General features: G+C 46.5%; 1 protein-coding gene across 6 annotated transcripts; it reads left to right on the forward strand.

The window, feature by feature from the left end:
• The first annotated feature begins 5,227 nt into the window (after positions 1-5,227).
• Positions 5,228-54,349, forward strand: LOC126544610 (uncharacterized). Of its 6 annotated transcripts, none has more exons than XM_072287219.1 (10): positions 5,228-5,434; positions 13,163-13,614; positions 14,285-14,497; positions 17,183-17,590; positions 19,882-20,060; positions 21,051-21,165; positions 22,041-22,283; positions 44,099-44,277; positions 46,801-46,915; positions 53,851-54,349. In XM_072287219.1, the coding sequence occupies exons 2-10, from the start codon at positions 13,183-13,185 to the stop codon at positions 53,980-53,982; spliced, it is 2,016 nt and encodes a 671-aa protein (XP_072143320.1). In that variant the 5' UTR covers positions 5,228-5,434; positions 13,163-13,182; the 3' UTR covers positions 53,983-54,349. The 6 variants fall into 6 exon arrangements, with proteins under 6 accessions (XP_072143320.1, XP_072143318.1, XP_072143319.1 ...); XM_072287217.1 differs by having other exon boundaries at positions 5,229-5,434; positions 13,122-13,614; XM_072287218.1 differs by lacking the exon at positions 5,228-5,434 and adding an exon at positions 5,633-5,657 and having other exon boundaries at positions 13,122-13,614.
• Positions 54,350-67,469: the final 13,120 nt, after the last annotated feature.

Raw genomic sequence — 67,469 nt, forward strand, 5'->3', positions numbered from 1 at the left:
GTGTATCTGCATATTCGTTTAAAGGGGTGGAGACATGAAAATTTTCGTTCATGCGTTCTTCAATTCAAGCGTTGCGTACTGCTTCAGGAAGCACGATACGCACCGCGGGAGTCATATATACCCGATAAATAATTTAATAATAGCATTATTATCTATAGAGCGATATCGGTTTCTGGACTCCGGGTGATGCTATGGCGTCGTAGGAGAGGAAACGCAACACGGCTTGGTCACGTGGGTCACAGAAATAGTGACCTAAAACTATGCTGTGCCGTCTGCTCACGCATACGCGTGCTCTGCCAGCAGAGGTAAACAACTGGCGATTCAAAGTGCATGTCGCGATTATTATAAATATTGCGAAGAGCCACAACAACGGTAAGAAAATATTGCGGCTTGTAAGAGTCGGTGATTCATTCCGAAGCACCGTATGCTTTAGCTTTGAAGTGAACCGGAAAATGCCTAGCGACGATATCGGCGGCGCCGAACGATCAGCGGCGGTGAGGCTGCCGTCGGTTGCCAGAGTGACCACTCCTCGGTCGCTGATTGGCCGCTTCGCCGCACGGCTGCCGCACAAATGGGTCCCAGGCCCGTCCTCTCTACGGCAAGGAAATCTCGCCGTTCGCGAGAAAAACCGCCGTCGCACGGGGGCCCGCGAAAGGCAAACGGCGTGCGGCGAGTTTCCGTGCCGGTAACGTGGACGGGCCCTTACACATTGAGAAACGCCAAGCGAACGAGAGACCGCTCCGAGCTGCCGAACGATGCGACTCTCAGATACTACGTCAACTGCTCTCCGCTGCAGCGCTGTGCATGTCTCGGTTAGCCACGGGCCAGGGCTATTGGTTGCTGTGTTCTAGAAGCCTGCAGCATAGAGAAAGGATTTTTAGAACGACAGGAAGCTGAGCTAGCTGGTTAGGATTCATAAAGCAAAGAAAAGGAAATTGCGTTCAGACACGGACACAAGAGAAGCGGACAACACGAACGCCGCATATCCTGGTCCCTTTCGGAGTCGGCCGGCTAGTGTTACACTCAACGTGTAAAGGCCCGTCCAGATTAACGGCACGGCAACTCGCCGCACGCAATCTGCCGTTCGCGGGCCGCCATGCGGCGTTCGTGTTGCCCACTTCTCTCCTCCTGTGTCCGTGTCTTCACGTCTTACCCCTTCTTTGCATTAAGAAAGGATTTCTATATGCCTGTAGCTCGGTTATAGTGGAGGCTATGCTCGGTCGCTCGGCTCAGCAGGCTCCGTAATCGGCATTTCATCGCTACTCATCATACGTCACGCTTTTGTGCTAGTGTACTATGACGTCAATATTTTCGTTCCTCCGCTGTGACGTCATAACTGCCGCGCTAGCGATGGGTCTCGACCACGAGAAAAAGCTTTTAATGACTTTTTGGAGCTGAATTAAAATTATTTTGAAATGTTTGCAGCGTTCAATACCTCGTTGTGGGTGTCCTCGCATACAGAAGCAGCCTACAACATACTTTTTATAGCCTCAAAATTTGGTGTCCCAACACCTTTAAGGTTCGCTCGCCGCTCTGGCTCTCGTGGCCATGCGTTTCCTCTTCCTCGCGTCACGGTTACACAAACCACATAATCACACATAATATGGGCTACATAAGTTTAACTTCCGGGGGGGGGGGGGGGGGGGCAATAGTAATAATGGTTTAGATTTACTGAAGAAAGATACGGCGCAACAAAATGCGTTAATTTTAGGGTTGCAGGCCTTCGAATTTTGCAAAACCTGCGAGTCATTACAACTCTCTTTCCCACCTTTAGTGAAATACGAAGTCTTTTCACGAAATCCGTGCTAAGTATCGCCAAACAAAGGTTGATTCCTTTCTAGATAGACATCTCCCATAAAAATTTCGCTGAAATCTAACATAGGTGGCACCCCCGCCTAGTCTGTCCTCATCTGAACGCACCCGGCTTTCTATTTCTACTTTCTCTATGTGCTTGAAGCTCCGCGCTAAGTTCTGCTGTTGGAATCTTGTTTGTCGTCTACTTGTCAGGGCTCTGTAAAAGACATAGTGAAGCGCAACGACGCAACGACAGTGAAAGGAACTTATACAGACGCTCGTCACGGGCGCTGTGAACACAATGTAGATGTGTGACGGGCTCTACGTGTCTGTCATTGTAGCTGTGTCATTGTCCTTAACATTAACAAGCCCAATAAGTCCTTGTCAAGACACCTGAGGTCCAGAAAAACCCTGTTGCTTCATCAACGCAGTTAAATGCTAAACTATGACATCAGCTATTTCTCGTCGTGGACAGTGCGCTTTCGCGCGCAGCATGTACACACACGTGAAAGCGGATGTACGCAGCCCCTTCGTTTAGAGTGTGCAGTGATCTTTGAGCAAGTATCACAGGGCTTTGTTCCCAGCGCGGATTTCGTGATAAACTTGCGATTCTATAAAGGCCTTCATCGTGAAGACCCGGATATGGGATTGCGCTCAGAAAACAAAAGGCTGACTATTTCTTTCTCTTCTCCTTATCAACATGGCTTTGAAGAGCGTTTCCCCGTTTACGAGGTACCATGCGATGTCTGCGACTTGTATTTTCTTTCTTCCTTGATTCACTTATTCAAGGCAGATTTATAAGAAGTGCGCCGCAGGGGACTCGACTGCAGGCTGCAATTGCCTGACTGAGCCCATCCACCTTTACAGCTGCTGTGGTATTATGGAACAGGGGGAAAAAAGAAGAAAAAAAGACGTCTAAATACCAGATACATACATGTAAACAAGAAAAAAAGAACAAAGCATGTTTTTTTTTTTACATTGCATGGCAATAATTCACACCAAAGAAGGGTTTACCTCATGAAGCAACAATTTAAAAGGCATTTATTTTTCTACATGTAGTAGTTGTTTCGCACTCTTTTTTAAATTCTGGTTCGCGTGCGCTGAATTAACAGTTTTAAGAGAAGGGATAATGATCTAAGATGTTCGGTATTTAAAAAAAAAACTACCTGTTATTCTCTGTGACTTGTAATGCAACGTGGTTTTTGATCAAAGTTCTTCTGATATCGCTCCCGGTTTCCTAATACGAATAAAATAATTATTTGGTGCTACATGCGTTAAAGAATGATCAGTCTGATATTGCCGTAAATCCTGTAACATGTACTTGTGTTTGTGAAATTTTGTTATTCCGATTATTCGGTAATTGTTCTAATGTGCTGTAATGTGCTCACAACATCCCAGGTATGCTATTGCAAGTATTGTTTGGTTATGAAGTATGCAGATAGAAAACGGCGTTTGTGTTTGTTGTCGACCACAGCAAGGAATAATACGCGAATCGGGAGGGCATTAGCCTGGAGTAAATGTCACGTTTCAAGTTCTACGGAAGAAGATAGCGCAAACTTTTTACAAACACGTATAGGGCGAGAATTGTTTTACCTTCACTACGTCTGTGTGCGGTGACGAGGACTGATACTCATCAAATAAATTCCCAGGAATCTTACCTATCAGCTCCTCCGTTAGGGTCCACTCAAACAAGGCAAAAAAAAGTAAAAGAAAAAAGAAGTAGAAAAAAAGAACTGCATTTGGTAGATGGTTCAGTTCAATTCCTTTTGTTGACCCTGCAACCAAGTGCCTACGAAAGACATATACATGGAATGCATAGAAATTTCCACGCCATGAAAACCACATCCAACGGAATAGCGCGACAATGCAAATTTGTGTAAGCGGCCTGCGTAATCAAACAATTGTAGAACAGCGAGTGGATTACGGCACTTAGCTTCATGCGTCGAAATTTTTCATTTCTGTGCTGAGGGGTTCAAACAGACTCTTGTTTTCTCAGTCCGCCTTACACTTTCCTACACTGCCCGCTGTGTTCGGATAGGTTGTTAGAAAATACCTTGGCCAAACCAATTCTTTCTTTTCAGCGGGAAAAGCGATGTATTTCAATCAATATACGTAAATAAACTTTATTTATAGTTGGGATATTTCTTAGTTAGAATAAATAACTTCACTGAACTTTGAAGTGCTAACGTATGGTTTTATTTGGTTGCTTAAGGCATTTAACCAAAGAAAAACCACAAAAAATTGTAGGCGACCCTAATATCATTGACTTAGGTGTCTCTTAGTGGCACTCTAACCTCGGTGTTGGTGTCCTTTAGGTTAACTGTAGGAGAACGCAACGCACGAACCGAACTCGGAGGAAACTGTTTTCCATTAATTAGCCGTTTAAGTACCATGCCACCTTCTTCCGTGTGACGTCATTAGTGACGTCAATACTTGCGCTTTCTACTTCCGGGTTTCCAGGAATTTCGCCAAAGTCGTGCTCACGTGGCGGGCCCCTAAAATCTACGACTCAGGGACTTGGTGTGCGATAATCAGTAATTTCTATTGAATTCAAGTTATTGCAGAAACTTCAGTAACTCGCAACTAAACTTATGCTCTGATATCATATCTATAATGAAACCCGTTAATTTTGTACTGTTTTTTCTGATTTATGTTGAATTAAGTTCACGGTTGTCTCAGCGATTTCTAATTACTTCTGATTATTACATACACTTCAATAACTTAACGTGCAACTAAAGTTATGCTCTGATATCATACATATAATGAAACTCATGAAATTTGTACTGCACTAAATTTAAAAATATTTTTTTCTAGTTTATTGTGATTTTTGTCCCCGGTCGTCTCAGGGATTTCTAGTTAATCATGGTTATTCCAGACACTTAAGTAACTCAACTTGTAACTAAACTCATGCTCTGATATCATATCTATAATGAAACCCATGAAGTTTGTACTGTACTATATCTTTCCTTTCTTTTTCTGATTTATTGCGAATTTCTTCCCCGGTTGTCTCAAGAGGCGAACCGGAAGTGCTGCGCTAGAAACAAGCGTGTCACTCGATGCTTATGCCGCTAAAACGAAATAGCTAACCCCAATCGGAACTCCCAACGAATAACTAGAATGGTTACCAAGACCTGATCAACACCCGGCGTTCCAAGTGCATCGAAATGTACCCCTCAACAGCAAAAGCTCCCGGAACACGGAATACGTAAAAAAAAAGTAAAAAAGAAAGGAAAAAAAAAAAGAACAGAAAGCGCCAGTTCGTTTTATGGCGAGCCACATTTCGAAGCTCGCGTGGGAACTGTAGCGAGCGAGCGACGACAGCGCCGATGCCGCTGACAGGGCTGACATTCTTATCGGATTCCGTTTGGAGCCGCCTATTTTCTTTTGTTTCTTTGTTTCCACGCGCTCCGCTTATCAACGAGGCAGGACTCGGCGCGCGCGAGACACCAACAACGCCGCCCGCCCCTCGCGACGCATATCTGAAACGGGAGGCGAACGTGTTGTTTCGCCGCGTCTAAGGTCGACGTAGTGTTCGCATGGGTGTGCTGGTGCTCGGAGTCGCTGGACAAAGACGCCCTTACGTAGCTCAAGCAGTGCTCGCTTTCAGGATACAATACTTCGGCCACTGGATGCGTTGAAGGTGAGCGCGAGATTTCGCTCGTTCTTTTCGATTCCGACACCACGGTATTCGCCTGGAGTGCACATATGCTCGCGGAGTCAGCTAGGAACGAAGTCCCTCGTCGGAAGCTGCAAGGTGTTGCGCATTAAGGCCTTATCTGCGTGTGCCTCTTGCCGCTGTTCGTAGGCATCGGCGGACGCCATGGTTGCTATGCGCCTGCGATCTGCGAGCTTTGGAAATGAAGGTATACGTGTGTCAAAGACGGGCTTCGGCTTCGATGTGAAAGTCAAGGTTGGCCTTATATGCTGTCCGAAACGTGAACAAGATGGGCTAGTGGTTAAAGGCTGGCGTTTTTTTTTTTTTTTACCGTCTGCAGGATAGCAAAAAACTGAAACAGTGCGAGGTTCACTTCGAAATCGCTACTTTGAATTGGCTGATGCGGGAGGGCTACTTTGTAGGCTGAGTGAAGAGTGCAAAGTGCGTTTCATATGCCATACGTAGTCTTCGTTCACGTGGTCAGTTTGATAATGCCTGCAAATTACCGTGGTATGTTCGCTCACTATATGGTAGGTCAATGCTGATAGGCACCGCTAGCAAATAGCATTCTTCATTTTTTTTTGATGGTGCGGAGAACAAACAGCTTTTTTCATTGTGAAGACATTCAATAGAGCATTATCCTTGATTCACAGGTAGGTGCGATATTGTTGATTTTTTTTTACCCGTTCGGGCCAAAGCGAAACTATAGATTCGGATAACTGCTCGAATGCTCATAATATGGCGCCGCGGTGACTCACGTATAGCTCCTTTATCTGTCGAAATCAAGTTGTTTACTCTGGGATACGGGCGGCGCTTCTCCCTCTGGATCTCTAGGATTGCTCGTAGAAATTTGGACTGCTCGACTATAATGGTTTTTCATCTTCAGTTTGCGCTCTGGCTGGATGCAGTGTGCAGCATTATGGAATGTTATGGGCGTAGCGTCGCCGATCCATCCCTTGGGGACGTATTCCGTGACGATCACTTTCGGTGGCAGTATCGTCTCCGCTATAGTATCGACGTCACGCGTGTGCTGATTGGCTGGTTGAGCAAAATTGGAAGAGCTAGTTGACTGGTTGAGCACTACGTCACGCGAAGGCGATAGTATCGCCGAAGTGATCGTCGCAGAATACGCCCTTTGTGTGTATTTTTTTTTTTTTTTGAAATGGTGACTTATTAGGAAATGCTGTTGTCGCACGAAGCTGAAAGTTGTGAAGGATTTTTCGTCCATATAGGTAGAAATTGCACGTGAGCCACTCATCGCGAGTACAAAAAAAAAAAAAAATCTGAAGATAGAAGTTTGCGGAAGTGATTTTTTTTTCAACAGCAGCAATCACCGCATGCAGCTCCAATTCAGTGCTCTGGCGGTGTGACATGGAGTATTTCATGGCCTGAGTAAAAAGAACTGATTTAAAGCAGGATACGTATACTTTAATTTGACGCCGCATTAACAGTATTGCCTGGTATGCCTGCATGTATGCGTGACTCAACTATCGTTGACGCTGAATAATACTTTTGCCTCTTGAGCAGTGGCGACACCTGTTGAGCACGGCGCGATATACAATTTAGTGGCAGCAAAGCGAAACTTCATTGCTAGATGGCTGCCGCCCGTGTCGCCACGGGAGCTTTACACCGTATGTGCACTTGACCTAGCGTCTTTTCGCTATTTTTGGAATGGAGCACACTTGTCCGCGCATGTTCGGCAACATTTATTTATTTATTTATTTATTTATTTATTTATTTATTTACTTATACTGCAATCTTTTGCAAGATGATAGCATTGTTGGCAGATAGTTTTAGAAGAGAACAAAAAATAATTGGGAGGAAAAAACTTTACATTAGTGCGAAACACAAAATGAACTCAAAACAGGTGGTTCTCAATGACAGCAATGAGAGTGTATCTGGCACTAAATCATCACTAGTAAGACTATTCTAATCAATGATAGTTCTAGGGGAAAAAATTGCACTTAGAGCTATTGATTCAGAAGATTACCTGTGTTATTGTCTTCTTTGTCGTTTCCGAGTGGCATAACCTGGAGAATAGGCACGAATGTCAGAGGTATTGCTGTGATGGGCCGTTCACCTCGCGACAACCTCCGGTCACGGAGACCGCGGTTATGGGAAACGGGTCGACGGCCTTGTGAAGATCGTTCTCAAATGGAATGTTGTATGACCACCACTGGAGTACCTCTGTCAGGAGGGGTTTGACAATCAGCAAGTATACGGTCCTTCGCCTGTCAGCCGCCCAAATTGCCACGTCCACGCCGGAGACGCGGTCAGTGCAAGGATAGGGTCTTTCACCTGTAGGCCGCCCAAATTGGCACGTCCATGTCGGAGAAAGGGTCAGTATGCTAGCCCCCGATCCCCTGTCTGTGCCACCCAGTGATGTGCATGTGTAACAGACCTCCGGATTAGTGGGACCTGAGGTCATCGGTCTCCTGACGCCTGATTGGGGGAGGCGACTGAACAATGACCACGCAAGGGATAAAAAGAACGACGGACGGCGGGAGATCGGCTGCTACAACTTCTTGTTGAACTTTTTATGTACTACTTGAGTTTCCTTCTATATATGTAATATAAGCTTGTGTGTAAAACATCCTGGATATCGGGTCCAGTCCCATGTTCCCTTACTCCTCCACGAGCAAAGCATATTCCACATCTTCGGACCCCCAGTCGCAACATGGTATCGATAATAAAGTGACCTTTTACTAGCTAAAAAGAAAAGGAAAACAAACTTTAGAGTGACAGATACGAATTTACGGCACGACAATCAGGGCCTTCACGTAGACCAAAGCCTAATCTTGATTTAGGCGCCCATCCGAAAACACACGGAATATAAGTAAAAGTTGTATGCATTGGCTTCATTACGCCTACCAGGTTCCTCTATCAGTAGCACCGCTAAACGCTGCGCGATCCACTCAGCAACTCTACCAACCCCCGTGCAGGCTATGAATATGAGAATACAAGGAGCCTATCACGTAGCCCGAGTGCTCCATACACGCCGCCATCACAGTATGGAATCTCGTAGTTGTCCAATGTTACCGTATGCTGCAAATCTCTTGCCCAAACAAGCTACGGAAATATCACCGCTAATCTTTTCAAAAGGCATGAGAGGTCATTACACACGCTGCACTTTAGATCTAAATAATGCTTTAATTTGTTGTCACCCGAGGCGCGAATACTGCAGCTAAATATCGTGCTCGAAATTACGCTTTCGTGAATGTTTCTTTGTTCATCCACGCGCAGATGTTGCTTGTAGTGAATATGGCATTCGTGCTCCTGAGCATGTTGTCGCGAGTTGGATTCCCACATAGCTCGGCGGCCATAGGAACATTAAGCTTTCTTGATAAACCCTGGTTCAGAGATAGTGGAATGGTCACTCGTAACATGCAAAAGGAACGACGGGTAGCGACGCTTCTGTGGACTTCTTGTACCTTCCTGCAATGACCTCAATGATTCCGGCAGCGTTTTCTAGGGTTCAGTCAATTGTTTATCAATAAGAGGTGTATATTGCGTTTTAAAGGAGCCTCAGACTAAAGTTAGCAAATTTAAAGAATTTCTTCTGATCGACAGATGACTAATTACGAGAGAAAGCACTTTAAATCTGTTACGTATACAGAGACATATACTGCCGTTGAGGTTACGGTTTGAAATTCGAAATTGACATTGTTCTCAATATATCGCACTAATAATTCAGAGCTCTTCCGCTCTGTCAAGAAAGATGACCAGCGATGTTGTGAATGCGGGCTGGCTAATGGCCAACTGCACCTCCGCCACCGGTTGGCCCAGTATTGCACTACTGTCGGGATTGGCCCACGTATGGGGAGTGCTTAACGCCTGCTTCACCTACGCCGCGGGTAGATCGTAGGTCGAAAAAGAGCGTCTAGGTTACACAGCACACTTTCGTCGCTTCGTACATAACTGTACATGATTACTTATAACAAACGCTGGACTAACTTTGTGACCACTAAAAAAGCATTTTAAGAATATGCTTGCCTTTTTGCTGCGGACGACTATCACGCAAGGAATAAATATATTACGCAACGAAAATGCAGCCCATCTACTCCCACCAGCGACGGATTTCCTCCTAGTTATCTCTTTAGATCAGACAAACGCATGCATAGTAAACAGTTTTCTGAACGTTATTCTTTACATAATTACAAACGGAATTCATCACTACGACCGTACGACTAAGCATTGCTACGTGAAATATTATGCAGTGCTATTCACCTCCGAGTTTTTCTTGAGCCATTGAGACTGTCTCTTGGTGTGGCTGCCGCGATGGGACGAGGCAGTTTATTTTTACACCTCATATAATATAGCCGCCCAGTTTGTTTCGAATATTGGAGAAATTGTCTCTCCTGGCGCTTGCTATCGCGAATGAGAACCGATGGTTAGCCAGCACCAATATCACAGCACTCACGGATGACCATGGCGTAGAAGTCATTCGGATGTCAATAGATAGTCATCGTATGACTCTATCTCGATCGTAATGCTTTCGCATTACTGTCGCCCCAGTGATATAGCATGACCAGCCGCTCTTTCCTTTTCTCGTTTTTGAAGTGCAGACGGCAAGTGCTTCGCCACCAACGTAAGCAATTGTCCAATGGACGCGCCTTTTTTTTTTCTGTGTGCACCATGGCTACCGAAACAACTCATTAGACAATGCTAGCTTGCATGTGCACTTATTACCGTTTCGACATGCCGGTGAGGTAGACATCAATAGCAGTGCTTATTGTGCCGTCTTGCGACGTTGAATTCAATCATAGCGCGTAAAATTATTGCGATAAGACTATGGGGAACGTAACTGCTGGAGTAAAGGTATCGTCAGATGCTCTTTTCCTTAGAAGTTAATCTACCTGGCGTGTCATCGACGATTGTATCTGATTATTAAGATAGGGGAAATACGAAATAGAACATTACTGTTTGGGGGACAAGGTATGCCATAAAGGGAGAACAAAAAGAAAATGCCAAAGTTATGTCAACGTTTAGGTTACCAATGCCAGTCGGACGGCAGAATAGTATTGAACTGAGCTAGTTGTTTCATAGTGAACTCGTCTTAGCCAATCGGCCGTTTCAAGCTAATGGCGAGATCTAACAAATCGGTTTTTAAAATCCATTGAACGCGTTGATTTAGCGCGTGTTCACAGAAGGTTGCGTATAATCTACAGCGAAACTATAGAAACTAGCATATCAGAAACGTGTGTAACTTCGCCTTAAAGTTAGCTTTGTGCTTTTCTTTTGAACTGAACTATAACTGTGTGACCTCAAGATATTCATGTTCATCATGGGCAATCCGCCGAGTTTCATGACGCATGAGATGTACATATTTGCAACGTTTTGTTTGTTTATCGACATGTTTGCACAGCGCAAAAGACGAGGACTGAAGGAAGAACACAACACAGGCGCTGACTTCAACTGATCTTTATTTGCGAAATCGCCAGAACTATATAGATGAGCAAAAGTAATAAAAAAACATCAACTTTTGCATTAAGTCACACGTGAATCCCTATTGCATCGCAGCCAGATACTCGATTTCGTTTTTTGTGAGGGCAATAGACGGCATGTTGATGCAAAGGTCGCCCAGCCGCTGTAGCTTGTATAAGCTGTTCTCGGTGTTTGGAAATTATGACGCAGTTTTCAAATTCAGGGTCACAATGGCAGTCTCTGAAGTGACTGCCAAGATGACCTTGCACGGCGGTATAAATATTGTCAAAATGCTCTTTCAATCGCTAATTTAAACATCTGCCTGTTTGGCCAACGTATTTCTTTCCGTAAGTCAAGGGAATCATGTCAACCACACCCAAGGCGGATGATCCAATCCGCTTCCTGTGGTTGGTATTGCAAATATTTCGTCGTGTGGCATGAGCATTCGCACGCCTACAGAGCACTGATAATTTTTCCGGGCAGAAAAGAACTTTAAATCCACTTTACTGCCTATTTTCTTCAAGCTGCGCGAAATCTTGTGCAAAAAAAAAAAAAGGAAGCACCGCGACTGGCTTGTCTCTGGCAGCGCTGTGAGCTGGTGCTGGTGGTGTTTACATGATTCCCTTGACTTGCGGAAAGATCTACGTTGGCAAGACAGGCAGATGTTTAAATGAGCGATTGAAAGAGTATTTTGACAATGTTTATACCGCTGTGCAAGGTCACCTTGGCATTCACTGCAGAGACTGCCATTGTAACCCTGAATTTGAATACTGTGTCATAATTTACAAACACCGAGAACAGCTTACACGCGAAATTATAGAGGCTGACAAGATACAGCGGCTGGGCGACCTTTGCATCAGCATGCCGTCTATTGCCCTCACAAAAAACGAAATCAAGTATCTGGCTGTGATGCAATAGGGGTTCACTTGTGACTTAATGCAAAAGTTTTGTTTACTACTTTTGCTCATACATATAGTTCTGACGATTTCGCAAATGAAGGTCAGTTGAAGTCAGCGCGTGTGTTGTGTACTTCCTTCAGTCCTCGCTGTGCAAACCTGCCGATGTTGAATCGCCAACTTGCCCAAGCTTCCACATTATCAAATTTTTGTTTGTTGTTTTTATATTTTTATTAGTAGTGACTTTTATTTTCGGGCAATGTTGAAAAGGTGCTGAGAAAGGGAAGGTAGGTCAGTTAACCTGGGCTGTGCCACGTTGACTACCCTACTTTTGGGTAAGGAGGAAATATAAGGCCGAAATACAAGAAAAATACTGCAGAGGCAGTCAGTGTGAACACACTGGCAAAATGTTCGCAGGCAGTCACAGGCTGTCGTATGGTCCAGTCGCCTCCAAAATGTGCATTATCGCTTTTGAGGTCTTGCGCTTAAACCGAGATCCCAGGTGTTTCGCCTCTGATGGCGTTACGTCATCCAAGTGGCTCTGCGAGCTAGTCACACTCGAAATTATGAAATATTCCCTTATTTTTGATTCTTTTATTTAGCGTGCTCTTTTAAGTCATGATTTCGGGTTAATGCGATCTTTAGTTCCCAAACTTGTCATAGTTTAGTTAATAAAGCAACAAACGCACGCGGGGAGCTTGGTGTAGCATATGTGACCCGATGCATTACGAGTTGCGCGAAGTCTTCATGAGTTATGTCTTGCCACGCCGTTGCTGTGTGTACCTATTGACGATTTAACGAGAGTACTGGAGTGCCACTTTCGCCGGCTGTTTGTGAAAGGCGGTACTTTCTAACTGTAGGAACAACTGTACCGTACTATATGGGCTATTCATATATAAGAAAACATATATATATAAACGCGCTTTCGGCGTTTCACGACCATAATAAGTGGACATCACAACTCAAAAACGTGTGAGATAGCTCGTAAAGTAATCAAAGATGGCGGCACCGATGAACAGCTACTAAAGAATGGTTGTTTCAATACACGCGTCGTAGCCGGCTAAATATAAAGTGGAGCGCCGTCATCTCAGGTCTCGTTTAAATTGTGACGAAAGCGACAGAAAAGCACAGGAAACGGTATTCACGCTTTCATGTGCAGTTAATGTAAGCTACGTTGTGTTTTTCATAGCTTCGTACGCGAAAGAGAATCAAAATAGCGAGATATGTTTCTTCTTAACATATTCTCTGGAGGCGAGGCGACGTGAAGTCGCACAGAAGTCTTCCAGATGCGTTCCATTACTTCGGCTCGAAGCATGTTGTGTGAGCTGCAAGCGTAGATTCTCTGCATGCAGCGCTAGCCGCAACTGGAACCCACCCGATATTGCGGCTGCAGCTGCAGACGGACAAGCAGCCATGGAGGCCGAGCAGACGCTTTGCGGTTGGCCCACCTGCGGGCAGCCCCTGCAGGCAACGCCCGGCGCCAGATTCGCCAAGTGCTACGCCTGCTGCCACATAAACTGCCTGAAATGCGGTGCGGCGCACGAGGGCATGAACTGCGCGGAATTCCAGGCGCGGCGTGGGCCCGCAGTTAAGAGTCCCGTTCTCTCGCCCACCTCGGCAGACGCTCGCAGCAAGAACTTCGACACCTGGTCACCCTCAGCGGATGGCCGGTGGAGTAAAGGCGACCCGGCGTCGCCGAAGAACTCGGCGCCATCAGCTGCCGCAGCCTCCGCCTCCCCCACGACACTGCAAAGGTCCCTTTGGGTTAACGCCTCTGCGAGCTCCAGCTCGACATACGGGCCCCGCTCCGCAGCCGTCACACGTCAGTCAACGTCGCCGAGAAAGGTACGTGCAATAACAGATTGCTTACTGCAGTTTCGAGTGTTACCAACCACACATGGAGTGTACCGGGATAAAAGCCACACTAGATAGATGGCTTAGAGGTGCCCATGTATGGATGGATTTGTCCCGCAGACTGTATGAGTGGTTAATTGTGGACAATAAGTACGACGAGCCACTTGGGCTATTTGCTAGCGATGAAGGCCTGTACGAATTTATTATTTACATAACTTTATCAAAAGAAAAAATAACTCATCCCGGCTTGTGTTTTTGCTTGCGCCTGGGAGAGGCCCTCAGTTCTGGTTCCCTACAGCTTTCGCTGCCTCCCAGGCCCGCGACATAAGCTGTTGCTTGTCCCTCGAGGAATGTTGGTTAGATGTGTTTGCAAAGAGAAGTATGACATATGTAAATAAATTTATTGCTTCTGTACTCCTTGGATTAAAGTGGTACACACATTCTGCATGATGACCCAATGGACACATGTCCACTGGCGTAAACCTAGTGCCCCGAGTTGTGTATTCGGCTACGTACCCAGTGGCACGCAGCCAGTGTACCAAGAAAGCTTCGGTTTAAAAAAGACAGAATAACATTTCTTGACTATGCACACTTATACACTCCCATATTTTTTTCTGCCCGCTCCGCTCCATTTTTTTTTTGCATGCTTCGCTTCGTTCAGAAGCCTGTAGAGGTTGACATGGAGACCAAGCCAGGAGACCAGGGTGCAACGCACCAGCGGCGGACGGCCATTTGTCGCACCGAGGACTGCGGTTTCGAGGATTACGTGGACGCGGGTGACACGGAGTTGTTCTGCTACAAGTGCAGGAAGACCACGTGCCTGCAATGTAATGCCGTACATGGATACCTCACCTGCAAAGAGTATAGGCAGCAGGTATGCACACGGATGTAGATTTTGCAATGTGCACCGGACAAGAAGTAATAGTGCTGGGCTAAGTAGGGCGGCTCCATACAGTACAGTAGCTCACTCTACTATAATATAGTTACCCGCCATTTAGTTCTCTTTTCCTGTATTTCTCATTCTTCCTTACCTCAGTGGGGTGTACCAAGCTAGAGACATGCGCTCCAGGCCGACCTATCCTCCTTTTCTGTAGCGTGTATTCGTGTTACTTTGAGCTACTCAATATCTCTGGTTCAAGTCCCTCTAATATTCCGTGAAAGAAGGCTCCAGCTGCTCGTAAATATGTCGATCTGAATAGGCATGTCACAATCTATGTTGAATCTTTATTATCACCTTTAACAGTACTACGAACAAGAAAAATCTTTAGACATCTTTTCAATGTCTTCGCGCAGCGCGCTTGTAACCGTCTTTCTACAGAGACACTGCGGTGTACTGACAGTGACCTTCGGGAAAGCTTGTCAGATTCAGCGCAACAGCAGCGGTGTACAAACGATGGCCATCATCAAAGCTATCTTGGGCACTGCAGGTCACTGAGTGTTACTTGATATAGCAAACTAACATGACGTCTGCTATAACTGTACAACTTGCTTTTTTGATTTGCTAGGGAAAAAACAAAGGTTACCTGTTCGGGTATATCTTCTTTTGCGTCACGTCGTGCTGTGCCTGGTCTAAAACGCGAGGGGCGGACAGGCACTCTCCGACTCATTTCCTAAGTCACAAATATATTCGCAGTGAAAGAAATGCATCCGTCTAAAGCATGTCAAGTAACGCTTTAACTTTAGATGACTCGTAAAGGCAAGTGTTGGAGTGAAGACTTCAACATTGATGTATTTGAAATAGATAATGTCGCATGGAGAGCGAATGTTTGCGCTTGGTAGAGGCTTAGGGCTCATTTTGATGCGAAAGCGTCAAACGCCCCATTGAGCGACAAAGCCGGTTTCCCGCGTCTGCACGAGAAAAAAAAATTACCGACGATTACGTTACTTCCTAATGCGAAATTTGAGCGCAGCAAATAAGCTGTTTCACCTTTTCGATAGATTGAGGCAAAGAAATCGAGCAACACATGTATGCGCTATCACAGAATTTTTTTTTTTATTTTTCACACGTATTCCTTTAACAAAGACTCCACTAACAGTTCTTGACAGTCATGAAGGAAGCTTTGTGGTCGGAGAAATAGACTGATATATGTTCGACTTGGTACACCAATGCTTGATTCTCAAAGACGAGATCTATACAAGTGCCTCGCGAGGTTGTCACAGCCGTGGGACGCGTTACGAGCGAGAGGAACGGGATGTTCTCCCGCATAAGTGTTAGGAAATTGCTGTTTGTCTTTATGTCAACATTAAAGTCCCATCGGTCGTCTCGCTCATGGCTCAGAAAGAACTGGCAGATAATTTCGCAGTGGCGAACGGCAGCGGCAATTTCGGCTCGGGCGGTGCACATATACAGATCCGCCGCCACCGATCTGGCTCTCTGATTGCCACCGCACAGGGGTTGCATTGGAGGAGGAGCGAAGAAAGGAATTAAGTTCGAGCCGGCGCTTTGACAACCGGAGACTCGCAGGAAGAGGGGGGAGGGGGGCGGCGTGTACACCCAGCGGCAAACGATGGGGGCAGAAGCGCGCGCAGCAAGCGGACAACACGATAAAGGGAGGAGGGAAGAGATAGCAGCGACTGACTGATGCCGCTGACGCCGATAGTGAGTCAACCCCAGCTGCGGAGTTGGTTTCAGGGACAACGCCGCCGATGCCGACACAAACAATAAGATACCCTCGCTTCCGCAGCGCTAAGAACCAGGTCTAGCCGTGGGAAGGTGGTCACGTATTCGTCGACGTGCCGGGGCCTACGTGAAATAACCGGCGCGTCGGCAACTGAAGAGCACCCTATCCGCCACACAAGAACAGGGGGGGGGGGACCCTTTCCTCCTCTTTCTGCATGGCGGCGACGGTGTTCTATGCAGTCACGTTATCTTGACTCTCTAGCGGCGTCAGCGGCATCCAGCGGTATCAGTCGGTCGCTGCTAGCGCTGGGGGGATGAAAGGGGGGCGGAGCTGGTTACGAGGCCGACGACAACGCCGACGACGACGCGAAACCCAGGAACGGACGCCAAAGAGCTGCGCTCTAAAACGGCGCCTAAATTGGCCGCGACGTCGCGGCACGAGAGAGCTTCAGTGGAGCAGAGCGGGCGAAAGCGCACACACGCTGCTGCAGTAGCGCGCCAGGCGTTGCGTGAGGGGAGAGGGCATCGTCGCGACGCCAAATCGCCCCCGCTCTCGGAAGCCAGTGTTAACCGCTGCGTTCCTTGTTTTGTATCAGTGAAATGCTGTGACGACTTCTGTCGAGGGGTGGCGCTACCATCCACTTTCTTGAGGCGAGGTCTCCATGAACAGTGGAGTGGAGAAGAGTTCTAGAATACAGGGGTGAGTGAGTGAGTGAGTGAATGAGTGAATGAGTGAGTGAATGAGTGAGTGAGTGAATGAGTGAGTGAATGAGTGAGTGAATGAGTGAGTGAATGAGTGAGTGAATGAGTGAGTGAGTGAGTGAATGAGTGAGTGAATGAGTGAGTGAATGAGTGAGTGAATGAGTGAGTGCGTGAGTGAGTGAGTGAATGCTATCAAGCCATCGCTCTCTAAACTTCTCGTCGTTTCTCCACCCGCAGCTCGATGACGAAGAGGACGAGATTCAAGTGCGGTGCGCCGGCACGGGTTGCGAATTTACAGCCTTCGTTGGCGTCAGCGCGCAGCAACTGAAATGTCAACTCTGCGAGAGCATCACATGCCTCAAATGCTGTGCCGTGCACGAATTCCGGACCTGCGAGGCATACGAGCGGGACCGCCGCCGGTCGCAGCGGGAAACGGCGGCCGCGACGGCTGGCGAGCCCAGCGAGACTTGTCCAGAGAAACCAAACACGCGAGCCAGTCGGGGTGACGACAGCTCGTCGCGCGACGAGCCACCGGCTTGCGTCGAGGCCGCGAAAGCAGCCGTAAACCGAGAAGCACCGATGCAGAAGGAACTCCTTGCTCAGAAGGCAGCGAACAGTATGAGCAATGGACGGACGGAGACCGAGGTAAGAGAGATTGGGATACGAGAAGTTAGGATACACGGAGGAGATACGCGGGGGGCATAACCGAGCAAGCGTCGAATTGTTTGCAACATATTGCACATTCGTATGCCTTACAACTCCCGATGAACACCAGTTCGAGCTCGATAAATCATACACCTATGATGGCCTAGTGAGCCCTCTCAAACGCGACTATTCCTGCTCGTATGGAAAAACGCACTATACCGAGCTACAGCTCTCTATACGCCACGTGGGCCAAGTTAAATTTACCTCCGAATGAGTCATGCATGTGCGACAATGGCGCCATCTGTGCACGCGACACATGAATGGTCGAGCAACGGCTTGTTTCCTCTTCGCAACGATACCAAAGTATGGTTGGAAATATATACGCCATAATCATACATGTTTTCGTTACATCGGTTTCAACAAGCGACCCTCTTCGGGCCATTTTTAAAGACATTTCCCGGCATAAATATTTGTAGAAAAGATGTTTTTGGCGACCTGCAAAACAAGACGCACGTACAATTGTCAATTCATTACATACACACCTGGAACAACCACGTATATTGCACGGAAACTGTGCAAAGGTAAAGCATATCAAGGAGATAACAAAGGTTAGGTGAAATCACCAATACCCCATAGATCTATTCTTTCTGTATTTCAGTATATATTTAAAAAAGGTGGCCGCAACAGTCAATTTCTTCCTTGAACAAATTCGGTGTTACGGCCTCCGGAACCAGAGACTGACTCTAAACTAACCCACTTACCGCAGTACCAGAGATTTTACGCGAACAGTTGTAGTGGGTATCGAATTTCTCGCGCTAGCTGCTCATAACGCCACGAGATTTGGACAGCGCTTGCTCGGGACCGAAGTTATCAATAAATAAGGGTTACGTTGTGTTCCAACGTCATACTCAATCTAAAGAGTTGTGAGGACTTCTTCTAAACAAATAAGGAGTTCCAAAGATACTTACTTCGAAATATGTGACTTCGTACTAAAGTACCGGCACTAGGGATCAGGCGCAAAATTCTAGAACCCGCCGTGGTTGCTCAGTAGCTATAGTGTTGGGCTGCTGAACACGAAATCGCGGGATCGAATCCCAGCCACGGCGGGCGCATTTCGATGGGGGCGAAATGCGAAAACACCCGTGTACATAGATTTAGGTGCACGTTAAAGAACCCCAGGTGGTCGAAATTTTCGGAGTCCTCCACTACGACGTGCCTCATAATCAAAAAGTGGTTTTGGCACGTAAAACCCCATAATTATTAAATTCGAGAAACATTTTACGGTAACATTTCGGTAACACCGTTAATTCCGTTCCATTCCATTCCATTCATTAATTACCTTCCATTCCTAGAAAAGGTAACAAGCCGCAGGGTAGAGGCAAAATAGACACGTAGTAAAGAAGACCTGCGGCAGGAAGATTAAATAGTAGAATATGATCAGAAATCGCAGCATTGCGGAAGTCAGGAAGTCCCCTGTATTTAGAATGGAGTGTATGGTGGCGGGGAATAATGACTGGAAATTCCGACACACGGGTTTCGTTCGCAGTAAACTCAAGTTATCTCGTAAATGAACAGCGCGAATTCCCGAACAAGCAAGCGGTAACCACACCTCTCTTTTGTGCTCTTCATTTTAAAGACGTTGCCGCACCGAATAGCTCGGATTCAGACCCTATAGTGCAAACTAGAGTATGCGGACGTTAATTACAAAGATGATGAACTGAGGGTGCCGTGGGCTGCTGGAAAGTCAATAAATGTGCGAGTCAGTGAATTATGCTGAACGCAGAAACGCCTAATTCTAACAGACGAGGTTATGGTTAGATACAGCGCAGTTAAGTATTGTAAATTATAAAGACCAACCTGCAGACAGGCAAGTTGTCAAAAGTGTCTACAGCTTCAAGCGCTATTAACAGTTTTATTTCTCAGCGGACCTTGAACTCAACATTTCTTTTTGTGTGCGCCGTTTGTCCCCACGTTTGGGCGTGTTGGTATACCTTACCGTCCATGTGTGCAGCGCAGAGTGAACCAATTTAGAAAAAGCTGCAATTGTGTTGGAGGCTGGAGAAGCACAGCCAAAACCCAGCCTACCTTTCATACTCTGACTCCAGATGCAAGAAGTCGACATCATTTCCCACCCTCTAGATTTTGTAATGTCACAATAATAACAATGAATGTTTTCCCTCAGGAGCACTAATTTCTAAGTTATGCGCAACATTGCGAACTGGAAGCTGGAGTGGCATCGTGGAAGCGAACGTTATGCATTCTTTTTCGCCTGGATTTTCTTTTCTCCGTAGTCTCGTCGGCGCGAAACTGAGCCGAAGGAGCCTCAACCCGGCCGCGGCACATGGCCCGAGACGGCTCGGGCGGCGGCGGCACAAGTCGAAGTCTTGATGCTCGAGTGCAGCGCGTGCTTAGCTGAATCGCCTTACGAGGACCTTGTCGAAGTCGCTCCGTGCGGCCATTTCCTCTGCAGGTAAGGCGATAAGATGTGGACCATGATTTGTTTACGAGCGGCGATTACTTCTCTGTATTCTTGCACGATATATGGCCAGAGAACGCGGCTGTTCTCTCGGCGTAACCGGGACAGTTGCGCGCGTCCCCGTACGATGCTTAATGCACCCTTGCAGTTTCAGGTAGCGCGTAATACAATCGCGGCGACCGTTTGAACAACCTGGACAGTCATTGCGCCGTCACTGGTTAATCTGCGCAGACCGTTAGCTCGGAAAGAAAACGCTGTGCCGGCAAATCCTTTAGCGCGATGAACCGCTTGTGACTCGCCGTGGTGCCTCATCAAAGTGCTGCTGAGCGCGAAGTCGCCACACTGAGATTGGCGCGGGATGCGAAAACCTTCGTGTACTTTGGTTTCAGTGCTCGATAAAGGAACTCGGGGTGATAACAAATTGACCTGAAGTCCTCCGCTAGCCCGTATGCTGCTCATTATCGGACAGTTTGATCAGATTTAGAGCATTTTTGCCATATTTAACTCCACTGGGAGGAGGAATACGAGAACTCCGCAAATATAATGAATGTCCTCTTCCCGATTTGATTCAAGTGGGAGTAAACGTAATCCCCGGAAAATAAGCAAACTGGAAGAAGTAGCACGTACGCGACGAGCGCAACTCCCGAATGGAGCAGTCTCTAGCACAACGTCGTGTTTAGAGTGGCACGAGCTTCTAAGCGATGGCGCTCTTTCAACACCATTCGAGCTGTTTTCGTTGACAGCTGTCAAATGCACTGCATTCGGATGATGTTTTAGGCTGATTAATAAACGTGCGTTTTATATAGGCGCTAACGAGAGAAAAAGAATAAAACAGGCCGCAAAGTTGGAAATGCAGTTGCGAAGAATCACGCTACTCGACATTGCATTGGTAGGCGAGCAGGATAAGTTAACATTGCACGCCGCAATAACGAGTGTTCAATGAAGACCTGAACCGCTTCTTTACTTAATCCGTCGCCCTTTCAGGGAGTGCATTCACACGACCGGAGTTGGCTCGCTCACATATGTTGTGCGTTGCCCCGTCGTCACAGAGGGAGGCGTTTCCTGCGACTCTTACATCCAAGAGTCAGCGTTGAGATCTGTAAGTATAGAAATTACGGCTGAAAAAAAAAAAAAGACTGACCTGTTTAGGAGTTTTCTACGTTGCTATCAACGCATTCGTTGGGGTGATAACATCGTTCTTCACAGCTTCCCTTTTGATGAACGCGATACACAGTGCATTAAACACTGCAGTGTGTTCTCGTCTGTAATGTTAAGGAGGTAAAGGGAATTAAGGTAAAGGAAAACGACAGTCTAAAGTGAAAAGTGCCACACGCGTAATGCTGAATATGCGGGTTGGGTCCCCGCGTGCGGCAACTTAGCTTTTCGTTCACTTTCATTTACGTCTAACTTGACAAAGCGAAGCTTTCTTTCCGAACTCTCCCTGACTTTCCTGACCGTGGCGGCTGGGTGCTGCTGCTGTCTTGCAGAATAGCTCATGTATGAAACAGATTGAGTTACGTGTCCAATGGTGGGATCTAACGACCTCTGTTCACAGCAGCCGCATGCTTCAGCCATTAGGCCACAATCGCGCTTACACGTCTGTCGTGCCGACGCCCACTGTAGCTCTTTGAGACGACCGCCGCGTGCGTCACATTGAGTAGCACGGGTGCGCACGCACTCGCCAATTTCCTTTATGCCAAATTCCCGGAATGAAATGGTCAAGTTTGCAGCATTTGATTAGCCGCTTCGCGCAAGCTTCGCTTCACGTAGATTCCAAGATGTGCGTTGGGTCTGCATGACGTTTAGTTCAACATTTCAATTAAACAAAATAATTAACGCCCCCTATGCTTTATCTAGCTTAATTTTCGGTATCATCGAACGGTCGATTGAAAAAGAAAAAAAAAATGATCCAGCAACTCGGATTATCTTTGTTCTTCTCATTCATAGCAGATATATTGTGCCTCCGCGCTGCAGGGGATGACTGAAAGGGAGTACGCGCTCCACAAAGAGCTGCTGCCCTTGGCCGTTCTACGGTGCCCGGTCGAGGGCTGCCCAGGAAAGTTCTCGGTCAGGCCGGGTACGCAAAGGCTCAGCTGCCCATCGTGCCGGAACGAGTACTGTGTGGGCTGCAGCGCGATCCACCCGGGCCGGACTTGTGAGCAGTTCATTCGCTCCGTGGTCAACGATGGTGGTGCACTGGATGAAGAGGCGAGTGAGGTGCGTGCATATATTCTTGCAGCGTACCGTGAAGCTTTATTTGCCTGCACCCTCCAGGGTTTGTTGTGGCTGCTGCTGCTGTTGCTGCTGGCTGCTGTCTGCTGCTGGGTCGTTTGGTATCTCGGCGGATGCGTTTGCGGATATATATACGAAGCATATATGTGCGTCGAATGCTAGCGCCGGCAAAGGAGTTACATAATCTCCAGGTAGTACGTAGAAGGAAAAAAAGAGGCCGTCAAAACAGAGTGGCAGTCTACTACGCGGAGCGGATCAACGGAGGGCACAAGAAAGCTGCTACTTCTATTTTTTATGTCGCCATTAAAGCTCACGAAAGGTGCTCAGTACTACCCCGAGTGTTTATTGTCGCGCCTCACGATCAGATCATCGAGTCGCAGAACACGTTGCCTAACACCGGGATCTGCGGATTTTCGGCGAAACCAATGACAGCGCGAAAAGCACCGACAAAGACGATTAATCGGAGGAATAATCGTCGGTGCACCGTAAGCCCTGTCGGTGGCCGCACGCAGCCTCGTCAGCGGTATTAGATTCGTCGGACGGTCCTACCGCTGTCGACCAGATGTAGGAGTCGTCGGACTATCTCGCCGCTGCCACCATTTGAAGGAGATGAAGGTCGTAGACAGGAACTCGGTGAACAGGATTTATTTACATATTAACAGTTTTAAGCAAGATACATTGGCAGACTAGCGCGACTCCCATATGGAGCCCGCAAGACTGACATACAGCAAACAGTTTACGAGCACACAGCTCACTAGTTCATTTCTAGCATGACAAGGAGCACTCAGCTCCCGACAACGAGCACGACACGAGCACCCTCTAGCAGCCGGCAAACGCTGCTTATAAGCTCTCCGCTTGACGTCATAGTTCGACGTTATCGTTCGGTCGTGGACGGAGCACGAATGGTCGGGAAGGTTCGTCCAAGCATTGTAAACTTGCCGCCGCCCCGCACTATCGTTTACACCCACACACACGCAAACACACAGGTGCGAAGGTCTGGAGCCGACGACAGAGGGGCGCCGTTCCGCAGTATCGTTTACGCCCACACACACAAAGGCTCCGGAGTCAACGACCGGGGGCTTCGTAGAACTGTGCACCGTCTGGTGTGGCGCGGCGGAGTACCACATGCCTGAGCTGACCGCGCGCCACGTGGCCGCCGGTCATCCGCAGTTCTCGGTACCGCCCAGCTTTCAGTGCCGACGTCAGAGGGCTTCGTAGAACTGCTTTGTCCCGGGTGGCTCGGCCAAGTACCAATTTCCGGAGTTGATCGCGCGCCACGTGGCTGCCGGCCGTCCGCAGTTCTCCGAAGGCCGCCCCGTCTGGTGGGCTTGGAACACGTGCAGCGGGCTGAAAGCTGGCACGTTGCCACCCCGTACGGCCATTCTTAACAGCGGGTGGACGAAAGCTCATGGATTCCTACGTGCGCACTGCTGTCGTCAAATCGGAGAGTTAAGATGAAGCTTTAGCTCGGGTAAATACATCTAAATACGTGTAAAAGGAGAATTCGTTTTTCTCGGCAACCACTGCATCTAATTTGACGAGGTTTGTTACATTTAAAAGAAAAGCTTAAAATCAAGTGAGTGTTGGTTTGCAATTTTTGATTTAGATCGTCAATTTTTTACAAAAGGTTGGCAAAAATCGCAAATTTTCAGAAAACAAGACCATCAAGTTTACAACTCCGTAACTCAGCAACGAAAAACGATATCCCAATTCTGTGAATTTCATTGATAGTACATCTAAAGTGGACAAAATTGATATGTTACACATGAATCTAAAGAAGTTCAGTAATATGGAAATACAGCTTTTGCAGAACCCTTGAACACAACGTAAAAAATTCATGTAAGATATAAATTGACATGTCGAATTCGTCCGCTTTGAATGATATAATGTGTTTTTGCATTTTACATGTATTCGAATAGGCCGCGTTGGAGTTCGGCCCGAGCTAAAGCTTCATCTTAATCTCAGGGGCCGCAGCACACAAAGATAATCAAGGAGGCTACATCCCTTTTGGGAAGGGGCAGTGTCGACGGAGCCACATTCGCCAAGATGGAGCCACATTCGCCAAGATGGAGCCACACTCGCCAAGATGGAGCCACACTCGCCAAGATGGAGCCACACTCGCCAAGATGGAGCCACACTCGCCAAGATGGAGCCACACTCGCCAAGATGGAGCCACACTCGCCAAGATGGAGCCACACTCGCCAAGATGGAGCCACACTCGCCAAGATGGAGCGCATGGGCTGGAAGCACGTGAAACAAGCATTTCTGATAGCACACATTTTTAAATTCTTTGATCTGAGCACACACCTTCTGTGGCATAAATATGCATTTTGGTAACGAGGCTTAGCTTTTAGAACAGACGCAGCAACAAACTTGGCACAGCAAGCTAGGACTGAGACGCAACATATCGTTTTGAGATCACAGCAACTTTTTCAGCTACATTACTCATGTAGATTGCACCTACTTCAGGAATTAGTCTGAATAAACTTGCTCACACAAATTAATTAGCCTTCCGGTCCGGTATCAGTTGTTTCGCACTGCCACAAGAAGGCGGTGCAATGAGCATCACAATTTCATTTTTCAGTGCATTTTTTTTTTGCAATTTTACACTGGCCCGTCTTCCAACAACTCAACACTTTGCAATAGGATGGATAGATGAACTAGTTGGTATTGCATTCTCGGAGGGTTGTACACACGCTTGTGTTGCACATCTCACCTTCTTCATGACCCGCGAAACTTTCCCGCGATTTGTATTTATTTTTCGTTAAACATTACGTAACATTAGCAAAATCGTAGAGCTGGTCCCGATACGTAGCTTACAAAAAAATTGTTTAAATTGGCAGTTATGATAGTTTCGAATGCAATGACATCGAACACTACAAACAATCGGACGCCATCGTCATTCCATCAGCCTGAGAAATTACCGCAGTTTACCTGCATCGAGATAGAAAGCAGAGAGCGATCTGGGATACAAGAATCGTCAGAACGCGTTTTTCATGGCAATCACATGACGGCAAACCATTTGTCGTTGGTTTCATTCACTTGCAGTTTACCACTTTTGTTTTTATATCCTTGGTTCAAGTTAGAGGAAACACCCTGTATATATTTAGTCAATCTTGTCCAAATATATAGTAATACACGTGCCACGCGTAGATCTCATCACGGCGCTGCTAGGCGGCCCTGTGTGTCCAGAGGGAGGAGCCTGGCAGCATACACTCCTCGTACATGTGTTCCTGAATGATGGAAGTCTGGCCGCTTGATGCCACTCCTGAAACCGGGAAAGCCGCCACTTGACCTAAGCCGCCACTTGACCTATCATCTTACCGGCCTATTGCGCTTTCCAGCTGTGCTGGGAAGGTTATGGAAAAAATGATTCTCACGTGCCTCGAGTGGTAACTTGAGCGCCACAACATATGCCCCGAGGCCATGACTGGGTTTAGAAGTCGCTCCTTTGTTCACAATGTCATCGACGTCGGGACGTCTGTGCAACAGCACCACCTCAAACTTATGTCGGTTTCACTTTACCTCGATGTAAAAGGCGCCTATTTTAATGTAACGCATGAACCATCCTTGATGCCCTAGGAAATAATGGAATTGGTGGACGAATGTTTCAGTAGATTCGAAGCTATCTATTCAAAAGATCCTTCGTTGGGTAAATTGCAGATGGTCTAACTGCTGATCATTACACTTGCCGTGGCGTCCCGCAGGGCGGGGTTCTTAGCCCCACTTTGTTCAACCTTGTAACCCTTGGACTTGCCGACGCTCTACCACATACAGTCAACCTTTCTATATAAGCTAACGCCATATGCATATGGGCTTCGGCAGTTACACGTCGTCAGGTGCGTGCACGGCTCCAAGAAGCAGTGACTGATATCGCCGTACCTGCATGTTCAAGGCCTCAGCATTTGGACTGAGAAGTGCGCCTTAGTCGCTTTTACCCACAATCTCATGCAAAATCTCGCCGATTCCTCTAGGCGTTATTATAGACAGAGGCCCTTCATAGGGCCCCCACATCTCATACTTGAAGAAGAGGCTTTCCTCTATCGCCCATATACTAAGGTTTCGTACCGGTAAAATGTGGTGCACATCAATGGCATCTGCTTCAACTATACAGGACGCTCTTCCTAGGATTCTAGCAATATAGGACACCAGTGCTGTCCAATGCTAACGAAACTAACATCCGTGCCCTACAGGCGTTCAAGGCCAAACCCTTGGAACATGTCTGGGGTTAACTCGATGTGCTTCAACCGTTGCAACAATTGCCACAGCGAGAGACCACCCAATAACGACTTATATCGCTGTCGAGGCACTCCGGGCGCATGTTCGCCGTATATCCAGAGTCCCTGACTATCTCGCTCGCTTGCCTGAGAAAAGACCCAAGGCAGCGTTTTCCAGACCAATTGTGGCTAACCAGCACTCTTTGCTATTGAGATACTCACCCGCAACAACGCCATCCCCTATGTGGTGCTTGAAAAAGCCTCCTGTGTACCTTGCTGTTCCACGAATTGCGAAGAAGACTAGCCTGACCACCGCGGCTTTCAAGCAGATAACATTGGAACTTATGCATTGTTCATACGCTAACCGAATCCATATTTACGCGGACGGTTCGGTCTCGGGAAGTTCGACGGGCACTGTTGTGCCATCTCAATCGGTCGTCACCAAGTTTAAAGCACACGTCACAACATCTACAGATTTCGCACTGACCACTCTTTGCGCTTCTGCGGAATATATTGTAAAAGGACCGCCTCCCAAATGGGCAATACTTGGTGATTCGAAAGCAGCCCTCCAAAGCTTGCGAGGTTGACGACGTGGTAATTACGACCAGCTGGTGTTCCACATTAACAAAAATTTACAATTGCACTTCTGAACGAGTACATGATATATTTGAGTGGCTACCGGGACATTATACCATCGCTGGTAATCACCTCGCCGATGACGCTTCCCGGCGTGCCCAGGCTGGAGTGCCGACATTCCCTATACCTTTACCGAGAGTAGACGCTGCAAGAAAGCTTCGCAATCTAGCGCGTACCACCACGTTGAGTTACCGGCATACACCGTGGTACAGCCGATTATACAGCTTCGACCCATCACTGAAACTGGGATTGCCAGAAAACCTTTCACGACGCGACGCAACACTGCTACGCCGGCTGTGGGTAGGCGTAGCATTCAGACTCCCCCAAATATCGTATATTGGAATGGTGGACTCACCGATGTGCGCTAAGTGCAAGCGTGAAGAGACCATCAATTATTTTCTGTGCCACTGTTCTTGCCGCGACAGTCAACGTCACTCTCCGGTGTGCCTTGAATAGACGGGAAGATAGGCCATTTACAGAAGCAAAGTCTTGGGAGCCTGGCCTCACAGTTCATCAGCCCAGAAATTCATTCGAGTGCTTCTTCAGTACACGAAGGCAACAGATTTGAGTGCCCGTCTGTAGACATGCTGCACCTGCGTCTTGCAATCAGTAAAACCCTTCGCGTGTATCCTGTGTGAAGTGTGCATGTGCAAGTGCGATATAGACTCATGTCCTCTCCCTTTCTTTCTTTTGCTCCCCCATCCCCTTCCCACGTGTAGGGTAACAAATTGGACTGTCTGGTTAACCTCCTTGCCTTTCCTTCCTGCTTTCTCTCTCTCTCTTTCTCGTACTGACGCATTTCGGCAGTCGTATTGTGGTGTGTCGCTACATTGCTTCAATGCTGATCGTATTAACGGCGATATTCATGGTAGGATGCTTCAGCCTGCACAAACTTTTGTGCCCTTTCGTTTACTCCTTGACAGTCTAGATTCAGTCACTTTTCAGGGTAGTGGGGAAGTATTGTTAATATTACCGCTACTACTAAACTTAGCAGTAATAATGATGATGACCAATGGAGAGGGTGTTCAACGCTTTAGACATAGGAAGTGATGACCGCGGCTGCATTGAGCAGAGCGCTACGGCGCAGTGGTGTTCGAAGTAGAGATCGCCCGCTTCGAGCTTCGGTACATTTGGGGCCAAGTGCGAATAGTAGTCAGGGAAGCAGCTATGAAAGGCCCACGGGAAGAGCGAGGCTATGTTAACTGTATGCTTCGAAAGCAGTGTCCCGTATCGACCGTTCACCAATCGTCGGCACGCAAGATGCTGAAGACTGAGAAAAAAAAGTACGTAGTCCCATGACGTATAACTTACAAGCAAATATTTATATTATATACGCATGCGTATAAGCACGGCACTAGTCATTTTTGTTATTGTTTCGTTCCAGACTATCAGCAGAGTGTCTTCAAGTTCCGAGTCAGTTCAAGAGGATGAGGTGGTTGAATGTGGCGTCTGTTTAGCCGATACGCCACTCGAGCAAATAATAAGCACTGAGCTCTGCGGACGCTTGATCTGCAGGTGAGGCACGCTCTTATTGTTTTTTTTCTGCCTGATTCAGCTACGCGAAACAGGTAAAGTGCTAGATCTGATGAACCAGAGGCTTCCTTCGCAAACCTATCTGAAGGTTACGAAGACAAGAACATTTCGCAATTGAGGGGTGATGAAGGCAGATAAAATGAGAGCGCACGTCAGTTAAACCAGCCACAACTTGTCTTTTTTTTAGTGCATCCTATTTCTATTTCTAAGGACTATTAATGTGAAGAAAATATATACCTATTGTAATATAAAAGCATGGAGAAGCTGAGTGCTGGGAACTTCGTTTTAAGATTATGCTGCACGATTAACTAAGATCGCGAAAGAACTTTGCATTAACGCATGAATACAGCTCCGCCAGTCTACGCTCTGGTGTGAATCGTCATAAAGAAGGGGCGAGTTCATTTTATGTGCTTTCGCGTGTATACCGTGTGAAGTGTGCATGTCTTTTGACATATAATTGTTAGGTGTCTTTCAGGTTTGGGCGAATCGGTAATCGTGGTAAAAAAAAATGAATTTTTGGCACTTCTACGTGGTATGCAATTTCGATTCAGGAAAATGAAATGTTCGCATTTTCGCTTTGCAGCGTAAAAAATGAGAAGTAATGTAGGGTTGTGAACTCTTCAAAACGAAGCTTTTTTTCCCTCTTCCCCTCACCTTTCGGTTGGTGGCTGCTGCCTAGCACAGTTGGCTAGTCCAGGGTATATTGCAAATACTACCGGATATGGTACAAAGCGAGACGGGCAGGGGTGGCATGTGGGCTACGTAAGCGTAGATGTGAGCTCCAAAGAAAACACGCCTTTGTCGTTATACAATCGTCGTCATTACTTCGTCGTTATTTCGTCGCATTCATTCTTATCCTATTCATTCCTTTGTCGCCATTCCTTCATTGCCATACCACGGTTGTCATCGTTGCATTGTTATTACTGTGACATCGTCAGTCTGTCGTTGTCATGCGTTCATCGTTCTGTCATGGTTGTCCTTTCATATATTTCATTTCAGGTCGTCATTGCTTCATTGCCATAGTGTCATTATTCTGTAATCGTTATTCTTGGGTCGTCATTACTGCGTCATCAATCCATAGTCGTTCCATCCGTCATGCATGCGACATTATGTCGTTTTTTTCGTTGTGTTGTCGCGATACCTTCGTCCTTGTTTCATTGTCGTCACTTCATTGTCGGCTTCATTCCGTCTTAATTCCTCCATTCTCATCACTCTGTCGGTGTTACGCCGTCATCGTTGTCTCATAGCCTCGCCACCGTAATTATGCCGCCGTCGTCAAGCAAGCGACATCATTCTGTCGACGTCAGTCGTCGTCACGATGTCATGGTCATGCCATCGTCTTCATTCCACCGTAGTCACTGCATCGTGATCAGGTTGCCGTGGTCGTTCTGTTGTTGTCATCACGTTTACGTCATATATTCATTGCTTCGTCGTCATACCTCCGTCATTCTATCGTCGTGGAGAGTGGCATCTGCATGTTGGACTACCGCACGTTTACGTTGACTAATGGTGTTTTCCACTGGTCAATCTGGGGCAGGAGTGTTTGTTCCGAGCTGGGATTGCGTTTTTTTATGATATATATCGAGCGGGTTCACTTTCTACTGGGCGTTTCGGATTAACTCGCTCCACGCCAGATAGTTTCCGCTACTTGTTCCTCAGCGGAGGCGTCGTTTTGGGCGGGGATAGAACAAGCACACGTCGTTTATCTTCACGTCAAATCAGCAGGCAACATTGTTCCCCCTGTGGCACGGCGACTAGGTTGTCATGGAAATGTGCACAATGCAAGTTTGACACCATTTCCGTAACTGTTTATTTATTTATTTATTAGTTTTTTTTTTTGACGTGTGCGCAGCAACTGCCGTTATGATCCCGAGGAGCATGTTTGCTCTCCGCTGACATATGCGGTTTCATGAAATCCAAGCGCTCGCTACATTATTTCGGCGACTGCTCTAGATCGACCACTTTAAAACACCATAAGGCGTCTCGGGGTGAAATGTGTACGCGTTGGCTGTGTACTTTGTACTTGCAAATGGTCGCCAAACAAGAACAGCGTTCTTCGCAGACACCAACGAAAACTTTACCTAAACTGATTCTCATCGCTCTTGATATCCGTATACCTTTTTAGAGGAAAGATAGTATCGTTCGATTGTGTCGCATATATCATTAAATTGTATCGGGTGTAATATACCGGAGTTTACGTGTCCGTGCCGACTACGGAGGAACGTTAGTTTTAATGAGGGCGCAGGAATCGTATGATGTACCCCACAATGAGCGGGGGAAAGAAGAATGTGCAGGAGGTAGAAAGGGGATGTAGTACGGAGACGTTGCAGATGCGGACGAAATGCAATGTTAATTACTGCCTTAAGGTCACTCAGACTAGCTTGAGATGTCTGCCTCTCGTATGAGGTCCTCACAAGCGTCGTGCGAAAATTTGTAACTTGACCAATAGGTCGAAGCCGAAGCACGCACGATCTGTTCGTGCGAGGTTCCTTTGACCCGCTTGAATGGCTTGCGCAAAAGTTGCAGCTGTATAGGCATTGCCCGGCGAATACATCGTTTCACTAAGACCGGTGGGCCAAGCCATTCAGTGGTATTCTTTTTTTGCTGCAGAAACGCTTAATGGCTAAGTCTGCCGCAGTCTTCTGTTTCATACTGGAACGGGAAATACGTTGTCGCCCGACATGACGGCACCAAGCCTGCCAGCTTCAAGCCGAATTCACATGAATTCACGTGAAGTGAATGGTGTAGACTTTCCCTACGCTTAACCTCACCTCGGCAGCAGAGTTTATGCTTTATATTTACGGCCTTCTTGAGCATGGCTCTCGATACGGAAGCGTGAAGCCTTAGCTTACGGTAAAACAAAGGCGGCTTGCCACGTTCGCTGGCTTTTATTGACGTAGCCTCATGCAGAATATGCTCTCTTTTTCGCTCCTTGCTGCTCCCACTTTGAAACAATTGAAACGTTCATTGACGTACAATAACGCACGAAAGCGTCAAAACAGTTAATTGTAATAGATAAAATGGTGCAAGAGAAGCAAGGACATAAACACACATGCCTTGTTATACGCGCTCTAGATATGTACCAACTAGCTTCCGCACTACTAAAAAACTGTAGAAGGATCGACATTTGGGCGAGTTGGTACTGGTCGAACATCTTGAGCATTCGAATAAAGTTAGTTGCGAGTTCAGCGCTGTCCTGTGTGTTCCTGCCTTCTGTCATCGTCTTATTGCGCTGCCCGTTCAAGATGTTCTACTAAAAAGCGCTTAAAGATGGGAAATGCACAAATGATTTTGGACCTCCTTGCTCATTATTCGTACCTCGAAACGATTGAAACTTTCATTCGTGTTCACAAACTCGCGACAGCGTCAGAAGCGTGGACTAGTTCGCTCTAAAGGAACCAGATGGCGCTTTCGGCGGCGCGCCACACCAGAGCGAAACCATTCATTACCACTTGTGCCCTGCTTCTGTGCAATCGGCTATCGGAAAGGCGAATGGGCGATCGCTAACGCACTAGCCGCATTCATCCCGCATTTATGGAAGGTAGCGTGGGTGGTACCAGTTCTGAAGCCTGGAAAAGATTCGACTGCTCTGGACTCGTACAGACCGGTATCGCTGACCGACTGTGCAACGAAGCTAATGGAGAAGATAGCATTTACGAGACTCGCTTGCTACGCCGAGCAGGGTCTGAAACAACCGTCGCGCATGACTAGGTTTCGGCTGCGTGTAAGTGCTCAAGACAATGTGCTGGACTTGATGAGTCACATAGAACATTACAATGCGACGGCCTGTCGACACTTGCTGTTTTTGTGATGTCTCCAAGGCTTACGACTACGTGTCTTAAACAGTCATCACCAGCTACTAACACGCTATAGGTGTGACGGGTCATCTTTTTGCACTTCACACATACGTTTCTCAATGATCACCGCATAAGAGTTCGTCTTGGCGACACTTTGAGTGATGAAATTGGTATATTTCGTGGCTTACCACAGGGGAGTATTTTGTCTCCCTTATTATTTAACGTCGCCCAAGAATACTAAACCATCGGAAACCCGTGAAGATGTATATATACGCCGATGATATCTACATGTGGGTCTCCGGCTACCAGCATCCTCGCCTCGCGAGAATAGCCCAGGGAGCAGTAAATGCGATTCATGGCCACTTGAAAATGCTTGGCTTATCTATATCTACAGATAAATCATCATTCATACTATTTCCGGGAATTAAAGAAAACTATACGCGTTTAAAGCATAATTTGAACGGGCACCAGATTCGACAAGTCACCAACGTCTTTGTATTTCTTGGCATTACCTTGGACCACAAGCTACTCTCGCGCCACGCTGTTGAGTACGTTGTGGCGTCATCATCGCAGAGTCTTCACGTGCTCAAGCGAGTCGCTGGCATACGCTGGGTCAACCACCCGACGTCGATGCTATGGCTACATACAGCGTTGGTTACAAATCGGATCCTATATCAGCTACCTGTGATGTCACCCTCAGATAGCCGATTCGAGCGCTTAGAAGCCATACACAAAAAAGTTCTTCGGCTGTGCATGGGAGTTTCTCAGCTAGGATCGCACAAAAAATGCTCTACGAAGCTGAGCCACGCCCTCTGCGACTTCAGGCTTCCTAGACTCTCCCGAGTCTTCGCCCGTCAAAGCCCTCTTAAGATGCATAGGTAACAGGACATGCTCATATTTTTATGCAGCACTGACCACGCTTCGAGTCTCAGGATTATATTGCTCGAGACAGAGGGAAAAGGTAGAACCAACCTGCACCATTCGAGGACATCGCTTGCAATTTAAGTGTACCACGACTGCAATAAAAGAGCTGCATTCCAGCTGCAGAAGCCAAGTCACTAGTTCTGGAACATTTGAACACGACTTACTCGAAGCACCTCCGAGTATACACAGATGGCTCTGTCAAAGTAAACGAAGATTGCTGCGCAGCTGCATTCTATATTCCCTGTCTGAGATACGCATGGTCGAGCATTCTGGATTGTAAGCTTCGTTGACAGTTGTGGAAGGCGTGGCAACAGATACTGCTCTGTGCGCACTAAAGACATTGCTTCAACAGAATGTGGTCCTTCTTACAGACTCAAATGCCATGTTGCAACAACTCTACCATGGTCTACCGTCCATCAAGTCCTGAGATCAAAATATGAGATTAGGAGATCAAGTCCATGGGTCCTGATCTCCAATAAGAATGTAGGCAAGTGACGAATGTCGCTTGCAGGCACTGTTGCAGACAATTAGGGGGCTTTTGCTTCATCCTAGCCTCATTCCACCATCTTGTAGCAATATTACATTGACTTCTATCTCAGCTATTAGTGAAGCCTCTTCTGAAATTCTTGCGGTAAAATGCTCCTAGGGTGGCGAGTTAGAACTTCTCGTTGAATGCCGAAATTTCAGAAGGTGGCATTTAATGGTTCAATAAAATGTTTAGGGAAGAGAAGGGAAGTGCTGTCGAGGACGGAAGAAAGTGGGGCGATGAAATCAGGAAATTCGCAGGCCTTAGTTGGAATCGGTCGGCGCAGGACAGGGGTAATTGGAGATCGCAGGGAGAGGCATTCGTCCTGCAATGAACATTAGATAGGCTGCTGCTGCTGCTGATGATGATGATGATGACGACGACGATGGTGATGATGATGATGATGATGATGATGACGACGACGATGATGATGAAAATGTTTACGGCAATATGCATTGTAAGGAACTTTGGAATGCATCTCAAGATACGGGCCGACCTCAGTAATGTGTTCTAGGGTTACACTGTCTTTCATCTTTGTTAATGAATAGTTCGTACCGATATTATTGTTTTTTTCTTTCTGCAGGGACTGCATACGCCCAACGGCAGTCGACCCGGACATACGCATCGTACGCTGCCCTGTCAAGTTAGATGACCGCACTTTGTGCGGATGTCAAGTGCAAGAGCCTGCGCTTGGAGTCCCAGTACAGTAAAAAATAAACACAAAGAACATGTTAAAGCAATAAAATAAACTAATAGCAGAGCTCTGCTTGCTACACTGTAGGCAGATACATATGCTGGCTTGTTGAGTTTGTCATGAACGCTTGCAGTGTGTGCACGCGGAAAGCTCAAGTGGCACTCAAGACAGCGCTCGATCTCATGTGAACCCACTCTATTCTTCCATATACGTACAGCAGTGCGATTCACCCAAGCATAAAAATCTTGAATGTTTAGGCCGAAAAGCTTGCATAATCCACGGCTATAACACCGGACACTAATGACAGTCGTTATAAAACGCGTTACTATGATTTTATCACCCTCAAAACTCCCGTTTGGTGGGTTATCGTGTAGTTTGACAGCTAAATTTTTGTTATAAACATTTTTCAGGCCAAATCTTCCACTTACTCACCATGCCCTTTCACGCTGCAGCCTGATGCTGTGGCGTGGCAGCAAACAGCGCATCAGTGCAGGAACGAAAGAAATAGCAATGTGAGATACTAAAGTTTGAGCTAGATTCGAGTTCAATGTATAGACGGTCTGTTTTCGTTTTTGTGGAACTCTGTTACAAATATACGAAGTACGGTAAACACTGAATTTCGTACTTTACAGCTGCAGGATCTGTAGCGCCTACGCCGACAAAGGCTGCTGCAGAATTGGTTGGCCCATACCCCTGCCCATGCACACAACGCACCTTAATTCTTCCCTGTCATTCTTCCCCCAAAGATTAAAGTCCTAACATATTACACCTACATCAGGCCGAAACTAGAATATTCATCTATAGTGTGGGACCCTTTTGCTAAAGAAAGCGTTAATAAACTTGAAAGAATTCAAAGAAAGGATGTCAGGTTTAGTTATTCAAAATTTAAAACGACTGATTCTCCTACGGATCTTATGGCTACTAACAATATTGAAACACTTGAAGATCGAAGAAGTAAATCTCGCCTTTACTTCCTTCAATTGCTACTGAATCGCAAACTCGCAATAGACCCCTCCTTATACTTATCTCCTCTATCCACCTGACATACCCGACACCACCACACGCAGTCACTAACGCCATATTTTGCGAAAAGTAAATGCTATAAATTTTATTTTTTCACACTTACCATATGTGAATGGAACCATCTTACAACTTGGTCGTAATTATAACACTTTTTTTCCGCCATCTGTATTGTCTTGTGTCCCGCATTCATATTCCTGTTGTACAGTTACTATGGTGTGCCTCTTCTGCTTGGACCCTGTTGTGGTCTGCAGTATGTATTAAATAAAAATAAAATAAATTTGTTGGGCCCCAGCATTCTCGGCCTGCCTCCGACACCCTAATGGCGTTTTGCAATAATCTGGCCATGGAGAAGCTGCACACGGCGCGAGCCACGAAGCCATTGAGATCGTATATGCGCGCGCTTGTCCGTGAGCCAGTCAAAAACGGAATCGGGTGAATACCCGTGTTTGCCCACCGCGTCTCTGTCTGCGTCGTCTGCTTGAGTGGCGAGTGCTATCTCAATCGCAGTATCGCCGGAGCAGGACCTTGTGCCCTCCACTTCAATGCCAGATTATCGTGGAATAGTGAGTGGTACTCTGCGGCTTGCATAAACGAATGGCATGAAGTGGAATAAAATGTTTTCTTCCTTCGTCTGCAGCATCCTTCCTTCGTGTGCACATAAATGACTGACGGAACGGACAGGTGTATTTCCTTACTTCCTCAGAAAGCGAATAGCCACGGAACTCAAGATTGCAGGAGAGGCTCCCTCCCCCCCCCCCCCCCCCTAGGAATGTTTGATTCGCCTGCCATATATCCGTTGCAAAATTTGGGTGTCATGTTCTCGGAGTCGGGCGTTACACAGAGGGTCGAACTCCAGCCTACGTCATTGGCGGGTTTGGAAACGGACTAGCTTGCCTACGCTACCGGGGCGTAGCATGGAGGCTAAGCGGGCCCACTCCGTCGTCCGTACTTTTACGGGAGGTTGTAGTAAGGGAACAAGGGGTGTATCCACATGGCGGAAATAAGGCAAAATTATTTACTGAGAAAGGCATACTCGTGCTGGCAGAAGCAGAGCACACTGCATATGAAACATCGTAACCAATACAGCTGCGTCGTTCTCGCAGCATAAGCTACACGGTTTTGGGCGTGCTCACTAAGTGATTCTGGGAGAGCGCACACAGGAGATGTTTCTTAAGTACCCCATCCTAGATCGTCACCCATTAGTTAACGGGTCATGGAATCGTCGGTCGACCGGAATGGCTGAACTGTTCGTTGCATCCCGCCCACTACGTCGTACCATACCACGGGACTCGGCCTCTGATGTTGCACCAATGGCGTGGTAATTCGGAAGCAGCATTAGACGCAGTTCTCACGGTCGGGCGATGTTGGCTTCTTGCAGAAATTAGCACAACCAGGCTCTGATAGTCGCGAACCCTTTCACAGAATAGGCTGCTTTCGGACACCTCGAATGGACGTTGACCCGCTGTCCTCTAGAGGTGACCAGACACGTAACTATAGGCCACAACATGTTTGATTTCTTGTGCCATGCCTATGTGTCTGTACTGTGGAATGTGGCCACTAAGAGGTGTTAAGGTAAAATTCAAAAGCTCAGTGCACTGCTTGTGTTATTCGTACACTCACCTCATCCAACATTTTCAGTATCGCAAGCAAAATACTGCAGGTTCAAGTCTCTTCGTATGCGGATGCAGATTTAATCCTGTAATGCCCGATGTATCATATATGGTGCGCCTAGTTTAATGCCTCAAAGTGCTGATTGAAGCGTGTAAAACTTAAGGCAATGCCCGTAGTTGCATTATTAATATGCTAGAGTAGAGCTTCAGCTGTGACTAGCTCAGCAAACTGATCACTAAATAATTCAGTAATTAGGCTATAACTGAAACATGTTTGTTTTTTCTACAAGTGTACTTTCCATGGCCAGACGTAATTCACAACAATGTGTTCCAATTTTTCTTGCTGTGAAACTGTGTTGGAGCATTACAGGGTTAAATAAGGAAATGCTAGTGCCGTGAGATTGCCCTATAACTCGCTATGCAAACATGAGTTCTACGGTGTTATATCAATGCCTGATGTATTATACATAACACTGTCGAAAGACAGTGGCGTGCAAGATGTGGGTGCTGATAATTCACTGATACATACAAGCAAATTCGCCTCTCAGAACATGCAGTTGCTTGTAAAAATACACCTTAAAACAGTTGCAGTGATGTGCGGAAGGAAACAGTATAGAGCACAAAATAGTTGGCTAGAATTACAAGAAGAACGGCGACGGCTAAAGAGATCGGCCGGGAATAGCATTAGTTATAAGAAACATTCTGAATCACGTGTAACGCGGCATTAAAATAAATTTGATAGTGACTTGCATGTTGAGTGTCGACGCGAGTCCGTCTCGGGGATCAGTCTCGGTGGTGACTGCGCTGTAATTCAGTTAAGCGTAAATAGAAAGTGGGGGCTGCAGTGTGCCTGCTTTCTAAGAGGGGAGGTCGTGCGTTGTAATACGTATATTTCCGTTATAGCCCGACAGATGGCATGGCGCTTGGGTTTATTTGTACGTGACATATATTAAACTGGTACTTTTAGAGAGTTCTTGCATCACTCAGTGTTGTAGAACAAGCGATGACTTTCGTGTTCATAAAATAAAGAACGAAACATGACTGGGGTTCGTGCTGGTTTTTGTAGGCTCTCTCAGGCTGATCGAAATAAAACGAAAGTTGTATTTTAGGCTTAGTAGATGACTCGGCGGTCGCGGATGTATTCCGTATTATATGAGGAAAATTTTGGATATTGTGTTCATTTGCTTGAAAGGCGTAATGCACGGTTACTTTTGCCATGAAGCTGTAGGCGAATACGAGCCCGCTCCACGCGGTTTTTGACGTTTACACGTTCAAGGTGAAAAAAGAAAGATTACCTGGTGAGTTTCCTGACTGTTCAACATGGGTGCAACAGCTGTCGACATCGAAATAACCACGGTCTGTACAAAGTAAAACAGTTTGCACGCTAGAGAGGTCAGTGTCGACGGGTGACGATGAGGGCGGGTAGGTAGTGACAGAAATTGTGGTCGACCCCAATTTCATTGTTTGTCATAAAGTAAATCTTACAATAAATAGCGCACACATAAGCTCGAATCACTACGCGTAAAGTTCAATTAGAATACACCAGCAAAGGTGTTTTTTTAACTAACGAAAGCAGTTATAAGTCAAAGCCGCGGGGTCAAGGTGCGATACGATATATGTTAAAAACAGCTGCGTTAATTTGCATATCATTCATCCGAGAGTTAAGCCACGCTACATGAGGCATTTCACCACTGGCGCTACCACCCGCCTTCCCTTCGCGTTTTTGTTTAATTTCTTTAAATGTACTCATGTTATGAAGTTGAGCCACGTTTTACAGCGAAGCTGTATATGGCTAGCCAATCCGTCCCTCTGTCCGTCCGTCCGTCCGTCCGTCCGTCTGTCTGTCGCTTGTATGGCGAAAACTCCTCCGATGCAACCCCATGCACATGCGCGAAAAGAAAAAGAGAAAGTGGCGCGTGATTAGCTGCGCCAGTAGTGACACCGTTCCCTCCGTCGCAGCCGAGCGCGGACGCAGCGGTTTCTCCAGCTCTGAAATGGGGAGGCCATGCGTCATACCTACTCCTGAGGAGCAGGCAGCTTTCAATCAGCAACGCCGTGAGCAGACCCGGGAACGAGCTCATCTACGCCGTGCCGATGCTGCAGCCCGGGCACAAGAACAGGCTCGTACAGCCGAGCGCAGCCAGCAACTGCGTACCAAGCATCCGGCAGCCTACGAAGCCGTCGTTTAATGAACCGTCTGGATTAAGCCAGTGATAAACACCAGGGCCTCACGCTTCAGCCTCGGTGGTTAACCATCTGTACGGAGTCCTTGGGCAGTGACATTTTTGAAGAATAAGAAAGGATTTCAATAGTGTGTGTGTGTTTGAACTTGTTGGTAGAACGTATTGGTGAACTGCAGCGCAGATATAGGCAAGGACAGAACAAACGTGGCGACAGATGAGCGCTAAATTCCAAAAAAATTTTATTTTAGGTTACCCATGTTTAATACCCGTCACTCATCACATTGCACATGCGCAGTCCACACCCGTGGGAAGGTTAACTCGTCTTCTGAGAAGTGCATAGACGGCGTGCTGACACACCCAGAGCCAAGTCACGAAATTTGTTCAGCCTCAATTATTTCACCCGTTAGTGGATCAAAGCTTCTGCTGGCAGCAGTACATTGAGCAAACAATGATTCACAGCCACACTCACTGCAGTGACCTTCAAGGCAACCATCGCGCAAGCTTTTCTTGACATTGTTTGAGTGTTTTATTAGCCGTTCATTGATACAGCATTCCGTTTGACCTACATACTAGTTACCACAATAAAGAGGGATACAATAAACCATGCTGCTAGCTCAGCTGCGTGCGCCGAGTGATCGTCATGTAGGTGCTTCATCTGGAAGACGCAAAAAAAAGTGCCTGTCATAACGTACATTGATAAGCAGACTCATAATATAAAGAAATCTGCCGAATCTTCCAAAGTTAAAGTTGTGTTCTCCGCAGCTCAGATGTTCGTAAAGCTGTGTAATCAAAGGGAATGTCGCCACGCACCGCACATGTATGACAAAAAGCTCGAAAATAGATTCGTGACCTGTGCTAGCAATTTGGTTTATCGTATCCCTCTTTCTTGTGGTAAACAGTAAATCGGTAAAACGGGACAATGTATCAATGACCGACTAAGACAATACTCACACAATGTCAAGAAAAGCGTGCTTGGTGGTTAGCCTTGCATGTCACTGCAGTTCGTGTGGCTGTGAACCATCGTTTGCTCAATGTACTGTTGCCAGCAGAATCGGTGATCTATACTAACACGTGGAATAATTGAGGCTGAGTGAGTGAGTGAGTGAAAACTTTCAAGAGTTTCGCGGTTACGAGGTCTCCGTCGTCTTCATCTTCTTGGCGCTGGCGACTTGAGACTTCTCTTCAGCAAGGGTGGGCCCCTATTCCAAGGCTCCACTGAGTCGTGCTGCATCGCTCGCGTGCTGCACTAGGGCCCTTTGGGCCGACTCTCCCATTGCTCCGCACTCGGGTGTTCGTGTTTGTGGAATGCTTTGTTGCGTTCGCACTCCCAGGTGATGTGGTAGAGTGTAGGTTTGGCACCGCACCAAGGGCAGGTGGCCCTGTATTGTGTCGGAAACATCTTATTGAGCACGTGTAAGTTGGGGAAGGAGTTTGTTTGTAGTCTGCGCCAGCTGGTCGCTTCCTCCTTTGTGAGGTCTTTGTGTGGTGGCGGATATCTAATTCTAGTTCCTCTAAATAATTTCGTGACTTGGCTCTGGATGTGTCAGCACGCCATTTGTGCATTTGTCCCAAAAGAAGTTAACCTTCCTATGGCTGTGAATCGCGCATGTGCAATGTGATGAGTGCCGGGTATAAACATGGGTCACCGAAAGTAAATAATTTGATTAGAAGTTACCGTTCGTATGTCGTCTCGTTTCTTCTGTCCTTGTGTATGTATATCTGCTACGCAATTCACCAATGCGATAGAGGACGTATAGCAAAAGAAGGAAGCCTATATAGTGGGCATCAGTACTGCTAGAACGCTACGGGAAGCGCTCTTGTGGGCAGCTTGTACAGAGAGCTGTGAAGAAGTACTCGAGCATTCTTGAGGAAAATAAGGCAACTCATCGACTGAATGACGCCGCAAGAGCTGCGCCGACGTAACGGTGCACCGGAATTGCAGGAACGTAATTTTAGGAAATTATCAACTTATGCCCCTTACGAATGTTCTAAATCTTCTAAAGGGTATTGATCTTTTAAAAGGAGTTTCAGAGCAACCAAGCTTTCGCTGATATAATTATGAATTTTCTAACGCATGAAGTTGGCGCAGTGTAGCATAAGCTGGTTTTGCGTCAACAAACCAAATTTAACTAACGAACTATAGTGGAACGCAAGAAGAAATAAAGAATAGTACTTGCAGCTGTCGGGAATCAAATGTGCACGCGTATAAACCAGAGCAGGCCTATTCAGCTCACTCAACGCGCACTGACGCTTTCCGCTTCTCTCTTTCTTGAAACAACAGAAATGTGGAACAGTTTGCCTGATACTGTTGTAACCATGCTGCCGATTTTTAACGTTTATTGGACGGATACTTTGAAAATTCAATGTTCTGAGTTCATGATTAAATTGTGGGGTTCAATGACGATTGTGTGTCAGTGACATTGCATGCATCACAGTGTAGTATGTATCGATGTTTTTTGGAATATTACCCTGCCTAAAAGGTCCCAAAAATGGGGTTGACAATATCCAATAAATATATAACTTAATAAATTATGAAGACTTTGCAAGTAATGCATAGTCCTGGGGCACTATAACGTAAAGCTATTCCAAACTTTTCTGTTTCAATTCTGCGGTCAGCCCTCCACGATTGGTCAAAAAAAGTATTGGAGCCGCCACCCACTGCGCCGGTGTGTCACACGACCTCACGAAAATCGCGAAAACGCCCCGTCTAATATAGATATGTGTACACTGATTTGCATGATAAGACCAAACAAAAGAACAGTAATGATTTCTGATTCCACGCCTTTTTTAACCATTACCGAAGACGGCTTCATTCGACCAATTGATGTTGGGCAAACTTTATCGCGCTGCCCCCAGTTTGCCAGTCGGTCAGGCGATGTCACAGAACCGCTGAAACTCACTGCGTCAAAGTGACCTGTACGCGTTAAGGAAGGATTCATATGCCAATAAAAAGTGAAACTTTTTCTGAATAGCTGGAGACTGCCCTTTTCCGAAAGGAACAGAAGATGGCTGCTCGCCGATCAGTGTGGCACTTACTACTCGGAGCTGCGGGGTAGCATGGATTTATTACAGCGAGGCTGTTAGCCTCTAGCTGGTCGGGATTTCTCGTGTTCGTCAGCAAAAGAAAAAAAAATTGACCAGAAAGAAAAAGTGCATATCTCCTTCGGAACCAGACATACAATACACAGCTCAGTATTCATTTCAATAAAGAAAAGCCCAAAACAAGCGTCAGAACCTAATGATGGATGATAAGGCGCCTGTGAACCATGCGAAGCACGTTCCTTCTCCCCGCGTGCGTTTCCCGGTAAAGATTACGGTTGCATAAGCTGCTCCGGTGGGCAACAGCAGCATACGAATCAGTGAGTGACATCACCAAACTTTATATACAGAAGGCAGGCCTGCCTAGCTACTCATTCGGTTCATTGCAAGGCCGCTATGGGTAGACCACGCAAAACCCCCGAAGAGCAGCGTGAATACGATGAGCGTCGAATAGTGCGAAATCGTAATGCTCAACAACGGTGTCGGGCTAAGGCTAGGCAGAACAATAAAACATTTCATATCCCCATCGACGGCATTTGGGTTGTTTTCTAACAGCTTCGCTGTTCATGCACTTTCGCAGGGTGGAGATGGCGAGTCAATTATTCTTGCGTATAATAAAAGACTTTGAGTGGCAGTATAACGTCATAGAGATCTTTCACCACGTATAGGACATTGCTCTGCCCACTATACTTTGCTGAGGATGCGTTATGGCGGCATTTTTAACCTTCCATGGCACGCCGCCACGATTTCCGAGCAGTCGCCGCAAGCTAAGTAAGGGGAAGCCGACCAATCGCAGACGCCGGCAACACCCTTCTCATCCGGTTATTTACTTTCCCTGTGCTGGCTGGGCCCCACCGGAACTCTCTCCACTTGAACGTGGTCCTTTCCTCTTCTCCGCCAGTCAGATAAGAAAACCTGCTGATTAGGCAGCGCCATTGCCTTTGAAAGCAAAAGAAAGTGCCATTCTATAAACGACACGCGTGTTTGATTGGGCTATTCAAACAGCGCTGCCGGTTACCGCCCGATTCTTGCCTCGGTGGTTACCTAAATTCGGCGTCAGGAGAGTTGAATAAAAACAGATCGGAATAGCTTTACGTTATAGGGCTCCTGGTGTTATTGTGCCGAAACTGCGACTCACAAAGTCCCTGTCGGCCCTTTTAAAGCGAAGCTTTGTAAAACGTTTTACAGAATGGTATGCCAAGAGAAACTATAGATGCGCGCAATGCTATCAAAGCGAATGAGCTTTCTTTTGCAATTCTTAGGGGTTCGCTCGGGCGTCCGCTATGCCGTCCTGCCGCTCAAGGAGTTGTGATATAGAAGACGACCGAGCGAGCCGGAGTGAGCGGCAAAACGTCACGAAGTACCGTTCCCACGTGACCACTTCTACATCATGGCGTCATGACATGTGCGCTTCATGAGAAATGAAATTGAAGCTCTTTCGTGAAAGAGGTATACCAAATAGTTTAAGGTGCTGTGAGGCTCGCGAGTATTATTTTAGGGTTTTATGGTTGAAGACTTTCATTTGGCGCAAAAAGAAAAAAAAAAAATAGAAGAATGAGAAGTAACTGTCATCTCTGTACTCAATTAAAGAGACTTATGTGAATTCGTTTCCATTCAGACATCAGCCAGCGGCAGTACATCAGTGAACGAACTCCAAGTCGTGTCGAGCGGGGCTCTTGAGGGTGCCGGCTTGAAGACGCCACCAACGTCCTTCACGGTGGAGTGCGGCCAGTGTCTAGCCGAGACTCCGTTCGGCGAAATCGTCGATCTCCTGTGGTGCGGACACCTGCTGTGCAGGTACGCTACGATCTGTTGTGCTATTATATCCTCGTTAAGCGAGACAATCATGCGCATAAAAAACCAACCTCCTTGTAAAAAAAAAACAAAAAAAACATCCGACAGAGCGCAAATATATTTCCACATTTAAAGGACCACTAAAGAGAAACACTGAATTAGTTTAGACTGCCGAGGTATTCCTTCTAAACCCTACCCTTCTTTACTTCGCTGTATGAGGTGATTGGTTACTAGAAGATCAACCGAATTAAAGAGTTAAATTTTTTATTTGCGCTCCGAAACCCCAGTGGCGATTCGCCAGCGCGACGTTACAAATTTCAGATTATTTTTTTTCTAGCATTTAAATGGTCGTGACTCAGTAGAAGTCCTTGAATCTCGCCGAGTTTAGTCTTCGGCTCCTTTAGAATACAGTGCAGTCGATCTTTACTGATAAAAAATTGAAGCCCACACCCCATGAGAGCGATTTCGTGCGCGACGGCGACGAGAGATGGCTTTGAGCGACAAAACGGGCCCTCGTGCGAACAGATCTCTCGTTCTCGTCGCTCGATCGCTCGGTTCTGGAAATCTACAATTCGTCGCTCGTCGTCTAGAAGTGCTATGAGCGACTAGCCAATAACGCGAAGCCGGAACTGGAGGTACATCAGTCAAGCGCTAGCCATTGTCGCACGGAACGAGCAAACGAATTTTGATACGTGCAAGGACAGCAACCTACTGCAAGACCTTCAGACATATTTTGCGCTTCTCCTTACAGTAAAACACATAAATATAATGTAATAAAGCATGCGTCACGCCAGTTTCAGCGCGTATTTGCCGCCATCATAACAGCAACACCGGAAAGACGTCGCTCAATGTCGTCGCCCGCATGGCGTACGACTTGCAGGCGACGCGCGAAACCGACAGCCATCTCCATCGCGTCGCTTGTCCCTGTCGCGCGCAAGATCACTTGCATAGGCTTTGTACTTCGCTATAGGCCTGAGTAGAAGCCGTCAGAATTTATGACGTTACGGGCGAGTTGGTGCGGAAATTTGAAGCCTGTGTCGCCACCCGTCTTTTGTTCATGCGTGTTTTTTTCAGTTTTTTCTGGGTTTCCGTGATCTGTAAGTCCGTGCAGCCACCTTCCAATGTTTATCGTCCGACAGACCGAATGATTTTGGCATGCACGTGTTTCGCAATTTAAGCAGATCAAGAACAGCATCCAACTGGCTTATATGGGATAGCAATAGGTGGCAACAGGTATAGCAGGAATTGGGGGAGCTACTTACTCTTCAGACAAGCCGCACGTAATACTGTGTGCCACGTCGTATCACGTTTCTTCGTTTTTGCCTAACGCAAATACACAAACGTCAACTACGCACTCAACCACTTCTGTTCTGCTTACTTAATCCTTCATTTGGATAAGTTGCAAGTGCTTAGCCTACTTAAACATAGTATTTCGCTGTTGCAGAAGGGCGGAAGTTTGAACGCCTCGCTCTTGAACATTGCTTTGCTTTTCGGTGTAATAAACATCAAGCGAACCTCACACGTAGTTGTTTTAGGATCGCCAGTGTCTAAGTGGCTGTAGTCAAGCATAGTTGAAACGGCGGTGCGGCAGCACTCAGTCTGCAAGGAGTTTTACGGGCACTGAATAAAGCGTGCTCGAAAATGAGTAAGTGAAAGCATTGCACTGACGCGTCTTTGCTTGCTATGACAATATAATTGGATATATAAATTGGATAACTGTGCGGATCTGCTGAACTAAGTTGATGCAACTTCCTCGTGTCCGAATTTGGCCTGCAGAAACGTTGTTCTCTGGTGACGTACTGGTGCCTTAAGTAGCACGAAGCGCAGAAAACTTATTCAGTGCTCTGAAATCACGCGAGCTTCCATTGATCAAATGATTTCTTTAGGAGCTGACGTTTAGCAAATTGCTGATTCATCCCCGACCATTAATTCCTCAGTGCTGCCATCACTGCCATCAGTCTCTATGCTACTGACTATATTGATGGAGTAATGTTTTACTAGTTTTTGCGCGTCTTCTTTGTCATTAGGATATTTTCTGCCCGTATCAACACCATCATGTAACACGAGTACGTTGTTCCTATACACGTGACAGTTCTTCGGAGTTACCTTTATCTAACGTACAAGTATTGTTGCAGTGTTATATCCTTTTCTCCTCATTCCTCAACATCTGAGATGTGCATCAATATATTGTACATACATATTAGTAATGCAACATCTATGTTTATCTTGTAAAAAAAAGGGTGTTTCGCGCTATAAACACACGGCCAACAGAAGAATTGGACAGGACTGCACGCATCCTGTCCACTTCTACTTCTGTTGCCCATGTATTTCTAGCCTGATACACTCCCTTATTTACAATATGAACGTCCACCAACTAGCTCAACTTGCCGAGCTACTGCAATATATACTCATGGTGGTTACTGTGATGCTGCCACGAAAAATTGTCGCTGTGGCGTACGCCTTCAGAAGTTTGGACGGGTAGCGTCTTTGCACAATATTCTTCCTTTTATATCTCACTATGCACAGAGACTGCGTGCACAGGACTGCTGTCAACTCGACAACCTACCTTGTTCGATGCCCTGCCGCACAAGGAGGTGGCGCGCAATGCCAATCTTACATCCAAGAATCTGCACTGAAATCTGTAAGTAAATGGCTTGCTATTTTGCATATAAATATATGCAAAATATAAAACCACAAACATGGCTTTTAGGTTACCGCAGCAGGCAACGCTGACTTTATTTAACATTAATTGCTATATGTGTGTTTACACTCTGCACCATGTTTGCGATCATATAGCTCGTAGCCTTATAGGACAGACTGAAGTTGCCAGGTAATCCAGTTTGTATATAAGCCAAAGAACAGAGCAAGAATTGAGCTAACGAATTGACGAGCTCTGTAATACTGCACACCAGCGCCGAGAACGAGTGTTCCCTAATAACGTTGGGAAATGGAAGCTTGCCCGATTAAACAGTCCGCGTTGCCCCCCCCCATGCCGCTCAGCGATTCACTTGGACGGGGACAACGCCTTTACGCAAATGGAGTACGAGGTGGAGGAGTACGCACAAGACAGGAAGGGACAAAGTAAAAAAAAATATGGGGAAGACAGGGATGTTGGCCACATAATCGCCTAGTTGGTTATACTTTCCGTTATGGGAGGGGAATAGGGGAGTAGAGAGGGGGAAGAAAGGAAAGATGAGAGGAAGAAAAGACAGGGCGCGCGCTCGTGCGTCCGTTTTGCCAAAGGCGCCGACAAGAGAGAGATACGCCACGTTTCCCTGACGGCGCGTGCGCATGCCTGCGTTGCGAAAGAAAAATGCAAGGCACTGCGCCTAGGTAATGCTGATGCGAACACGCTTTCGCCCGTTTGTCCCTAGCCGAACTGCACTACGCGACCGCGTGCACACTGTTTTTTCGTAGGCGCCACCATATTGTAAACGCAGTGGCGCCGCCTATGAGCAGCGCCATACTGGTTTGGGTGAAAGCGGTCTTTTGCATGGCAAGTATACGCTCGGCGGTAGGTTCTGGCGTTTGTTTTCGCGGTCGTGCGGTCTGTTTAATATGAAGTGCGTCTTCTACGTGGTAAACGGTTCTGTGAGACGTGCTGAAGTGGTTTAAGGCGTCATAGCCGGAGTTTCTGCTGGCGTTGAGGTGGACGGAACAGGCAGCGCGATGTGCGCGCGCATATTTGAGCCTACAATCAGCCTCGGAGATCAATTGTGTATTTCTGAATGTTCCATTCACTAATGTGACCTTATTGTAGTATTATCCTCTATTTCTAAGCTACGGTTTAGGAGCCATCAAACATGCGCGACGATCGTAACAGCGTGGGTGGCGTTCTGCTATGATAGGGACTGTGCTGTTATACTTTGACAAGCGTTCAAACTGTTCGCTGCAGGTTACATTGCGTGACTGCTTGGTTCGATGAATGAGGCTTCCGCCTCTGAATAAAATAGTTTTGGCAAGTAATAGCAGCATACCTTACAGTCTGAATTAAGCTTGTCCAGCAAACGGACTGTTTACGAGCTGCGCGAGCGTCCTAAGCAGCTGTAGGTGCTGGATTACGGATATCTTTGTTCTATATACCGCATGGTCCAAGCATACGGCATCAGGGGTTATATAGCTATAAAGGTTGTGCGGCGTGACTATGCGAGGTCGTATTGCGGCGTTAGCCTGTTTTCTCTTGCTTTTTCGAGAAAGAGGATGATAACCGAATTATTTTTTTCGGTTGTGCTCGTTCCATTCTCTACGACGCACTCACACGTATTAGGGGAATTTTGTCCTCAAAAATAGCCATCGCATTCTTTTGATGCGATCCCTCTCATATATTATGCCTGTATACAGGCTAAAAAGGCAACGCCGAAGCGCACAGCTTACATATGTATCGTGTTGGTTCACCAACCGCAGTGATCGCTGTGTTGAGCAGCGTGCGCGCCATCGGCCTCATGCAGGAAGGCTAGCGTAGACATAGTAATTTCAAGCCTACTAGACTTGAAATGCACGAGAACGATGCCGGTGCATCACTATTTGATAGCGCATGCCGCTTAGATGTTTCGTGGTTGCGTTAGGTTGGCCGTGCACGAGCATGCGCTCTTATGTTTTGCTCCCTACGCCAAGTGATCAGACAGTGAGCTGATTTAACATTTAATGCTGGTAATACAGAGACGCCGTTTTTCTTTGTTGCATTAAAACCGATATAAGAAAAATAGTTCACATCTCATACACACACCGCGACTGATAATGTGCGTACACCGCGGCTGATAAAGCGCGTCACATTTTTGCGCCCCCAAGACATATCTCCGCCTACTATAGTTAACGATGCACCGAAAGGCTTCCCTGACAATCTTATATAAACGGACATGGCGTAAATTTCACAAAGTACGATCTAAAACACCTCGAAATCGTTCCGCAGCATGCGACAGCAATACTTTCAAGCAGCGCCGCGCCGGATCGCCCAAGCCAGAGAGGAGGAAAGGCTCGCCGCGCGCCCTCTCCTCCTCGCCCGATGAAACGGTGTATAAGTACTCCAGAATAAGTTCCCCCCTCTGTTCGTTTTTGTGGCGTGTAGTGATGCAGTGCCTGAATGCGACGTCGTGGGAAGCGCAGTGTTCGCGGCACGTACGCGAGACGCGAAACTACGGGCACATTGCACACTTCAGCACGACTGAACATTGACCGATTCCGCCCTCGCCATGAATCCGCTTTACGTTGCGGTTTTGCAACTTCTTCCGACCCATGAGTAGTGCTATTTCAATGCCGTGAGAGAGGTACTCCCAAATAGCGCAGATCTTTCTTCCATTGAATGCCTGCGTAATGTGATGGCTTTTGTCCAAAGCCGAAACCAAAAACCTGAACTTTTTTTTTTCCATGTTAACGCTAGCCCCAGAACCTGCACAAAAATATTCTGTAATTGAAAGAGCAGTCTTTATACCCTTTCAATCAGTACAAAAGAAAATAAATAAAAACAGCCCCGTCGTCTGTATATGCAAGAACACGAATTTCGTTAGACGGCAATTTGAACCATTGGAAAAATTTTTCTTTCACAATGTGCATACAGAGTGGCTCTAAATAAATGTAGAACAGAAGCGTTGAAATAGGGCATCCTGGTCTTACTGATGATAAAAGCCTAATCCGTTCGGAGAGAGAACCGTTGACTATCAGCCTCGTCGATCCATTAGCATAGTACTTTGACACCTCTAAGGATTCGAGATTCGATATTTATATGCTATAGTACACTAAATAGGAATTCACCCTGCCGAACAGTTTAGCCCAAACTAGGTCTACCATTGGTACCCGCCCAATCGTATCAGCTACACACTCTAGCAGCGACCTCGCAACATGAATGTTAGTCGGAATACACCGGCCTCTGATGCCACATATTTTATGATCGCCTACCTATATGTTGACCCGGATGCAGGCATTCAAGCTCCTGCAATTCGCCCAGAAGTCTATGCAGTTCTTTGTAATTGTTCTTTTTTTTCAAAGGCCAATATTGATGATTATTCGATAGCTGTCATTTTGACTTCCTGTTTGAATAATTCCCACAGAGCAAAGGGAGGCAAATCCTCGCGGCATGACGGATGATATATAAGCTCAGTAACTTGCTTTAGGGAGCACTGACGCGAAAGTAATTCGTTATTAAATTTTCACAAATCCTAGCACATCTACCGACGTTGTTGTCGACGGCTACCAAAAAAAGCTAAGCCTAGGCAATGGTCTCTACAGAATGCAGGGTGCACAGTGTAACCATAAATACGAGGCAGCGTGCTAAGTGAAACGTAAATTATATCTAGTTCTGCACGTGAGATATCCTGGAAATGCGTGTAGCGACATCCTGCTTTTTCATTTTCCCCAATGCCCACAGGCTGATAATCATTGATCAGGCGTTGCAAAACATCACTACTTGGATCAAGTCCCAGCTTCATTGACGTACGATCTTGAGCCTTACAAGCACAATTAAGGTCTCCAAAAAGGACCAATGCCTAATCAGTACAGAGATGATGTTCTAAAGATAACGAGAAACATTCTCGTTCACGTAACTTGTTCAGGACATAAACACAAAAAATCTAAACTCTTGCTCCTGATATAAATATCACGCCATATTGCGGGTCCTTCCCTCTCTGTAAACAAATATAGCAAATCACATCGTAAATGTTCCATAAGAAATTACATACAACCAGCGGAAACGCCTATTGCGGGGCTTACGCAGTTTTTAAAGCCATATAGAAATGGAGTTAGAGATATTCTCTGCGTTCATCGAATTCAGTCTTTGTTTCTTGGATATCAGCAATATCTAATTCCTGATTGCGTAACAAACGAAGGAGCTGTACTTGCCTTCGCTTCTTGCGTAAGCTATAGACACTTAAAGCACCAAAATGCAAAGGAAGAGCGCCTACCATGATTACTTACGTTCGTGCGGCATTTATTTGGAGCTCGAGTTCTGAATCGATGTGGCGCGATAATCTGTTCCTCCACCTTGAACGTGGTGGCCTAGGATTAGTCCATCGCTTCGCCGGGCAAATTGTTTCTCGCCTGTTCCGAGACACTGACCATCGCTTTCTCCGTGGAATCTTCCAGCTCAGATTAGTTCATTATCTTCCTAATGTAGTCGGGCCATCAAGTGCCAAGGGTGTCCCACGGCTTCTTGGGGCTTTCTAAAGGAGGTCGTTTTTTTTCTTGAAAGTTACCTTCAGCCTGGAGTACATTTTCGCTGCGAGTCAAAAAGCAATTTCTGCTGCACTAGTAGTGTAAATTTTCTGGATTCTTTGTATCGTGCACACTATTTAGGTCGGCCTTATCATGATGCACTTAGGCGGGTCCGTAAAATGTCTATACCTTCTGGAGTGAAAACACTTTTCTTTAAATTGCATTCGGAAGCACTTCCTGTTAAAACTTGGTTAAACTCGAGGAGCTACTTTGTGCCCTGGTCCACAAACTGCCGACTCTGTTCACGTGGCGAGACCATAGATCACTGTTTCATAGATTGTAGAGATGCTATATTTTTGGCGGACATTCTCCAACGGACGCTTAGAAAAAGATATTGACATCACGCCATACTCAATTTCGTTCTTACCGTTTAAATATACTTGCGGTCCTCCTTATGACATGTTCATAGTGCTGGGTTTATACAGCCTCTGGAGATTTAGGCTGCGCGATCGCCATGACAAAAGCCCGCGATCTACGAGATCCTTCATCGCGAAAGTGCAGCTTATGTGAGAAGTGGTGTACGCTGCACAGGAACCTCCTCCTGATTGGATGTACTTGTAGGACGTATATGTGTGTTTGCCCGGGATTTGAGGGTGTAGCTATTTAATATATCTTCAGTTTTGTTTTCCTTGTCATAAAAAAAAAAAAAAAACTTTCGTGTTGCATAGCGGTCACAGCGCCGCACTCGTGAGTAGGAGGTCATTCCTTCCAATGCGTGTTGAAAGGTTCCCCGTCCCCAACCCCCCTTTCATTAGAAGAAATCTACATTATTACATTATCTTCCTCTTTGTCTTCCGCGGCAGCTGTTCTATAGCTATGCTTCACCACCAGGCCTCACACGGATAGTTCCTGCAAAGGGGAGCGAAGCGAACCGGCGCGAAGCGCAGGCATTGGGGTTTAGGTGTAGATGCCGCCTTAGCGGCCGCAGATCAATCCAAAAATGAACCAAGTGTTACACGATTGTAAAACGTTAAGGCGAAAGCGTGATTGCAGACTTGGCACCCTTTTTTTGTTAAATTAAGATACGTTTATGATGAAATGGGGCAAGTTTCTATCGGAGCACAAGGCATAACTAACTGAAATCGCCGCACCTACTGGTAGTGGGCCAGTGCCGTCAGCGCCTTCGCTGAGGGAGGAGCAGTATGGGAACGCTGGAATGATGAGCGGCATCGGAGCCAACGGTGGTAGAAGGAGACTACAAATGCACGAGCAGTGGCACGAGCGCGTCTCTGCGTCCGCGTTACGTGTGCAATCAGGCACACACTAGGCACACCATTCGTAAACCAGAACCTTGAAGCATCCGCGGCTTCATGGAAGCGTGGTCATCTCGCACCCGGGAAGCCTGGGTTCGATTACCACCCAGTCCAAAATGTATCAAATTTGCTTTACAAAGCCACTAATTTACGTTGCTTACAGGAACCACCCCGATAAACGTGACGTCAATCCGAAAATGTTTTGACGTGATTTGAGTCTTTGCGGCTTCGGCCATTTTTCAACACGGCGCAGTTTCGCCAAGGTCACCGCCAAGGGCACCGCCAACATAGACAAATAAGGCTTTCGCCGTAATAATGACACACTGTTACTGCGACTTCATTGTTCTGTATGCTTCCCCGTGACGGACTCTTTATCGGCCGCTGGTATCTAGCTTGGACGGAAGTTGAGCGTGGGTTCTCGCATAGCGCGCATTGCCATAGCCTAGGGATGAACGAAGCAAAGCGTGTACTCCTCCGTAGTACTTAGACACAGTCGTTTAGGTTTCTCTCTCGCAACTCGCGCATGCATACAAGCGTCCTTGCGCCGTTCGCCGTTGACGAAACGGAAATACGCAGCGCGCGCGACGCCATGCAGTCGAAGGCGTTGTTGCAGGCCGTTCTTTCTTTTTCAAAAATGCTCAAGAATTACCGAATAGCATAGGGGGGGGACTAAAGTCTACATGGACAGCATGTGTCAAAAGCTCAACGGGCGACTCTGACGGAGCAACCAAAACTCGGCCTTGGGGCATTCTGTTTTGTCGCATCGACGCAGGTTGCTGGTCTCGGCCTGCTAGAAGTGGCTTCATGCGTGTATAGCAATGCTGTCAAGGCTGACATACGCCCCGGCACGATGGCGCTGACGCTTTCTTCTTTTTTTTTTTATTGACGCGGCTAAATAAGATGATGTTGGTACCAGGAGAAGGTGCCGGTTATTTCTTTTTACAAGAGAAACATAAATTTGTATCACAAGAAAAACGCAAATGAAACATCGCATCGCAATCTGACATAAACAGAATAAAGGCTCCGAGCACAACATTCCACAAGACAGCTTTGCGTGCCTATCGTTTTCCACGTCATTGCGTTCGTTGTTTGAACGTGGCATCGCAAACCTCCTTTGCAGGTGCTTTCCGTTCAGGAGTTGGCCCAGCGCAAGCAAGTGGCTCAAATGCAGTCCAGCCAGTCCAGTGTTGTCTTTCCCAACGCCCAGCAGCAAAGACCAATGTATGACAGTGACGAGTTTGACAGCTACTAGATGCTCCCTCACGCAGGGTGGATTCCTTGGGCCGGCGGAATGCCTGCGCGCCCAGTGCTGCTAACCACCGTGAAGGCGAACATTTTGGGGTGGCCCAGCGACAGAGTTGTCTTCGTCACTCGTGCTGCGTGACAACCCTTGTAGATAATTTATTTTTCTGACCAAGATGGGCAGGCCTCGCTGCAGGATTGTTTGTGCAAACCAAGAGGCAAGTCGTAATAACTGATGCGAAGATGAAGTTCAGCAGAGTGTTTGCTAATATATGTATAATGACACGGAGATGAAATACTGATAAAGGGTACGAGCTCAAACTAGTGTTTTTTTTCTTGGCATTTGTTCTGGTAATAAAGGCCATTTACCAACCGTTTTAAGTGTGTTTCTCAGTTATTTATTTACGTACACGTGTGTCTGATGCGTGTCTGTGTGTTTGAAGTACCATGTACATTAAACTTGGCATCTGATGAATGTCGTTTTCGCTTAATGCGAGATCCTGTGTTTACCGACTAACTCTAAGGGAGGCGATATTTTTGCGGCGGTGTTGTCTACCTTCTCAGGATCGAACAGAAGGCGTCGCTTGATTTGCTTTTTCATTACTCAACAGAGACGCTCACTGGCGCTGCTTCCTTCTTAAAAGTTCCGCGCTGGCTTTTTGGAGCGTGCTCGAGAGAAATAGAACCGCTAATAATCAAAAGGCAAGCCTCGTGTCCTTGTTTTATTCGCGCTGTTTAACCTCAGTTCTTAATATGAACCAACTAGCCCTCATCAAGATCTTACTAATGAACTTTTCCCCCCGGAAAAAAAAAAACATGCTGCATGTAATTACGGCGCATCAACACAAGATTTTTTTTTCATGGTCAGAGCCCCAGCTGGAACTTAGGGCACAAGGTTACTCCGTCATATCTGAATGATACTCTTAAAAAAAAAGAAAAAGTCGGCGGCTGTCCGTCGTTAAGTTTACCTTTTGATTATTAGTGGTTTTATTTCTCTCGAGCACGCTTCAAAAAGATAGCGCGGAACTTCGAAGAAGGAAGCAGCGTAGGCCACAGAAATATTGCCCAGAGTTAGCCGGTAAATACAAGATTTCGCATTAGGCGAACATGACATTCATCAGATCCCCAGTGGACTTTCTCTTCTTTCAATCTTTCTGTCCCCTTTTCCCATTCCACAGTGTAGGGTAGAGAACTGGGCTCAGTCCTGGTTAACCTCCCTACCTTTCATTTATTGTTTGCTCTCTCTCTCCCCCCAGAAACAGCGAAGCACAATGGTTGCGCTAGTTGCGCGAATTTTCGCCAAAAGACGCACGCCTCAGTTCACAAAGTGTGCTTGAAAAATTCTTAGTATACCGCGCAAGAAAAGTTCAAACATTCTGAAAGCCCGTTTTCAGTGCTACCAACTGAAAAGCGTTGTGTACCTGAGCAATGATTACAACACCCTGCAAGCGGTGAATGAAATCATCGATCGCCAATGGTCGATTTGAATACGTGCGCATGGTAACAAGAAAGGTGAGTGCCTTCACACGGCTGTATTATATATAATATATAATAATAATCTTTATTTATTTCAGACAACAAGGTGTCGGATAAAAGGGCGAAAGGTAGATGTGTTCTGCCTGACGGGGCCCCAGCACCCGCATGCACACACTCGAAGCATGCAGCAACAGAAACAAGAACATAATACGAGGGTCGTTCAAGTCAATCCGGGCCTTTTTTTGAAAACAAATAGAAGAACAAATTTCAAAGTGTGTAAAGTGCACTTGCTTTTCCACATAACTTTCAGGTACAGTTATACACTTATCCCAGCGTTTAATAAACGCCTGAAATGCTTCGGCATAGAAAGGTTTATTATTACGATGGGTCCATTGTAGGGCACCATTCTTCACTTCATCATCAGTGTTGAAATGTTTTCCTCCAAGGAATTCCTTCAAGGCCCCAAACAGGTGAAAGTCACTTGGTGTTAAGTCAGGACTACAGGGGGTTTTGTGGTAACATCTGCCAGCCAAGTTGCTGGATTGTTTGGAATGTGCGTTGAGCGGTATGCGGTCGTGCATCGTCTTCCAAAAAGACTACACCCTTTGTGATCAGACCCGGACGTTTCTTCTGTAAATTCTTGTGCACATCACGCAGAACACAGCAGTAATATTCACTGTTGATAGTGACACCACGGGGCAAAAAATCAACGAGAAGGATTCCCTGTTGATACCAGAATACGCTTTCCGTCACTTTACCAGCAGACGCAGCTGTCCGAAATTTCTTGGGAGGTGGTGATTCCGTATGCTTCCACTGCACCGATGCTCTTTTGGATTCTATCTTTCGTCACATGTCACGATGCGATTCAGAAAATCCTGCCCTCCCTTTCATTGCGTTCCTTCAGTTCTCTACAGACTTCAACTCTTCTCTGTCTTTCAAAAGCAGACAGCTGCTCCGGCACCCAGCGTGCACTCATTTTTGGGAACAACAAATGATAATGAATTATTGCGTTCACTGTTCCTAAGAACAGATTACACACCCTTGCAATTTCACGATAGGTTATGCGACGATTGTCCACCATCAGCTGCTCCACGCGCTGAATGTTCTCAGGAAGGACTATTCTGGGCTGTGATTCACCACGATCGGGATCGTCAGTAATAGAGATACGGCTATCTTTGAAACGCTTACACCATTCAGATATCTTACTGCGACTGAATGTCAATCACCGTACTGAGCCTGAAGTCTTCTGTAAATTTCAGCAGGTTTTACGCCCTCGTTCACTAAAAACTGCATTACAACACGCTGTTCCACGTAGGCGTTCACACTGTTGTCCGCCATCTTGAATAACAGTCTATCTGGAAGAAGAAGTCCCGCCGAGCGGCCGCTGCTTCTTTGGTGAGATACTTCTTTTCTGTTTTCTTCGAAGAATCAGTGCTGTGTTGAGACTTCACTGTCGTCCAGAGAGAACAGATATCCCGTGGGATTCCTATGTGCCAAAGATCACGTACAATATTGCGTGGTTGTGGTTTTGCTGCGCTCCGCAGCGCATCTACGTCTACCACGGCGGTAGGCAGCAAAGAACACCGGCACGAGCCATATGTCCGACAGCGCGTTCCTAGGCGCATGAGTGCCGCAGAATCGGCGCCGCACTCGGAAGTGCCACTACACGCGCCTAATGTCATCAAGCCGGCGACGCTAGTTTTCAACGCTCCTTCCAGCGCACCTTCAGTGAACACGGCGGAGACAAGCGAAAGTGAAGCCAAGAAACCACGGGTTGACGACGACAGGACATCTACCTATGAGCTAAGTGAAGGTGAAGACATAGACTGCGATGAAACGCCGTTCTCCTTGGTAACGTATAAAAAGAAGCGGCCTGAGGGAATTCCACTTGTTTTTCGACCCTCACAGGAAGGACGCAACTTCTGGCAAATGAATCCAAACAGCGCTGCGTCGGAAATTGTCTCCGCGGCGAAGGAAAAGGTACAGTCATTCCTCGTGAATAGAGATGGAAGTTTCTCTGTCAACGTTACTTCAGTCTCATCTGCAAGACATCTACTGTCGATGAGCGAAGTGGCTGGTTTGGGAGTCAAGCCATTCATTCCGGCATCTTATACCAAGAATGTTGGCAAGATACGCCGTGTGCCAGTTGAGTATACGGAAGAACAACTGGTTGACTTCCTGAAGGATTTTGGAGTGACATCTGCCCGTCGTCAGGCGTGCCACAATCGCCAAGAAGATGGAGCGGTAGAATCACGCCCTCTGAGAACTGTCATTCTTCCTTTCAGAGAAGACAAACCTATGCCGCAACGAGTGCATTTAGGTTTCACGAGTCATCCCGTAGAAGAATATCATGGCTCTGCTCTGAGATGCTACAACTGCCAGAGATTTGGACATTTATCGAAGAACTGCCGCAGTCAACGTCGCTGCAAGATATGCTCAGGAGACCACAACCATTCAGAGTGCAAGTTTCTGTGTCAGCCAAAGTGTGCCTACTGTGGCGGAAACCACACAGCTTCCTACTCCGGGTGCCCTCAGAGCAGAGCTGTCTCAAGGTTACGCAGACATGAGTTGAAATACGGAAGGCTGCCTCCTCGTAACGCGCCTCCACCCAACCTTGATGCTGTAAGGTGCGCGCCTCCAACTGCCAACAAAGAAAAAGAGCAATTAAGTGGTCAATATGAACTATTCTGCAGCTCTAAAGCACTCAGGTCGACAACGTTCTGACAGTGAGCGACATGATCCACCTTCAGAGAATACTAATCAACTTGCCCAGGCTTCGAGTGAAATTCGCCGACCTATCTGAGCGACTACCTCAGCATTCGCCTCAAGCACACCAGTCATCCCAGCGACCGTCTCAGTCAACTCTTCAGCGACCTGCTTCGAGCACGCATGGAGCTTCAGGGTCGTTTGGTGATTACGCGTCTTCACCAGTGGCACAGATGATCCTGCCCATGCTATTCACAGCTCTGCGTGCAATTCTCAGTGCCATTCCACAAACAAACAACCTACCAGAGGTAAAAGCACTGCTTTCTATGGAATCGTTGGTGCTTTCACAACCACCAACAGCTCCACGGCAGGCTTACAATGAATACTCGTTACAACAATGTTTTCGTATTTCAGTGGAATGCTAATAGCCTTCGAAATAAGTGAGTTGATTTTCGCAAACTACTAGCTCAACATAACTTTCCTGTTTTATGTATACAGGAGGCAGGCGCACGAGATGACTTTCGTCTTTCAAATTATGTTATATATCAATCATCGCGCATTGCTGGAAGTAGCAGAGCGGTGTTATGCGTGAGAAAGGACCTGCCGTCCTATTTAATACAGTCGAGCGATTTAAATATACCGGAGTTTGTAGCATGCAAGATATCTTGGAGAAATACAAGCGTCACAGTGATCAGTCTTTATCTACAATGTTTCAGCAAAATATCAGTAGACAGCTTGGTGAATGTGTTTGCTATCGCAAACTCACAAGTGCTGGTTTGTGGGGACTTCAACGCACATAACGTCATCTGGGGTAGTGAATATAACGATTCCCGTGGAAGCATTATAGAGTCTGCCGCAGAAAAATGTAATCGGATCGTGTGAAATGACAGCTCTCCAACGTTCTTGCGGGGGTTTCGTTACTCAAGCTGCATAGGTGTTACGCTTTGCTCGCAAGACCTTCTTGATGGCGTTGAATGGTTAACGGACGTAGAAACGCACGGTAGTGATCATTTTCCGATCCTGGTAAAACATCGCCTCATACGGAGTGATGGGACCCAGCGCTACTCAAAATACACTAATTGGCAAAATTTTCGTCCCCATTTAAGTAACTCATTGGGCGAAAATCCGAACTTGGAAAGTTTTGCAAATATATTGTGTGAGTCTTACAAGATCTGCACAAAGCAAGTCATTGTTCCAAATGAATACGCTGCAGTAGACGGGGAATATGAATGTCTAAGAGCAATTAGAAGACGCGCAGAACGGGCTTACCGCTGCAGTGGAAAGCTGGATGACTACAAGATGGCACAGAAAGTTCAGTCAACTTCGCAGACACTTACAAAAATTAGGTACGAGAAGATGGCGAGAATACTGCGCGTCGTTGTCTCCGTTTACTCAAGTTCCCAGAATATGGTCAGTTGTCCGATATTTTAGTGGTCCAGTTACCGAGAGCCATCCCTTCAGAGCCCTTGCCGTAGCTCGAAGCAGTCCGGAAACATCTGTTGCTGACGAACTATGTCAACTTATATCCAGACCAGGAATTCCGTTTACTTGCCTACAATTTACAAGTTCGACAACACTAGCAGAACAGAAGGTTCGTGCGTGCTTTATGTCACAGCATCCTCAACTTGACTGTGAGTTTAGTTTAAATGAATTGAAATGTGTTCTTTCTTCATGCCGTACAACAACAACCGCAGGCCCAGATGGTGTTACGTATGTGATGTTAAAGAACCTAGGTCCAGTAGGAAGAATGGCTCTTTTGGAGATATTTAATGATATATGGATAAGAGAGACTCTTCCAGTTTCATGTAAATTAGCTCGGGTAATTCAAGTACTAAAGCCAGGAAAGACTCCCCTTTGCCTTGACTCCTACCGACCCGTCTGTCCCACAAGCTGTTTTTCCAAACTATTGGAGAAGATGACAGACTGTCGACTGCAATGGTGGTTTGAGCACGCAAATGTGTTTTCCAACTACATGACCGGTTTTCGACAGAATCGGTGTACAATGTATTCAGTATTAGACATTGCCACATGCGTCGAACATGAACGAAGTTGCGGAAATGTGACAGTAGCAGTATTCTTAGATATTCAAAGCGCATTCGACACTGTAAGTCACATACACATCCTTGCTGGTATGTTAGAGCTTGGCCTACACGGTCGAACACTGCGATGAGTATAAAATTTCTTGAGATAGAAAAATATTTATGGTAACAATCGAAGGAGGGAGTAATTATCACAGCATCACGCGGGGCGTTCCTCAGGGCAGTGTTCTTAGCCCGTTTTTATTCAACTGTGTCATGGCAGCCTTGCCACAAAATATCTCATCTGGCACAGTATTCTCTGTACGCAGATGACATCTGCATATGGGCCTCTGGATCTCATATACGAGACATTCAAACAACGCTGCAAGAGGGTCTTGATAGTATCGACACCTTTTTAAAAGAAAGAGGCATGAGTATTTCGCACGCAAATACAGCCGTACTTCCTTTCACTAGACGACAGCTGAATAATTTCCAACAACTTACTCTTAATGGGCAACTTTGATGTTTGTGAAGAAGCATACATTTCTTGGAGTTATTCTTGACCACCAGCTAACATGGGCTTCACACATCCGCGCACTTGAAAAGCAGACTAATGCAGTAATAAACGTACTTCGGCGACTCGCTGGCACAACGTGGGGGGTATCAGTCTCTTCACTACTACAAGTTCATAACGCACTCACAAAACAAAAAACTGCTTACTCAGCACCTATTCTCCATGGTTTATCGCAAACTTCTGATGAACGTCTTCAACATTTACTGGCAAGAGGGCTGCGAGTGTGTCTTGGGGTTTTGCAGGCTACCTCGAGTTCTTTAGTAATTGCTGAAGCTCTTCACCCGCCATTTCCAGTCATACGAACGGTTGAAACATGCCGGCATATTTATCGCATCTTAACCCAACACGAGAAGCATCCATTGAACCTCGCGCTTACGGAAAGAAACAAAAGCGAAATTCACGATGTTGTTCGAGAACATAAAGCATTATTACCAAGATTTGAATTATGCAAAGTGGATGTTTGTTACCCTCCCTGGATGTTAACATGTCCTAAAATAGAATTATCGGTTGACGGGATTATATCTAAGAGAGGCATGCTCATAGTAGCCGCACAACAACTGGTACTCTTCCAAATTTACTCCTTATATCCCCAGTACATCCACGTTTATACAGAAGGTTCGTGTCATAAGAATTCCTCGACTTCAGCATTCGTCATTCCACATTTAGCGCTAGAGCAAACATTTAAATTATCCCGAGAGACATCTTCCAGCGTGGCAGAACTGTTTGCAATCCTGTGTGCTTTGCGTTTCATAACATCCGAAAAACATTCGCAAAAATGGGTTATCTTTAGCGATTCGCAAGCCGCTCTCACATTACTACAGAGCAATGAGAAAAATTCTTTGAACACTTTGCTATTGTATGAGGCACTCAAAGAACTTACAAAAGCAAGCGCAATGAACCACGTAATTGAATTTCAGTGGATACCTGGGCACTGCAATATTCCTGGTAGTACTGCAGCGGACGCAGCTGCGAATCGAGCGCTGAATAACGCAGAGACAACCAATCTTCCCCTATTGCGTAGTGAAGTCCGTCTGACCCTGAGACAGATTTCTTGTCGCCTCAGCAAAACTACCTGGTTTGACCAGCAAACTAAAAACTCGGTGTTATACTCTTAGACCCATGTATAAACTTATCAATGCCGGAAAATCTAAGAGACGACAGAAAATTTGAAACATTGGTACACCGCCTGCGTCTTGGTACTGCATTTACGAAACACTTCTTGTATAGGATAAAGTGTGTATCTAGTCCGCAGTGTTCATGTGGCCATCCAGACGAACATGTGCATCATCTTCTCCTCGAGTGCACGAAATACGATCCACAAAGAAGGGTACTGAAAGCAAATTTGTTGATATTAGACAGAAGACCATTCACTCTAAAAAAATACTTGGCCCATGGCCAACTGCGGGCCTTCACAAAAGAGCACTTCTTGCTTCGAAAAAGTTTTTAGAGGACACCAACATTTTAGGAAAATATGAAGTTTCAGATGATCTGAATACGCTAAATCAGTAACAGAAACGTTGTTCGTGCTTCATAATTGGTTTATGTGGTGAGCGCAACTTTTACGCAACATGTGTAATTCTGTTCTGTACTTGTAGTGTTTTACATGTGTTGTGTGTCTTGGCTGTTCAAAATATCTGACTTTATATATGCGTACGTGGACTGAACTAATGCACAGAACTTTGCGACTCATGTACTGTTGGAGTGTATATTTTTATTCATCCAGTGTTCTACCGAGTGCCATATTTCGTGTCGCTATTCTCCCTTTTTACGCAAATTTCTTTCCTTTGCCAAGTAACAAGGAGTAGCCGGTGCCACCATATAGGCGCCAACCTCTACTAATATTCATTTCAATAATAAAAAAAAAAACAGTCTATCCATAAGCGCGGGAAATGAGCGGCGTCTAACACTAACAGGACCCAGGTACCAGTTTCTACTCCCTGCAAAACATCCAGCCTAAGCGTCTATTTAAACCGGGAAAGAAAGAAACATCCCGGATTCAGTTGGACGACCCTCGTACACTATCGTTACATGCAGAACAAAGTTCTATGCAAAGTAACCAACAATTAGGGCGTTACATATGTTTTACTGCTATATATAGTTCGCAATCGAACTAAAACGTCTACGTTTTCATCAACAACCCTAACCGCTAGGTGGTGGATGAATTTCCTCGATTTCAGGGACACCTAGTTACAAGAGTTGCTGCACAATGACGTTCAAGCGAAGACCAATCTTGGGCGTTGCTTCTGTATATAGTTATTCGGTCGCACGGAGCATGAGGAGAGGTGCATGACATTGGAGCTGCTCAGTGCCAACATTGTCCTGCGGTTGCGCTGTATGTGACTTTTTGTCCGTCCTCCAACCGACGCCGTTCCGGTAGCAACGTAGCCGGACCGCGAAAGCATTTTTAAAATTATAAACATCACCAATCGCGGCGGCATGCGACGAAACGTTAAAAGTGCCGCCAGAACGAATCCACGACAAAGAAGAGTTGGGAGAGCGAGGTTGTAAACGTGCCGAAAGTGCTCGATAACGTTATATTGCGACGCAAAAAAAGTATTATTATATGCAAATAAATACAGGCTCTCCGGCAGGTGCGAGTAGCGAGTGCCTGAGCGATCGCCGAGCAGCCATCTTCTATTCCTATCGGAACGGGGCGCTCTCCGAGGATTCAGAAAAAAAAAAATCGGTTTTGTTGGGCACATTAATGCATCTTGAACACGTACACGTCTCTTGACGCGATGAGTTTTCGTGGTTTTGCGACGTCGCGTGACACACAGGCGAAGAGCGCAGAGTCCGAAAACCTTCGACCGATAGCAGTATGCCAATGGAAAAAAAGCGTCGAATCAGAAATAATTTTTCTTCTTTTGTTTGGTCTAATCATGCATAAGCAGTGTGTACACGTCATATCAGATGGGGAGTATCGCGGTTTTCGTGGCGTCGATTTGCAGACAGGCGAAGGGGGGGGGGGGGGGGGCGGGTGGCCCGGCAATGTTTTTTACCAATCGTGGAGGGCTGATTGCAGAAAATATTGGAATACCTGTACGTTATAGCGCCCTTGCTTTGTCTTCTTATAGACTTCTTTCGACAACGGAAAGGGTGCAGGCATTCCTTTGTAAAACGTCGTTAACGGGCCACCTGTAGTTATTCACGCGCTTTGTGATAGGTTGTAGAAATTTAAAGTTTAGAGGCATAAGCTTTTATGCCGTCTACAGAGATTCCATCGGGTGCGCAGTAAAGCATCTCTTGACTGTGTGTAACGACTAAGTGCATTCATCTGACGGTAGTACACACACACGTACACATGCACGCCCACACACATACGTACGCACGCGTACACGTACGCACGCACACACGTACGCACACGCATAGACGCTCAAATGGACACACAAAAAGTTGCATTGATAACACGGCGCAGGCGCTAAACCTTGACTCTGCTTTGCCTTTTCGTATGCAAGGTCGGTAATGGTTTCTAAGTCAACGTCCGCTATATCTGAAGCTCATAGCCTGATACCGCCATCACCTTGCGTGTAACACTCTGCCATTGTGCGCTGTACAGAAGTGATCTACCCCATTCAGAATGATGCAAACGTAAACGAAGGTAGGAAAGGATGTAGAGATAAAGAGAGAGAGAAAGAAGGGAAGTACACTAGGTAAGCAAAGAGAAGCGATAAGCTTCGACTTCGAGGGATGTGAGCGACATTCGAGCGGCCGTGTCGCAAACTTTGTTCTTTATCAAGGACGTCGTACGAACCGGGGCGAAAAAAATTTCCGGCGTTGTCCTTTCGGCTTACATTCCTACAGTGCTTCCAGCGCGTTCGCGCGGGTTCCACACATTCCCGAGGGAACTGCGCACACCTGCATCCGCTTGCGGCGTAAAGTCCCGAGGCGCGCAGCGTGCGGTCGGAACGGCTTCTCTTCGCTCGGCCCGCTCGCGCGCACGGCTTGTTCGGCGAAGGGAAGAAAGGGTCGGAAAAGGAGCCCCGGCGCCGTGCTTCCTCTTCCGTTGTGGGCTTTACGCAGGTGCACGCGCCACATACTGTCACCGCGGCAGCCACCGTATAGACGGCTAATGTAGCACAGTCTGCTGCGGCCGACGTTGTGGCCGTGGTGTATAGTAAGGTATTCTTATTGTTCGTTTCCAAGAAGTGCCGGCTTTTGCTTGTGTCTTTGGGGGAGTCCGCAACGATTGAAGACACGGACGTGGCCACGGATGGACTATTCTCAATGTATATTTAGAAGGTGCATCAAGTTAAAAATCGCAGGGCGAATGACGCAGTGCGCGGGACAGCGGTTAAACTTAGCGCCTGTCCTTGGCGCTTTGTCTTCTCGCGCTATGGTTTTTGACTTACTCGATATTAACAAACTCGCACAAGAAAACGTTTTGGTAGGTGTATAGGTTGTCCGTAGACATAATAACCCTGTACTGCATTGTGCCTAAGGGTGTCCTTCCTTTGTCTCACCGTAAGAGTGGTCCTCTGCTTTTCCTGCGTGCGGTGCTGCTCGCAAGCTGTAGGTGGGCGCGATGGGAACGTCATCGAATGCAGCCGAGGGTATAAAACAAACAGAAGTGAAATTCAAATTCTGGGATTTCACGGGCCAAAATAACAAACTCACCATGAGGCACAACGTAGCACTGGACTCGGGATTCCCTTTGACCACCTTAGATTCGTGCACTATATATGTACAAGTACACACGCGTTTTCCATTTCGCCCCCATCGAAATGCGACCGCCGCGGCCTCGATGTAATCCATGGCCTCGGGCTCAGTGGTGCGACGCCCTAATTATTGGGCCACGGAATAACAGATGGTATATAACTAAAGTAAAAACTGAAAATATACAGGAATGGTAGACCATGCTAGCTTGCGCATACCCTGTCCTGCTATCTAGATAAGCTTCAACCGTCGCTTTCCTTATAGTGAAAACGTATTTAGTAGCAAAAACAGTAAACACTTGACTTCTATAATGAATGTTGCCTCTTTTAAACATTGCTACGACCGCACACATGTCTGCGTAATATTTATTGCGTAATTCTTAGAAAACACTTGCTCCCTTTGGAGTAGGCCAGCTACGCACGTAGCAAATATGCACCAAAGCGCGTTTCCCTTTTCTTTCTTTCTCTCTCTCCCCGCAAGGCACGTATCGTCGCCACTAACAGGCTAACCTTAGTTCCGGTATACTGACGTCCCTGACTTTCAGTCGAAACACAGGTCGAAACTCCGCTTTCCGAGGAAAGTCATACACACACAGGCACAGAAAAGGAAAAATAAGAGAACCACAAAGACAGGAAAGAGGTGCCAAACAAAGCCTTTAATATTGAGTTCCAGCCGCGGCCATCAAAAGAAAGGCATTCCGTTCGAGTCGGTCAGGTTGGGTGGCGAAAAAAGAAAGAAAGGGAACACGGATTTGCACACTCGCTGGCGAAACGCGATAACGCTGCCTTCAAATGTAAGCGGCGCAAAATCAGCCGCACCTGAAGAATACTAAATCCAGGCCAGATACATACTCGCTCTCAAATATCGGCTGCGGAAAGGAGAAGAAGGAAAAAATAAAACAAAAAAAGGAAGCACTATACCCCACGACTGTTTTCAGAGAGTTGTTGCATTTTTTGGAATGACTCACTGAAAGGTGACAGCTCTGTCGTGGCGAGCTTTCGGGAAGCAAAAGAAACAAGAACAAAAAAAAAAGGATTCGTGCGTTAGCTTAAAAATGCCAGTTCGAAAAACGTGGGAAATTCGCGGCCTGTCGCTGGACGCCGGAGCTACGGCCAATGAGCATCCTATAGCTTAGAGATGTTATGTCCATTTCGGTTTCGACGCACACCGAGCGAATATTGAATGTCAAGAAGAGTGCCGCACACCATGGTTTGCTGCTGGCAACGCAAAAGGTGCGAGGGTAGAATTCCGCTTACGTATAGTAAACGTGCTTCTCTACCGTTGTGATGAATTCTGGTTGCTGCGAGAAAAAAAAAAAAAGAAGAAACGTAACAGCAGCCGAAGCAACAACAAATAAAGAATAAAGGGCTTCACGAGATTTTGGATCGGCGCCGTAGGCGGAAGCTTCATTCTTTTATTTATAGTCCGTTGTTTCTTTGTATTTCCCCCCATTATTTATATATTTTTCTCTAGTGAAAGGAGCCCATAAGCTGATTATGATTTGACACCAGCCTCAGCGCGAATGTCATACACAAGTGAACTAGCGTTCTTTTATTTCGAAAAATAAATTTTAGACCATCAAAACAGACATGGACAGCAAAGAAAAAAATAAATAATCAAATGTAAAGATAGTTAGTGCATGCTTCTATATATGGTAAAATCTATGAGGATAATTATCATTTATTGGTTTGTTTTCTCAGTCGACCCCTTAAATTGGTGTGGGTATAGGGTGCCGATAGGTGTGCAATCTTTTTTTTTCTTTAGTATATTGAATCAAAGTGAACTGTTATTGGGTCACCTAAAGCTTTCTTGTTTTCTTTCAGTCTTTCATTGCTGTGGGTAGTTTTCATCACCTTCTGTGCTGCCAATCGCCCTCGTTTGTATGAGCCATGTTTTAAGGCCACTGCAAGAACAACCACCTCACGCGTATATCGCTTTCGCAAGCAATCACGTAGGCTACGTTCACATTTGGTGTCGTAGCGGTCAAAAGCGAACCGCTCCCCCTCCCCCCTCCCCCCCCCCCCCAAGAAAAAAAAATCCGCCCGTTTCCGCCTATAAGCGAGTGGAAAA

Source organism: Dermacentor andersoni, chromosome 3 (genome assembly GCF_023375885.2).
Source record: "Dermacentor andersoni chromosome 3, qqDerAnde1_hic_scaffold, whole genome shotgun sequence".
NCBI classification, from domain to species: domain Eukaryota; kingdom Metazoa; phylum Arthropoda; class Arachnida; order Ixodida; family Ixodidae; genus Dermacentor; species Dermacentor andersoni.

Bases quoted from the DNA above. Each gene is read 5' to 3' on its own strand.
- LOC126544610 (XM_055061702.2), top strand. The intron at 21,166-22,040 runs GTAAGTATAGAA...TCCGCGCTGCAG, and splicing joins AAGAGTCAGCGTTGAGATCT to GGGATGACTGAAAGGGAGTA. The intron at 44,278-46,800 runs GTACGCTACGAT...CACTATGCACAG, and splicing joins TGCGGACACCTGCTGTGCAG to AGACTGCGTGCACAGGACTG.